This window comes from Pseudophryne corroboree, chromosome 6 (genome assembly GCF_028390025.1).
Source record: "Pseudophryne corroboree isolate aPseCor3 chromosome 6, aPseCor3.hap2, whole genome shotgun sequence".
NCBI classification, from domain to species: domain Eukaryota; kingdom Metazoa; phylum Chordata; class Amphibia; order Anura; family Myobatrachidae; genus Pseudophryne; species Pseudophryne corroboree.
The window spans coordinates 774,927,377-774,999,465 of NC_086449.1; the positions used below are offsets into that span (position 1 = coordinate 774,927,377).

At 47.5% G+C, this 72,089-nt stretch overlaps 1 protein-coding gene across 1 annotated transcript; it reads right to left on the bottom strand.

Annotated features, from left to right (window-relative positions):
• Positions 1–7,355: 7,355 nt before the first annotated feature.
• C6H5orf15 (chromosome 6 C5orf15 homolog) lies at positions 7,356–54,623 on the bottom strand. Its single transcript, XM_063928699.1, has 3 exons — positions 54,414–54,623; positions 18,091–18,725; positions 7,356–8,853 (listed from the first exon to the last, which is right to left on the bottom strand). The coding sequence occupies exons 1-3, from the start codon at positions 54,535–54,537 to the stop codon at positions 8,722–8,724; spliced, it is 891 nt and encodes a 296-aa protein (XP_063784769.1). The 5' UTR covers positions 54,538–54,623; the 3' UTR covers positions 7,356–8,721.
• Positions 54,624–72,089: the final 17,466 nt, after the last annotated feature.

Genomic DNA, 72,089 nt, shown 5'->3' on the forward strand with positions numbered 1-72,089 from the left:
GGGAATACATAGACCGACTGAAACACCCACGGTGTCACCAGGGCGACTACCGCTACTGCCTGAGGGTCCCTTGACCTGGCACAATAGCTCCGAAGCTTTTTGTTGAGGTGTGACGCCATCATGTCTATTTGAGGAAGTCCCCAAAGACTTGTTATCTCTGCAAAAACTTCTTGATGAAGTCCCCACTCTCCTGGATGGAGATCGTGTCTGCTGAGGAAGTCTGCTTCCCAGTTGTCCACTCCCAGAATGAAGACTGCTGACAGAGCGCTTACGTGATTTTCCGCCCAGCGCAGAATCAGTGTGGCTTCCGCCATTGCCACTCTGCTCTTTGTCCCGCCTTGGCAGTTTATATGAGCCACGGCTGTGACGTTGTCTGATTGAATCAGAACCGGTAGTTTGCGAAGAAGATTCTCCGCTTGTCGTAGGCCGTTGTATATGGCCCTTAATTCCAGTATGTTGATGTGCAGACAAGCCTCCTGGCTTGACCATGTTACCTGAAAATTTCTTCCTTGTGTGACTGCTCCCCATCCTCGGAGGCTTGCGTCCGTGGTCACCAGAACCCAGTCTTGAATGCCGAACCTGTGACCCTCTAGAAGATGAGCACTCTGCAGCCACCACAGGAGAGACACCCTGGCCCTGGGGGACAGGCTTATTTTCTGATGAATTTGAAGATGGGACCCTAACCACTTGTCCAGAAAGTCCCACTGAAAATGTCCTCGCATGAAACCTGCCGAAGGGGATGGCCTCGTAGGTTGCCACCATTTTTCCCAGTACTCGAGTGCATTGATGGACTGACACTCTTTTCGGTTTTAACAGGTCTCTGACCATGTTCTGCAGTTCCTGGGCTTTTTCCATCGGGAGAAAAACCCTCTTTTGTTCCGTGTCCAGAATCATGCCTAAGAAAGATAGCCGAGTCGTTGGAACCAACTGCGACTTTGGTAGATTTAGAATCCAGCCATGGTGCTGCAGCACTCTCAGGGAGAGCGACACGCTGTTCAGCAACTGATCTCTCGATCTCGCTTTTAATCAGGAGATTGTCCAAGTATGGGATAATTGTGACTCCCTGCCTGCGCAGGAGCACCATCATTTCCGCCATTACCTTGGTGAAAATCCTCGGGGCCGTGGAAAGCCCAAACGGCAACGTCTGAAACTGGTAATGACAGTCCTGTACAGCGAATCTCAGGTACGCCTGATGAGGGGGATATATGGGGACATGAAGGTATGCATCCTTTATGTCTAGTGACACCATAAAATCCCCCCCTTCCAGGCTGGAGATAACTGCCTGGAGCGATTCCATCTTGAATTTGAACTTTTTCAAGTACAGGTTTAGGGATTTTAAATTTAGAATGGATCTGACCGAGCCATCCAGTTTCGGGACCACAAATAGGGTTGAATAGCACCCCTTCCCCTGTTGAACTAGGGGAACCTCGACAACCACTTGTTGTTGACACAGTTTTTGGATTGCAGCTAAAACTATCTCCCTTTCTGGGGAAGAAGCTGGTAAAGCCGATTTGAAAAACCGTCGAGGAGGCACGTCTTCGAATTCCAGCTTGTAGCCTTGGGATACAATTTCCATTGCCCAAGGATCAACGTCTGACTGAACACAGACGTGGCTGAAGAGTCGAAGACGTGCCCCCACCGGCGCGGACTCCCTCAGAGGAGCCCCAGCGTCATGCGGTGGATTTAGTAGAAGCCGGGGAGGACTTCTGCTCCTGGGAACTAGCCGTAGCAGGCATTCTTTTCCCTCTACCCTTACCTCTGGCGAGGAAGGAAGAGCACCGACCTCATCTAGACTTATGCGACAGAAAGGACTGCATCTGGTATTGTGGTGTTTTCTTTTGCTGTGGGGGAACATAAGGTAAAAAAAGTCGATTTACCCGCGGTAGCTGTGGAAACCAGGTCCGTGAGACCTTCCCCAAATAAAACCTCACCCTTGTAAGGCAAAACTTCCATATGCCTCTTTGAATCGGCATCACCCGTCCATTGGCGGGTCCACAGGGCTCGCCTAGCAGAAATCGCCATGGCGTTGGCTCTCGAACCCAGCAGCCCAACGTCTCTATGAGCATCTCTCATATATAAGACTGCGTCTCTAATGTGAGCTAAGGTCAATAAAATGCTCTCCCTATCTAGGGTGTCAATGTCAGATAACAAGTTATCTGCCCATACTGCTACTGCGCTACATACCCATGCCGACGCTACTGCCGCTCTGAGCAAGGCACCCGTATGCGCATAAATTGATTTTAAGGTAGTTTCCTGTCTGCGATCAGCAGGATCCTTGAGGGCTGCCATGTCCAGAGATGGTAGCGCCACCTATTTAGACAAGCACGTTAAAGCCTTGTCCACCCTGGGCGAGGATTCCCACCGTAACCTGTCCTGCGCAGGGAAAGGGTACGCCATAAGAATTTTCTTGGGAATCTGCAGTTTTTTGTCTGGAGTTTCCCAAGCCTTTTCAAATAAAGCGTTCAGCTCATGAGACAGGGGAAAGGTTACCTCAGGTTTCTTTTCCTTAAACATGCATACCCTCGTGTCAGGGACAGAGGGGTCATCTGTGATATGCAAAACATTTTATTGCAATAATCATATAATGAATACTTTTGGCCACCCTTGGGTGTAACCTCGCATCATCTTAGTCGACACTGGAGTCAGAATCCGTGTTGGTATCACTGTCTGCTACTTGGGACAGTGGACGTTTCTGAGACCCAGAAGGGCCCTGTGACACAGTCAAAGCCATGGATTGACTCCCTGTTTTATCCCTGGACTCTGCTTTGTCCAATCTCTTATGTAATAAAGACACATTTGCATTTAAAACATTCCACATATCCAATCAATCAGGTGTCGGCGTTGCCGACGGAGATGCCACAATCATCTGCTCCACCTCCTCCCTAGATGAGTCTTCCGCTTCAGACATGCCGACACCCGCGTACCGACACCCTCACACACTCAGGGATCTATCTATATGGAGACAGTCCCCCAATAAGGCCCTTTGGAGAGACAGAGTATGCCAGCACACACCCAGCGCCACCGGACACTGGAACAAAATCCCAGCTAGTACAGCGCTTTTCTAGAAATATATATACAATTACTCTCACTGCGCCAATTAGTGTGCCCGCCCCCCCCCCCCCCCCTCCCCTCTGTTTTGCCCTCTGTAACCGTGTTCAGCAGGGGAGAGTCCGGGGAGCCAGCTTCTCTGCCGTGTGCTGTGGAGAAAATGGCGCTGGTTAGTACTGGAGGATCAAGCCCCGCCCCCTCAGTGGCGGGCTTCAGTCCCGCTCAAATTATTTATACTGGCGTTTTTTTTTTTTTTTAAATACCGCCTCCCCAGTATATAATCCAAATGCCAGTGTCCCTTGAGATTCATATTGCTGCCCAGGGCGCTCGCCCTGCACCCTTACAGTGCCCGCTGTGTGTGTATGTGTGGGAGCAATGGCGCGCAGCGTTACCTCAGTGAAGATCTGAAGTCTTCTGCCGCCTTTGAAGTCTTCTTTTCTTCTCAATACTCACCCGGCTTCTCTCTTCTGGCTCTGTGAGGACGGCGGCGGTGCGGCTCCGGGACGAACGGCGAGGGTGAGACCTGCGTTCCGACCCTCTGGAGCTAATGGTATCCAGTAGCCTAAGAAGCAGCGCCTATCATTTAAATAGGTCTGCTTCTCTCTCCTCAGTCCCACGATGCAGGGAGCCTGTTGCCAGCAGTGCTCCCTGAAAATAAAAAACCTAACAAAAAGTATTTTTCAGAGAAACTCAGTAGAGCTCCCCTGCAGTGCACCCAGTCTCCTCTGGGCACGGGATCTAACTGAGGTCTGGAGGAGGGGCATAGAGGGAGGAGTCAGTGCACACCCATTCTAAAGTCTAGAGTGCCCATGTCTCCTGCGGAGCCCGTCTATACCCCATGGTCCTTACGGAATCCCCAGCATCCTCTAGGACAGGCCTGGCCAACCTGTGGCTCTCCAGCTGTTGTGAAACTACACATCCCAGCATGCCTTGCCACAGTTTTAGCATTCCCTAATAGCAAAAACTGTGGCAAAGCATGCTGGGACTTGTAGTTTCACAACAGCTGGAGAGCCACAGCCAGGCCTGCTCTAGGACGCAAGAGAAAAGTAATGAAAAACTTTTAAGTGCCTAGTCATTCATGGGGGTGTTCCAGTGGTTCTGAACCAAATGCCAACATTTTTAACTAAAAAACAGGATTTTTCCCAACTTCTCATCTGCTCAGTGGTAAGGAATTAAAAAATTGCTGTAACATTACTACAAACATATTTTCGCGGACAATTGAAGAGGCACTTTCTGCAATTAAATTGTGGTTTTTACCTCAAAAAGCAGCTTTCGCTGCTAATTTAATTCAGCCCTATGGCTGAGAAGCAAAGTCTTTTTACCACACACTTGGCCTAATGCAGACCTGATCGCAAGGATGCGTTTTTTGCATCCCTGCGCTCAGGTAGTCACCGCCTACAGGGGGAGGGGGAATTCCCTGTGCAGAGGTGGGATTGCATGTGCAGGAGAGCTGCAAACACAGAAGTTTGTACAGTCTGTGCACAGCCCAGGGCTTACTCTTCCAGTGCGATGATCGGTGCCAGGGCAGACGTCAGAAACCCTCCCTCCAAACGCCTGGTCCCTCCTGCGTTTCTCCGGACACTCCTTAAAAACGGTCAGTTGCAACCCACAGACAGCCTCTTCCTGTCAGTCACCTTGCGATCACCCGTGCGATTGCTTTTCTCGCACCATCCCGTCGCTGTGGACCGAGGTGCCTGCAGATTGCGGTGCATACGCATGCGCAGTTCAGACCTGATCGCAGGCTGCACAAAAATCGCAGCCTAGCAATCAGGTCTGAATTAGGCCCATTGTGCATAGGTGTTGCTTTCACAATCTCCCTGAAATGCTTTTACAAAAGTGGGCAAGTAACCATTATAGCAGGGATTCTCAATGCCAGTACTCGAGTACCAACAAGTCATGTTTTGTGGTTTTCCTGTAAGCACTGGAGAGCTCATGTATTTTGCTGGCTCAGTAATTATCCCCACCTGCTTCCACAGATCGGCATCCCTAAAACATAACCTGTTGGAAAAACTTGAGGGGTGAGGTTGAGAACCACAGCATTACGGTAATGTTAGGTACACTCTGGTAGCAAGTATACTGAAACAGTGATGCAAAATCGTCAGGAAGGCAAATGAACCGGCCAGAAGATACCTGTAGCTGACAGTCTCCTTTCATGTTGTACCTTGCGTGTTCTGTGCTTATTACACGTACACACTGCCCAGGAGATAATGGGGACAAGGTGTGGGATGGCAAAGAACAGCAATTAGCATGTAATTGTCTGGAGAAGACAGACTTTAACTAACGAGGTCTCCGATGAGGTTTGTGGACAGTCTCCCCATTGACATTTACATAAAAACCTGTTGACATCCAAAAAGTGTTTTGGCGAGTATGTATATTAGTTTAAACAAAGCAGTCACAGTTTGAATCTGAATGGACTATAGATGAATGGGCAGTATAAATCCACAGCTTCGAAATGATGTATTTTTTCAACCCAATCAGTGTATTTCAGATCTGCATTTGAAGGACCTTTACTGGTTGATGATATATCTTTGCTTAAAAAAAGAGGATATCCACATTGGGACAGCAGGTATTTATTTAGGTGGTGACCAGAGCCCAAACATACTGCACAGGTAGGTCAAACACTTCTCCTCCAGCGAAATAACACATTCTTGGACACCATGAAAAATACCCAAAACATTTTAATGAAAATTCTCCTTTCCATAAAACAATATTTGGATCCGAGTGATAAAATACATTAGTTTTCCTTTCAGATTACAGTCACTAAACTCTTCAGTCAACAACATTAATACAAGCCCAAAACAATGTATAATCGTAAGTACCAATTTAATAACAAAATGTCATACAAACAGTTGATTCAGAATGAAAAACAAGTATAAAACACAGAACGCACACACACACAGTTGGAGCATTTTGCTGGTTAGAACCAGTATTTCCATTTGACAATAATAAGTCCCGGCCTCTCCTATACACAATTACAGTCTATGGGGAGGGTACAGCCACATAATGTCTGTAGACAGGATCCTAGACACAAAAGTCTCTAAATCCAAAGTGTTTCACTATTAAAGGTGCATGGATTATATTAATCAAAATAGTATTTTTGATTGGGGGGGGGGGGGGGGGGGGGGGGGGGAGTATTAAATTGTTTGAAAAGTCAGTTGGGTTTCTGTTTTTCCTATCTAATAGACAGGAAAAAACGGACAACCGACTTTTCAAACAATGGAATTCCACCCATGGAATCTATATAAATGAGAGATGAAAGCCTCATTTTCCAGTCCTACAGAGGGATGGCCCATCTTGCGTTGGCCATCGATTAGTCGTGGTGGTGTTCTCTCAACATCCCTTGCAATAGCAGTGTTATGGCTCATTGGGGCACAGGGGACATTCCAGGTGGGCTCCACCCCCTCATGTTCCAGATTGTGCACTCAAACTGTACACTGTTATTCCATTAGAACTGTCGGATAACTAGTGGAGCAGGACCACTGATAAACATGGGTTCTAGCTTCGCTTCTACAGAAACTGCCACAAGATTTGTCCAGTGGATAGCCAATCATCGGTGGTGTCGGGCCACACCTCCTCTGTTGGATGACAATATACCTTAAACAAGGACCCCCTACCATTGCATTACCCTGATGGGTCCTTCATGCCCCAGTTAGACACTGGATAGAATGTCATTTGTCACTAAGGAGGCACTTGATGTTTTCTAAACTTATTTACATTACCTGTGAGAATGTTTTAATATTAACAATATATTAGCAGAGTTTTTATTGCATTTATTTATTTTAAACGTAAACTCGTTCATTCAGCAGGATAAGATGTAGAAAAATATAGTTGGGGACAGAGGTCCAGGGTACAAAAAGCCGAGACCATAACATTCAGAACTGTACTCTCTAATGGATGTATCACTAAACCCAGAAGATAAGCTTCCTACAGGGCTCTGCACGTGCGGCAATGTGCCGCAGAGGATAAGACTGGCCGCAAACTGCCCAATGAGTACATAGAGTCAGCTGATCACCATCCAGTCTGGAGCCATCAGAGGTCTCAAGGGAAGCAGGGCAGATGTGATTGGACAACCACCTCAGCTGACCGCGCTAATGTAGCTTAGAGCTCGATGTTCCACCCAAACCGCCTTTGTATGGGTGTTGTCATACACTACAGAGGTCCGACCATCTGGCTGAGCTACTACACCGAACAGCTAAACATAAAGAGGCTACGGATAACACTCACAGATCCCTATGGAAAACATGACAGAACCGGAGACATAGCACAAGGTATTTACACTTGCTATGTAGCAAAGTGCAAGCTTTGTGCTGTTATCAGCCAAGTCGGGGCAAGGAGTGACTGCAATGTTGCGTACTATTTTTTTCATTTTTATTTAGATCTGTGTGTAGGAAACTATCCCCCTTACCCGTCCCAAATGTATCTTATTTCTGATAAGCTTTGGAAACGTTTGCAAGTATACTTTTCAATGTCATTTATGTTGTATAAGCAGACTTCTATTTTAGGTTTAGGGATACCCTTATAACGGAATATTGAACATAGACGGTGGCCTGACAGTAGCGACTTGTGATGATCACCGATTAGTTATCAGTTTTCAATTTAAATAAACTGCGACGCCAGCCTAAACTACACAACCCGGCAGTGTCACCTGTTCTTCATACTGGCACCATTCCAGAGTAAGCCCGATGAATTACTTTGTGAAACAGCCACGTATTTCTAAGCTGCTCTTTAAACCGGTGTTACATTATGCAATTTAAGATGTTCATTGAGCAGGGATCTCAAAAGAAAGCAAATAATGACTTAATAATGACAAACTTGAGGGCTTTTTGTGTTTTAGACCAGGCCAACACGTGGCTCTCCAGCTGTCGTGAAACTACAAGTCCCAGCATGCTTTGCCTCAATTTTGTTGTTAGCGGATGCTAAAACTGTGGCAGGGCATGCTGGGATGTGTAGTTTCACAACAGGTTGGCAGGGTTGTTTTAGACTATTACTTTTATAATCTTAATAAAAATAAAAATACTGAACTAAATGTCAGTACTGCAATTTGCTTAATCTGGAAATCGAATGTAAAGAAATATTAATTCCATATTGACAGTCTTTGAGGACGTTCTGCTCAGACAGAAAAACATTGGCCAGGACAACACATTAATACATCACAGCGACTAAACTATTAGAGACCGAAAAACTGTGGTCAAGTGTTTAATCCCATTATAAAACCATAGACACGCTCTCCTATATACAGTAAGTAAAGGCGGTGTTCAGCGCAGGACTGTTCCTTCACGGGAGGTATATTGTGTGGGGCAAACAAACATCTCCATTGTCAATTATAAAGAAAAACATGTCCGTTCAAGTTCCAGGCTTTGTGCAAATTATCTTATTGGTGTAATCAAAACCATAAAAAAGGTAAACTGCTAAGTACATACATACAAGATGAACACACATCAAAACAATAAATGGCAAAAAAAACGAATGAAAACGTTCACTGCCTGAAAACAAAAAGGATTGTCACGTCTGAATAGCGGATACAGAATTGTCCTAAATTTTAGTACATTTACATTGTTATTAAAGAAAAATAAAATTAAATAAAAAATAATCTGAGCTATTCAATCATTCAAAAGATTTATGGCAATGGGGCCTAAATAAGGCAAATAAGATACTATTATTGCTTCAAGTCCTTCAAAATACATAATTCTTGGTCATTTTAAGGGAGGGCATGGCTTCATTCACGTTCTGATCCAGGCGGCGATAGCCTGCGCTCTTTGAGCAAAGGCCGTCCCGCCACCTCCGCTTCTGTATCAGTAAGAATATCTGTAAGAAAGAACAGTGCATGTAAGCATCACACGTATGTCTCTGGCGCCATACATGAAAGAAGCAAGGGGGGTGAACGGACTGTTCATCAACGGCACAGAAGACCGGCAGCTTTGATAAACCTGAAATATGAAAATGTGTCTTATTCGCAACGCTAGGATGCACCAGGACACTGCTGATCAATATGATATAGGATACTTGTATATCTGTGTGCGACTGAAGGCCCGAACACACTGGCCGATATATCGGCCGTTCTATTGAACAGCCGATATATCGCGGGTCCGTCGGCCAGTGTGCACGGGCGATATGTCTGAACTCCGTTGTTCACAGACATATCGCATCGGCCCCGCAGCACAGCCGACGGCCAATATATCTACCGATATACTGGCGCATCGCTGTGTGTGTACAGGCGGTCGGCCGCCCGTACACATGCTGCGGCAGCCGGCGGTGATTGACAGCTGAACTGGGCGGGCGTGTGTACACGCCCACCCAGTTCATGAAGTCAGTCCCCAACGGATCGGGCAGCACACTGCCCGATCTGTCCATAGATATATCTGCCGATCAATTGATCGGCAGATATATCTATCAGTGTGTACCCACCATGAGTCTCCGAATCTGTATATGAAGTGCTACAATGTAGCTGCCGCCGCAGCTTTTTTCCAACACAAGTTCTGTTGTGCTTCATATACAGACTCAGTCACACACAGCACACCAAACTAAGGGGGACATTTACTAAGCAGTGATAAGAGTGGAGAAGTGAGCCAGTGGAGAAGCTGCCCATGGCAACCAATCAGCACTGAAGTAACATCTATAATTTGCATACTATAAAATGATACAGAGCTGCTGATTGGTTGATAGGGCAACTTCTCCACTGGCTCACTTCTCCGCTCTTATCACTGCTTAGTAAATGTCCCCCTTAATCAGCAGTCTGCTCGTGCGTTCTAGTCGCAGTGTGTTGTGACTTAGATGCATTTTTTGGCCAGAAAAAGATGCCCAACGTTAGCAGAGTTGCAGAAGACCTGGCGGCTCACTTGTGACAGACATCCTGCACTGCATGGCGTACTGAGGCTGGATGTATGAGGACACATATGTATATTGGGGCAAATTACATAGATGTTTCAAGCACAGTCCATTAAGATGCGTTCTCTTATAGAGACGTTATCTCTACTAACGCATTCCTGAATGTTGACTAGCGAAGAGGCTGGCTATTTGTGACCAACCTAAGGGGTCTATTCATGAAGCAGTGAAAAGAGTGGAGATGCGAGTCAGTGGTGAAGTTGCCCATGGCACCAGTGTTGCGGTAACATTTATAAAGTACATTCTATAAAATTATACATAGCGGCTAATTAGTTGCCATGGGCAACTTCTCCACAATTTTCACTGCTTCATGAATAGAGCCCTAAACCCACTGCTGTTGTGAATATTACCAATGCCTGCAAATATTAGATGCTTACCGCTATACATAAACAAGATGGATGTACAGCCTCGACTATGTATACACTTTATAGGTTAATATACATTGCATTAAACACTAATCTTTCCTACAAGCTAACTTTATGATATTTAACTAACAGACTATGGTTGATATTCAATTAGCTGTGGTAATTTACAGAGGCTAACCGAACCCCCCAGGGATATTCAATTGACCCTGATGCTGGCAGTTAGAGGATTTTGCTTCGCCTGCCCCAATCACCTGCCCTATCAGCCCTGTTTTTTCACAAACATACATAAGATCTGGGATAAATTCCTGGACTTGTATTTTCACATGGAAAAAAAAACAGAGCATAATTGAATAGCACGATACCCAGTTTTGTTCTATACAAAAATTATCAGGGACAATTGAATACCCCCCCATGGACTTTATGCTGGATAGTCCCCATATGTAGATTAATCCATTTTTGAGTCTTACAGGGACAGTACTAATGATTATTTATTGTCCTGAGGACCAGGGAACAGAGCATTGTATGCAAATTACATGCTAAGTGGGTATTGAATTTCTTTAGAAAACATCCAATACCCCAATAAAAAAAATAATAAAGGTTACAAAAAATGTATTGGTTAACTTCAGTTTATCCCAGCAAAGGTCAGAGATAGGGCCTCTAGTCAGGGGGCACGGGTTAATCAGCACTTTACAAATTAATAAAACTTCATTATTTCATCCAGGAGGTCATATAAAATAGACATACCATGAAACACATGCGTTAACACGTGATAAGTGACGAAAATGAGTGTAGGTGGGGGAAATCGCCTTAGGAGTACAACAGCACCTCACAAAAACATTCTCATAAGCAGCAACATGAAAATCACAAAAGTCCAACACAAGGTCGCACGAATCGCCAATGTGCAATCTTGATACTGCACGTTTATGAAAATTTCTCAACTTGTACACAGATGTGTTACAGTGGGGCAGATGTATTAAGCCTGGAAAAGTGATAAAGCAGTGATAAGTGCAGGGTGATAACGCACCAGCCAATCAGCTCCTAACTATCGTTATCACCTTCCACTTACCACTGCTTTATCCCTTCTCCAGGTTAATACATCTTCCCCACTGTGTGTACGTACAGAGGCGCAGCTGTGATTGTTAAAACTTTCTGCGAGGTACACTGGGCTCCACAAGTCTGGACAATGGGGTGTAGAGTAGGATCTTGATCCGAGGCACCAACAGGCTCAAAGCTTTGACCTTCTTTCCAAGATGCATAGCGCCGCCTCCTATATCACCCCGCCTCCCAGCACAGGAGCTCAGTTTAGTTAACCAGCCCAATGTAGTAGCAGGAAAAGAGATGACAACGGTTAGTAGCCACATACACCACACTCTCACGACAAGAGAAGTGTCAGCGGCTAATACCATATCAACCCAAAGAAGCTAAGTGCGTCAGGGTGGGCGCCTTGTGGAGCCCAGTGTACCTCGCAAAAAGAGTTTTAACAAGGGTAAGTTCTTACCATAAAACTCGTTTTCTGCTGCGGGGTACACTGGGCTCCACAAGTCTGGACAATGGGGATGTCCTAAAGCAGTTCCTTATGGGAGGGGACGCACTGTAGCGGGCACAAGAACCCGGCGTCCAAAGGAAGCATCCTGGGAAGCGGCAGTATCGAAAGCATAGAACCTTATGAACGTGTTCCCGGAGGACCAAGGGTCGCACCACGTTGGGCCGCCCAAGAAGGTCCAACAGACCGAGTAGAATGGGCCGTAATGTGAACAGGAGCTGACAGACCAGCCTTCACATAAGCATGCGCAATCACCATTCTGATCCACCTGGCCAGGGTCTGCTTGTGAGCAGGCCAGCCACGTTTGTGAAATCCAAACAAAACAAAGAGAATCAGACTTTCGAATAGAAGCAGTTCTCTTCACATAGATACGGAGAGCCCGTACCACATCCAAAGACCGCTCTTTGGGAGACAAATCAGGAGAGACAAAAGCTGGAACCACAATCTCCTGATTAAGGTGGAACGAAGAAACCACCTTAGGCAAATATCTGGGATGAGTCCTAAGAACCGCCCGGTCACGGTGAAAAATCAGATATGGGGAACTACAAGACAAGGCACCCAAATACGGCACTCTTCTAGCAGAGGCAATAACCAACAGAAACACCACCTTAAGGGAAAGCCACTTAAGGTCAGCTGAACCAAGAGGTTCAAATGGAGACTCTTGTAACGCCTCCAAAACCACCGACAAGTCCCAAGGAGCCACAGGCGGGACATAGGGAGGTTGGAAAGTAAAACATCAGGAGTGAAAGTATAACCATCAAGTAAAGTCGCAATTTTTCTCTGAAACCACACCGACAAGGCAGAAATATGAACCTTGAGGGAGGCCAGACAGGCCTAAATCTAGGCCCTGCTGTAGAAAAGCCAAAAGTTTGGCTGTACTAAACTTGGAAGCGTCATAATGGTTAGATGCGCACCAAACAAAGTAGGAATGCCAGACCCGATGATAAATCCGAGCAGAGGCCGGTTTCCGGGCCCGCAACATAGTTTTAATGACCTCTTCAGAAAAACCCTTAGCTCTTAAGACGGAAGCTTCAAGAGCCACGCCGTCAAAGACAGCCGGGCTAGGTCCTGGTAGACACAGGGGCCCTGAACGAGGAGGTCTGGGCGTTGTGGAAGTAGAAGTGGGCGCTCTGACGACAGGCCTTGCAGGTCTGAGAACCAGTGCCGTCTGGGCCACGCCGGAGCTATGAGAAGCAGATTTCCTTTTTCTTGCTTGAACTTCCGAATTACCCTGGGCAGGAGTGACACCGGAGGGAACACGTACGGCAGCCAAAACCTCCACGGCACTGCCAACGCATCCACGAATGTTGCTTGAGGATCCCTTGTCCTTGCTCCGAAGAACGGAACCTTGTGATTGTGTCGAGACGCCATCATATCCACAACTGGAAGACCCCACCTTTCCACGAGGAGTTGAAACACTTCTGGATGGAGGCCCCACTCGCCGGCATGCACGTCCTGACTACTGAGAGTCTGCTTCCCAATTCAGGACTCCCGGAATGAATATTGCCGATATTGCCGGTAGATGGCGTTCTGCCCAACGTAGAATCCGTGAGGCTTTCTTCATTGCCAAACGGCTTCGATTGCCGCCTTGATGATTTATGTAAGCCACTGTGGTGGCGTTGTCCGACTGTACTTGAACAGGACGGTTCTGAATCAAATGCTGGGCTAGGTTCAACGCATTGAAGACTGCCCGCAATTCCAGAATGTTGATCGAGAGGAGAGATTCCTCCTTGGTCCACCGACCCTGCAAGGAGTGCTGCTCCAGCACCACGCCCCAACCTCTTAGACTGGCATCTGTCGTCAACAGGACCCAGTTGGATATCCAGAAGGGACGGCCTCTGCACAATTGTCGGTCCTGGAGCCACCACAGCAGCAACAGACGGACCTCTGGAGTCAAAGATCATTTGAGACCTGATCTGGTGAGGCAGGCCGTCCCACTTGGCTAGAATCAGCTTCTGGAGGGGGCGAGAATGGAATTGAGCATACTCCACCATGTCTAATGCTGATACCATGAGGCCCAGCACCTGCATTGCCGAATGTATCGACACTTGCGGACGAGAAAGGAAGCAACGAATCCTGTCCTGAAGTTTCAGGACTTTCTCCTGAGACAAGAACAACCTCTGGTTGCGAGTGTCCAACAGCGCTCCCAGATGCACCATGCTCTAAGCAGGGACCAGGGAGGATTTCTTCCAGTTGATGAGCCACCCATGGGCTTGTAGAAACCGGACCGTCATATCCAGATGACGCAGGAGAAGATCTGGGGAATTTGCCAGGATTAACAAGTCGTCCAGATACGGCAGTATCCTGACCCCTTGACGGCGGAGTACCACCGTCATCACCGCCATAACTTTGGTGAAGACTCGCGGAGCCGTTGTTAAACCAAAAAGTAACGCCCAAAACTGGTAATGGAGGTTGCCAATAGCGAACCTCAGGTATTGTTGATGTGACACTGCTATAGGAATATGCAGGTAAGCATCCTGTATGTCCAGGGAGACCATGTAGTCCCCAGGTTCCAAGGCCAGAACTATAGAGCGAAGGGTTTCCATACGGAACTTGGAAACCTTCACAAACTTGTTCAGTACCTTGAGGTTGAGAATGGGCCAGGAGGACCCATTAGATTTCGGGACTAGAAACAGCGGAGAATAGTACCCCCGGCCCCTCTGAGCAAGAGGCACCTGTACTACGACTCCTGTATCCAGGAGGGTCTGTACCATCGAATGCAGAGTGTTTGCCTTTGTCTGGTCCAACGGGACGTCTGTCTGGCAAAATCGATGAGGGGGTCGGTTTTTGAAGGCTATGGCGTAACCTCGAGTGACGACTTCCCGTACCCAGGCATCTGAAGTGGTCTTCAACCATTCCTGGGTATACCCGAGAAGCCGGCCCCCCACCCTGGGATTTCTCAGGGGGAGGCCCGCCCCGTCATGCGGCAGGCTTATCGGTCTTGGCTGCTAGCTGACGGGCAGCCCAGGCTCTTTTGGGCTTCGGCTTACCAGGTTTGGAAGTGCGGGCCTGCTTATGGTACGCCTGACCTTTTGCTTTACCTGAAGGACGAAAGGGGCGAATGGACGTGCCTTTGCAGACAGGCAGTTTTGGCAGCCACTATCTTATTTAAGTCCTCCCCAAACAGAATATCCCCCTTGAAAGGAAGTACCTCCAAGGTTTTTCTAGAGTCCAGATGCACAGACCAGGATCTCAGCCACAATATCTTGCGAGCCAGGATTGATGTAGTAGAGGCCTTGGCTGCTAGGATACCGGCATCAGAAGCCGCCTCTTTAATATAGCGAGAAGCTGTGACAATATATGACAAGCATTTTCTAGCATGGTCAGAGGAGATTTCAGCTTCTAACTCCAAGGCCCATGCTTCAATAGCCTCTGCCGCCGATGTAGCTGCAATAGTGGGCCTTTGTGCAGCACCCGTGAGGGTGTAAATCGCTTTTAGACAACCCTCGACACGTTTATCCGTAGGCTCTTTTAGAGACGTGACGGTGGTGACAGGTAGAGCTGAGGAAACCACTATCCTAGCCACATGCGAGTCTACTGGAGGAGGCGTTTCCCAATTCTTAGACAGCTCTGGCATGAGGGGATAGCGAGCCAGCATCTTCTTTTGAGGCACAAACTTCGTACCTGGGCTTTGCCAGGGTTCCTGACGTATATCCACTAGGTGGTCAGAGTGAGGTAAAACTTGTTTAATCACCTTCTGACGCTTGAACCTATCTGGTTTCTTAGCAGGAACGGATGGCTCGGGATCATCCGTAATCTGCAGAATTAACTTACTAGCCTCCAAAAGATCAGGAACATCCACATGTGAACTACCCTCCCCATCAGCCGTATCTGAGTCAGAACCTGTGGGGTCAGTGTATGTGCTGTCTTCATCAGACGAGATGTCAGTGACAGCAGTGGATTGTGAGGAGACGAGCGCTCGCTTAGAGGACCTCTTGGATTTAGGCGAGCATTGGTCAGACTTTTTAGTAGTCAGGGACTGGTTCAACTTCTTTAATTGAGCAGATAAATCGTCCGCCCACGGCGGGTTAGCTGCAGGGCCCACATACGGTTGTACCGGCATTGGGGGTGTCAGTTTATAAACTAGCGTATGCAGAAGCGTGGAAAAAGCAGCTCACGGAGGGTCAGTATGTGCCTCCGTTGCCACAGTCCCACTGGGGGGCAAGGAGCCCCCAGAACCAGAGCCCACAGCTGCTATATTCTCCCCATATGTGCCTGTGGCTTCAGCAACACCAGCAGTGTGTTCCGCCCCAGAACCGTTACCCTCAGAAGCAGACATGATATAACTTGCAGTATGAGGTAACACAGGGGTAATTCAAAGTTGATCACAGCAGGATTTTTGATAGCAATTGAGCAAAACCATGTGCACAGCAGGGGAGGCAGATATAACATGTGCAGAAAGAGTTAGATTTGGGTGGGTTATTTTATTTCTGTGCAGGGTAAATACTGGCTGCTTTATTTTTACACTGCAAATTAGATTGCAGATTGAACACACCCCACCCAAATCTAACTCTCTCTGCACATGTTATATCTGCCTCCCCTGCAGTGCACATGGTTTTGCCCAATTGCGAACAAAAATCCTGCTGCGATCAACTTGGATCCCTAAACCCAAACCTCTGCGCAGTGTAGTCAGCACCAGCAGAGATGAAGGAGAGATATGGTGACTAAATCACAGAGAAAAATACGTAATACAGTATATCTTTGTGAAAATCCTATATTAAATAACACCTGACGCACCAAGCCCCCTCCCTCAGGTTATAGAATATAGGGATAGCAGGTTGAGTGAAAGACACGAAATGGACACCACTCAGCTATCAATGCACACACAGAAAGTCACAGTTTGTACAATGCAGAGGTTATTACTGACAATAATACTGCACTGGACTAGCTTACACAGCTATATAGTCAATAGATATAACACTACACAGTAAGAAACTGGATGTATATCACAGGGTAAGTGTACTATAAACCCCTGACTAAATGCACTCTTTCTTACTAACACTGACTAAAAAGGCAGGTAGAATATTTTTAAGTGTCATGTAAAGTCACAGCGCTGACAACCAGGCAGCTTTACATAGGAGGATTTGCCCAAGCAGTCCCAGGAACAGTGAGCTGAGGAGTAATGGCGCTGCAGACACTGACAGGGAGTGAGGAAAAGACAGAGATGCAGCTCCAGGGCGGGAACACTTGCTTGAAATGGCGCCCTGGGGCTGGAGGAGGGGCTTCTGGTATAAGCCTTATCCCCCTTGCTGGCAAAACCACCGGGTACTGTGGGCGATATTAAAATCGGTTTTAAGAAAAAACCTGACCTGCGCCCATGCCCTGGTGATGTAGTGGGATCGCCTGTGTCCACCGCCAGCACGCGCGGCCCGCCTCCCACTGACCGCGCCGGATCGCGATAAAGACCGGGTCCCGCGAGCGGGACCCACTTACCACCTCCCGAAGCGCAGTCACGCGATCCTGGAGAGCCCCAGCCGTGTGTGTCTAACATGAATAAAAATGGAGCCTCCGCTGCAGGTACCCGGCAACAAGGGCTCGGGAGTGTACAGCGCCGCTGGGGAGAGCTGGAGCTGCAGCAGTGAATGTCACAAGACATTTACCCCCGCTGCTGCACTTGAAGTCTTCACTTTTTACCTCATAAAAAGCTTTTCTCAGGGCTGCTTGGAGCAGCCCCTCTGTTAAGTGCCTGCTTACTGCAGCACCGACAAACTGAGCTCCTGTGCTGGGAGGCGGGGTGATATAGGAGGCGGCGCTATGCATCTTGGGAAGAAGGTCAAAGCTTTGAGCCTGTTGGTGCCTCGGATCAAGATCCTACTCTACACCCCATTGTCCAGACTTGTAGAACCCAGTGTACCCCGCAGCAGAAAAAACGTATATACTGGTCCACTGTTGGACCGGCAATTACTGGTTGCAATTCCGTCCTGCTGTGCGCAGGAAACAGGAACCTCTTACCGGATAATGGACTTGTTTTAGGAGTCTAACATAGGCATAAATGACAATGGGGTCTATTCATGAAGCCGTGAAAAGAGTGGAGAAGTGAGCTAGTGGAGAAGTTGCCCACGGCAACCAGTGTTGCAATAACATTTATAAAGTGCATTCTATAAAAATTATACGTTGCAGCTGATTGGTTGCCAAGGGCATCTTCTCCTCACTTTTCACTGCTTCATGAATAGACCCCAATCTATTTACCAGTGCCGGAGTTTGTCTCCATCCTACTCTAATTCCGTGAACGCCAAGAAAAAGGATCCATACCTTGCGTTTGTTGTGGTAGGCAATGTACACTACAGCGATTATTAATCCTATAACCACCATGTGTAGGAAGAAGTGGCTGTCTCCGTCAGCTTCAGAGTCATTACTGGTCTTAATCTCGTAGTCACCGGCATCTTCATCGTAATCAGCATCAATAGTTTCCTTGTCACGGACGTTGGGGAGTGTGTCATCGCTTGTTAATGTATCCGCATTTCTCGATGCCTCAAAATCCTCATCATTTTCAACTGCATAGTCTTCGTCTTCCAAATCCGGGTCCTTTTCGGACGGCAGCGCTGTAATGGCTGTATTCTTGTCAAACAGGAGATCCTCTTCCACATTTGGTTCTTCAGATGGTTCAGGTTTAATGGAGGATTTAAGTTTGTCAAGTAGGGAAGAGGACGTCGCCAAATTTAATGCCTTGTCGGTAACCAGAGGTGTGCTGTTATTTTGTATTGGGATGTTGTTTTGCACAGAGGTCATCTTTTTAGGAGTCGTTACTGTGGTTGTGCCGCTGGAGTTGCTTTGCATTTCACGAACTTCATTTTTGACAGTCGGTGGGCTAGTGATATTTATTATGTCAGAGCTCACAAAAGCTTTATCAGGCATTTTCGAAGAATCTGTGGGTGTTTCTGTGGTGCCTACAAGAAAACAGAAAAACAAAAAACAGCATTAGCCTATAAATTTTATTATTTTCCTGGGTGGTCATTGCACGAATTGGTTCCACATTATAAATGGTGAATACAGAATAGAAAACGAATGAATGCATTAAAAAAAAATGCAATTATTCTACAGTGATCATGGCAAGTAATAAATCTCACTGTTTTAACTAGGGTGGCTTTATAACTGTGTCCGGCTGTCAACCCACGCCTCTCTACACCCACCCCGCACAAAACTCACCAATCTAGCTAGTCAGGTGCGTGGGAATCTTTATCTGCACTCGGTGGCTGGTGATAGCTGGCTTCCTATCAGACGGCGCAGCGGCTGACAGGCTCAAAGTCACAGGTCACGCTGCGCAGGGAGAGCCAGAGGGAGCCAGGCAGCATTGAGTGTCCTAAGGACGTTCAACGGTGCCCGGCATTAAAGGTCCACCAGATCCCTCAATCCCCGGGATTGGAGCTTCCAATTCCAGGATTGAATCCCGGGCGAATTTTGGCCTAAATCCCTGGCTCCCGGGATTGACCACTCTAGTTTTAACTGATCAAAGGACTTACATTAAGCATAAATTCAATGTTTCAGAGAGCCATCCAATACAAAGAGAAGCAATCTCATTTTGCCATCAGACTGCAGTATAAACAATTCACCCTTACAATACTGTTATGCCTGGGGCTGGCTCCTGGGAAAAGGTGCGAGGCTGGCCCCTTGGGCGAGAAGCGGGCCTATAACTCTCCTGCAATAAATACACGGGTCCTGACACGGCATCCTGACCACATCCCGAATACACAGTAAATTCATTGAAAACAGAGGTTTGGAAGCCAAGTGAGAACCTCTACTCTAGAAGGGTTCTATAGACATACAGGAGCAAACCTCCATACACATCCCAAGAGCTCATTTCATATTGGAGAGGACATAACATTACTTTACTGTGCAAGAAAAATTACCACTTTGTTGAGTCAGCCAGTAAGTACTGAATACAAAGCATTGTATGGGATCTTCAAGGATGTTGTAATGTATATACAACAAAAATCCCTTCCAACACACATACTATAGCAGGCTGTTATAACTACCAAGCAGCGCACAATCTTGCAATATATAGAACACTGCCACGTATCTTCTAAGCTGCGTGTAGTGCACGCTTACATTACTAAGCAAACATTCACTTTCTTCAAATATCTTCACCAGGGGCAGAGGGCAAGGAAAATGAGCAAGATAATAAATATACAGTATATTATATATTCCCACAACTCACAGGGAATCCTACATAATAAAAAGCTAAAGCTGCTACTCACCTCTCTTGGGGGAATTCAAGGGCTTTGCGCACCGGCGCCCGACTGAGCAAGTCAAGTGTTGCACAGTTTAGGTACGCAAAGCCGAAGGCACTGACATTACGGTTATGTTGACAGTATGGTAACTAGTTAATTTCTAAACATTCAGAACCGGCAGAGATGCTTACATGGGAAAATATAATACAGGTACCAGGCACTGGCAATTGGGCCAAGAAAGGATTGTTCTCAAGTAAGCAACCAGAATTAATTTAACATTTGCTCTATATTCCCCTTCCATTTGTGTCTTCATACACTTGGCGTCTTTACACCATATATGGTGTGCGACAGACGATCAGAGAGCGGAAGAATTTTCATATTATTCATTATATTTTAAATCTTTGTAGTATCACAGATAAAGCAACAAGCCGCTCAGTGTATTAGCAAACACCATTCTGTCACTCCAGCGAATAAGATGCAATAGTGGTGCAATTGCATAGGACCTAGCGCACCAAGTGGAGCTATTTGGCATGACTGAAGCCACAGTAACAAAAGACACAGACTAACGTTTGTTCGAGTACATTCAGGTCCTGCATCAATTTGTTGCATATAAAATAATAAGATATTGGAAAAAAGGAGCTAATTTGAACACCAGGCTCATACCCTCCAACTGTGCCTTTTTGGCAGGAACAGTACCTTTTTTATGGCTCTCTAAACTGCCACTGAAAGTATAGGGAAAGGGGCGTGGCCATTTACCCATGGTAGATGCTAGAATCAAGTGGGCTAAGGGACCTTTTCCGTCTGGGGGAGGAGTCACAACACAAGGGGGAGGAGCAAGGCCAGCGGGATAGTTCCTCTACTATCCACGCCACCAACTATTACCTTTAGTAATCAGGTGGCGAGCAAAGCGGAGCGAGCCACCGAGCCCGAAGCGTGGCGAGCGAAGCGAGCCCGCGAGGGTACTTTTCGGGTACCCTGTTCGCCCGTAGCTCCTCCCCCTGGTGACGTGTCTCCTCCCCTAGAAACGTCAGAAGGTCCCTTCTCCCGCTCCGAAATAGAATCAACCATTTACCCATGGCCACGCTCCCTTTCCTAATTTGTACCGATTTTTATGTGTAAAATGTTGGAGGGTATGCAGACTCCCTTACAGTAAGGAAATGTGAACAAGCTTTTATACTCCGATCCAAATGATCAATAATTTATCATTCAGAGAATTACAACAGATCTAATTCACTGCTCCAATCTAAAAAATATATCATTAGGGGCCTAATTCAGAGTTGATCGCAGCAGAAAATTTGTTAGCAGTTGGGCAAAACCATGTGCACTGCAGGGGGGGCAGATACAACATGTGCAGAGAGAGTTAGATTTGGGTGGGGTGTGTTCAAACTGCAATCTAAATTGCAGTGTAAAAATAAAGCAGCCAGTATTTACCCTGCACAGAAACAAAATAACTCACCCAAATCTAACTCTGCAAATGTTATATCTCCCCCCCCCCCCCCCCAGCAGTGCACATGGTTTTGCCCAACTGCTAACAAATTTGCTGCTTCGATCACCTCTGAATTACCCCCTATGTACAAAAGAAAAAAAAAATAGCAATGGGATCTGTTTCTCAACCTTCAGCCTTGCACATGAGTGATGATAGGCTTATTTGCTACAGAGATTACAGATTGTAGGTGTATGGTCAGTTTAAGGTGTAAAGGGGGGGGGGGGGGGTACACACACAGATCTGTGCTTACATTCTTAGGGATCCGTGCTTAATTTCTAAGCAGTAGATTGCTGTGTGTATGCCCATAGCGATAGTGATGCACAGCCCCGTTCGTCGCTACCGCTGTGTGAAATAAGCCCCCCCCTCGCTCAGCACACATCTCCCTGTGTGTACGGGGCTAAACACATAGCTTAAGGGGAACATACATCAGCAATCGATTGGGGCAATTTGCAGACTATTATGTCAATAAAGTCCCATACACACTCGATGAGAAAGTGAAAGATCTCGCTCAGAAGGGCCAATCTGAGCGAGATCTTTCACAATATCGTCCAGTGTCTGGCTCCCGCGCATTGTTAACGACCACCTCCCTCGTCTGAACGAGGGAGGTCCTCGTTAACGACAGCCATGCTGCAGCATGGTCGTTGTTCCCCCCTGCCGTCGCTGCCTGTCCCGGCCGCATTGGCAATAGTGTATGCACTTGCCGATGCTGGCTTCCCCGCCGCTGCCAATATCGGCATCGGCGGGGATCGGGTAATGTGTATGGGGCTTAAATTTGCAATGTATGGAGTTAACAGATAACACAAATCGATTGGAATTGTTCAGATTTTTCAACATGTTTAATTTCACAGATAAATTGGAACTGTAGATTGCTAGTCTGTATGGCTAAAGGGCCGTACTCACGGCCCGATTTGGGGAGAGATGTGTGCTGAGCGAACCGCTCAGCACACATCACTCACATCACTCACACCACTCCCCCCACTCAGCACAGCGTGATATGTGCTGAGCGTGCGGGAGAAGACGGGGGGCGCTCATTTCACCCAGCGGGTGAATTGAGCAATCTAGCACCGACAATAGCGATGCACGGGGCCGTGCATCGCTATCGGGGTACACACGGAGAGATCACTGCTTAAAATCTAAGCAATCTAGTCAGATCGCTGCTTAAAATCTAAGCAATCTAGTCAGATTGCTTAGATTTCAGGCAGCGATCGCTTTCGTGAGTACCCCCCCCCCTTCCCCCTTAACAATCAGGAGATCTGCAGACCGTTTCTAGTAAACGGATGAGTCTTTTAAGACTGGAAGATCTGTTTAACGGAAAATGATCTGCAAATCACTGAAACATATCTAATGTGCAGTCAGATGAAGTGTAAAACAAAATCTGGGAAAAAATCGCAGGATCTGTGAAACAATTTGCAATAGCTGATGTATGGGCCCCTTAAGAGTGACATCACATTATGGGATCAATTCAGTTTGTAGCGAGGGTGGACAATTGCCATTGCAACAATGCAGAAACGCGGTCAGCCCCCCCATCCACCTCACAGCCCTTACCTGCCATGGACTCATGGAAGTTTATACACAGCGCCATAGGTCTGCAAACAAAAATCTGCATCTACATAACTAAACCGATAAGGATATCAAACCATAATTAAAGAAACTGGTAACAAAAACCGTGAACTATTTGACTAACAAAAAATAAAGTGTAAGGGTATGTGGGTTAGATCTGTTGGGCATTGGGGTTGTGTGGCAGCCAGTGATACGAGATGGGAAATGTAATACATTCAGAGAAATCTCAGCACATCTCATCTAGTGATGACCATCTGCCAGGGGTGATCAATGTTTTTTCCACCATCATCACATAACCATCGATGGTGGCCTATCAATAGTTCGACTATGTGCACAAGCAGATGGTGCATGCACACTGCAGAGCCAGCACTCACCATCAGTGATCAGCCTCCCATCGATGGTGAAAATGTTCACCATCAGACTAGCAATGGTTGCTAACCAGCGATGGTCAACACTATCCATATCATGTCCTTGAAGAGACTAAATGTAAGGATGATTGGGTCTCTCACAATACCAATGATTCAAAACCTTCCATAGAAGTCAATCATGAAGTACAAGGCTATGAAAAGATCTCATGGAATGGCCTTCACCTTCCTCAGACTGGAATACAATTGTATGGAGATTTCAAGCATACAGTACATGCAAGACACCATGAGCTAGAGGAATCCTGCAGTGGTACCTGGGAAAAGGTCCTTGAAGTAAGAACATAAAGGGTTCAATTCTATTAGGAGCCATCCCAAGGATTTACTGCGCAGTTATACGCATACGTGAGAAAACGCTGTTGTGGAACAAAACCTGGCAGCTAACAAAACAACCATAGAACATAATAACCCTAATAAAGTGAAAGTCCTTCATGCGTGCCTTCAGCTCTGACGGTGTTACAGTATTGCTGCTTTCTCACAGGAGGGCTTGGCTTGCACTGATTGTAAGATGTTCCACCAGGAAACACATTCTGAAAACAAGTTATGTGGCCACAGAGCACACGGGAAAGAATCTAGCTGCTCCCTGTTCTGCCGTCAGGTCTGATCTTGCTGGTAAAATAAAATCCGATCATTCTGGGTGAAATAAAACAAAGGATCATCAGGCCAGCCTATAGGAAATATGCAGAGTGAGTTTTCTGCATTGGCGACTCGGACCCCAATTGTCCCACTGAGATAGGAAGGTGGAACTTTACTGGAGCAATCCGCTACCTCCTTTGTTCACACTTCCTGCCGCATGCAGGAAAGCGGCTAAACCTGTACAAAGTACCGGGCGTACTGCTGGAGCCCACAAGTCTGCTTGCAGGTTTTTTATTGCCACCTCAGGATGGCACAAGCAGAAATCATTGTTGTCCACGGCACTCGCGCACAATCGGCAGAATTGAATTGCTCTGTTAGAAGCCAAAAAACAACTGAATTTCCCCCAATGCCAACGAGCACGTAGTTGAGAGATTAATTGCAACTGTATGCGCGTGAAATTCCGCAAACCCTGCAGCAGCAACTCGCAGGCTCTTCTATTTGGGCCTGATAGTGCACATCTTCTAACCAGGTTTATCAAATTATTAATGCAATTCTAAGGCTATGTACACATTAAAACAATGTGCGCTCAATGCGGCATCATTAACGACGCGACTACAGCATCGGCAAGTGCATACACACGTGCCGATGTAGGGTGCGATGGGTGCGTAAATGCTGCATTCGGCAGCAGGGACCTCGTCTACGATCTAGCCCGTCGGACCTGCGTGCAAGTCCAACGGGCTACGTTGCAGACAACCCGCAGGAGTGTGCATCAAGCGACCTATCGGCTGTGCACCCTTGGCTATATCGCTCTGAACCGGCTGATATCGGCCAGATCTAAGAGATACTGTCCTACAGTGTACCCACATTAAATCAGAGCACCATCAGGCTTATGTAGGTGCCATGCACAGATAGCAGCCGCCCTCTCTCACTTCACAAAGGAGTTCTACAGAGGCCATACTGCTGTGTCTACAGAGGCCATACTGCTGTGCGGAGCAAGAAAATAAAGGTCAGTTATTCATATATATTTACATAGCTGGGCACTTTTTAAACAACCCTAACCTGCTAATCCAGACACTGGCTAAACGGGAACGCGTGAATGACATAATACAAAGAAAACAGCTACAATACTAATAGATAAACGATCTGGTGCAGTATCGTAGCAATGTATGTGTACGTAATAGCAGCAGATGTACACAAAGTTGCAGACCATTTTAATTAGAACTGTGTACTGCATTGCTACTTGCATCTGTAAAACTATCCCGGTAGGGAACGTCACAGGGGCCACATTATGAGTTATGGGCATTTAAAGCACCAGATGATATCCAATGTCTGGTATTTTTAAGAGGCACCAGCGTATATAAGAACATCTGGAGTCACTTAGCCACTGGCATATAACAGGGGCGCTGTTTAGTAGCGTTATTATGCCGTTTCGGTTCATATTCCTGAACAGCTGAATCACTGCGAGTGATAGGAGCTGCTCGAGGTATTCTCCAAGTACAGAGAACATTTAATAAACAGTACAGAAATATAATATATAAACCCCTATAAAGCTAATGAATGTGTAGCTGGAAGAGACCAGCTGCAATGAGGACGATGTATTACATTTTAGTACACTTAGGGGGGGAATTCAGTTCCACAGCATCAACGCAATGTGCTGTACCAGAACGGCATATTGAATCTGCCGGCACTGCAATCAGGGATTGATTTATCACACCTTCAAGAGAGATAAAATGGCAACTGCTCAACTTTTCCCAAATAATCGCTCTTTGTGGTGAGAGGGAAAACTTGCAATGTCAGCACTACCGTAATCCTATATAATAAAAGGCTAATGCTGCTCCTCACCTCTATGGGGGGATTCAAGTGTTATGCCGGAGCCGACATAACTTATGTTGTTCCATCATTACGATGGGCTGGTAACTACTTGACAAATCTATACGCTGCAGGCATTGCACATAACTGAATTCTCGCCACAGACAAAATATTATACAGGTTGAGTATCCCTTATCCAAAATGCTTGCGACCAGAGGTATTTCGGATATCTGATTTTTCCGTATTTTGGAATAATTGCATACCATAATGAGATATCATGGTGATGGGACCTAAATCTAAGCACAGAATGCATTTATGTTACATATACGTGTAAAGAAATTGGTTACCCAGGGGTGCTCGGGCGCTTGAGGTAGGGGATGTCACGCCAAGCTGCACAAAAAAGAAGTATTGAGGCTGCGCTAAATCTGATGAATGCAACAATGTTGATATATTACATAAAACACAGTTTTATTCCTAAAATTGATACAATAGGTGTATATTAAAAACTGAATACATAAAATAAATGCATGTTGGAAACAAAGGTATAGTTTCTATATTGCGAAAAAACAATTCTAAAGGGTTACCCAAATCGCCAGGTAGGGGGAGTGGAATTGTGGAGTTTTTTGTGGTGACCGTTCCAAGATATTTTTCCCTGTAGTATTATAGTCCAGCATATACAACAGTCTCAGAAAATAAGCAATATCCAATGAATGGACTGGTTACCGTTAGAGGGTAATGTTCTCCGGAATCTTTGATGGAGAGCTCCTCATGCGTTACGGTTGGTACAGTCCTTTATACAATGGTTGCTATATGGAGTCTGAAAATTCAGAAAGGCCGTCTGGACAAAGTTTAGGGAATGGTTCGGTCCTCCTTCAGATCAATTCCTGGCGAGGGTCCCTGGTACACCTGACGCGTTTCGCTGCTGTCAACTAGCAGCTTTATCAAAGGTATCATACCTTTGATAAAGCTGCTAGTTGACAGCAGCGAAACGCGTCAGGTGTACCAGGGACCCTCGCCAGGAATTGATCTGAAGGAGGACCGAACCATTCCCTAAACTTTGTCCAGACGGCCTTTCTGAATTTTCAGACTCCATATAGCAACCATTGTATAAAGGACTGTACCAACCGTAACGCATGAGGAGCTCTCCATCAAAGATTCCGGAGCACATTACCCTCTAACGGTAACCAGTCCATTCATTGGATATTGCTTATTTTCTGAGACTGTTGTATATGCTGGACTATAATACTACAGGGAAAAATATCTTGGAACGGTCACCACAAAAAACTCCACAATTCCACTCCCCCTACCTGGCGATTTGGGTAACCCTTTAGAATTGTTTTTTCGCAATATAGAAACTATACCTTTGTTTCCAACATGCATTTATTTTATGTATTCAGTTTTTAATATACACCTATTGTATCAATTTTAGGAATAAAACTGTGTTTTATGTTATGTTACATATACACCTTATACACACAGCCTGAAGGTAGTTTTAGCCGATATTTTTTATAACTTTGTGCATTAAACATAGTGTGTCTACATTCACACAATGCATTTATGTTTCATATACACCTTATACACACAGCCTGAAGGTCATTTAATACAATATTTTTAATAACTGAGTGTATTAAACAAAGTTTGTGTACATTGAGCCATCAGAAAACAAAAGTTTCACTATCTCACTCTTGCTCAAAAAAGTCCGTATTTCGGAATATTACGTATTTCGGATATTTGGATATGGGATACTCAACCTGTATATCAGGCGCAGAATTGTTTGGCTAAGGGAAAGTTACAAGAACATCAACGCCAGCCATACATGGTGTCCCAAGGTTATTTATGTTGGGCCTGGTGCTTATCAGACTGAAATATCAGCACAGGTTTTACAGGAAACCGGTCACCATAAACTATAAGAGACATTTTGCATAACAGTAATGTGGTTACAGCCATTACAAATGTGCAGGTGGAACTCGTTACATTGTGAAGGAAGTGGCCGATTGGAAGAGGAAGTAAAACATGCAGCGGCCCACTGATCAACAAGCTTTATCTATATAAAACGCGCTGTGAATGATAAATGGTGCTCCAGCCAATCAGCTCCTGTCATGTGTTGGAAAAATGACAGGAGCTAATTGGCTGGAGCAACAGTTAACATACGCGACCAGTTTTAAAATAAGATTTTACTTACCGATAAATCTATTTCTCATAGTCCGTAGTGGATGCTGGGACTCCGTAAGGACCATGGGGAATAGCGGCTCCGCAGGAGACAGGGCACAAAATAAAAGCTTAAGGATCAGGTGGTGTGCACTGGCTCCTCCCCCTATGACCCTCCTCCAAGCCTCAGTTAGGATACTGTGCCCGGACGAGCGTACATAATAAGGAAGGATATTGAATCCCGGGTAAGACTCATACCAGCCACACCAATCACACCGTACAACTTGTGATCTGAACCCAGTTAACAGTATGATAAACGAAGGGAGCCTCTGAAAAGATGGCTCACAACAATAATAATCTCAAAACGGCATATTATTGGCTCACGGATGTCACGTGTTTTGGATAGCCAATAAGATGCCGTTTTGAGAACCGAGTAAAACCGAGTAAAACCGAGTAAAACCGAACCTCGCTCATCACTAATAATAACCCGAATTTTTGTAACAATAACTATATACAAGTATTGCAGACAATCCGCACTAGGGATGGGCGCCCAGCATCCACTACGGACTATGAGAAATAGATTTATCGGTAAGTAAAATCTTATTTTCTCTGACGTCCTAGTGGATGCTGGGACTCCGTAAGGACCATGGGGATTATACCAAAGCTCCCAAACGGGCGGGAGAGTGCGGATGACTCTGCAGCACCGAATGAGAGAACTCCAGGTCCTCCTCAGCCAGGGTATCAAATTTGTAGAATTTAGCAAACGTGTTTGCCCCTGACCAAGTAGCTGCTCGGCAAAGTTGTAAAGCCGAGACCCCTCGGGCAGCCGCCCAAGATGAGCCCACTTTCCTTGTGGAATGGGCTTTTACTGATTTTGGCTGTGGCAATCCTGCCACAGAATGTGCAAGCTGAATTGTACTACAAATCCAACGAGCAATCGTCTGCTTAGAAGCAGGAGCACCCAGTTTGTTGGGTGCATACAGGATAAACAGCGAGTCAGATTTTCTGACTCCAGCCGTCCTGGAAACATATATTTAAGGCCCTGACAACGTCAAGCAACTTAGAGTCCTCTAAATCCCTGGTAGCCGCAGGTACCACAATAGGTTGGTTCATGTGAAATGCAGAAACCACCTTAGGTAGAAATTGAGGACGAGTCCTCAATTCCGCCCTGTCAGAATGAAAAATTAAGTAAGGGCTTTTATATGATAAAGCCGCCAATTCTGACACACGCCTGGCTGAAGCCAAGGCTAACAGCATCGACACCTTCCATGTGAGATATTTTAAGTCCACAGTGGAAAGTGGTTCAAACCAATGTGACTTTAGAAAACTCAACACCACGTTGAGATCCCAAGGTGCCACTGGAGGCACAAAAGGAGGCTGTATGTGCAGCACCCCTTTTACAAATGTCTGAACTTCAGGTACTGAAGCCAGCTCTTTCTGGAAGAAAAATCGACAGGGCCGAAATTTGAACCTTAATGGACCCTAATTTTAGGCCCATAGACAGTCCTGTTTGCAGGAAATGAAGGAAACGACCCAGTTGAAATTCCTCTGTAGGGGCCCTCTTGGCCTCACACCACGCAACATATTTACGCCAAATGCGGTGATAATGTTTTGCGGTTACGTCCTTCCTGGCTTTGACCAGAGTAGGAATGACTTCTTCTGGAATGCCTTTTTCCCTCAGGATCCGGCGTTCAACCGCCATGCCGTCAAACGCAGCCGCGGTAAGTCTTGGAACAGACAAGGCCCCTGCAGTAGCAGGTCCTTTCTTAGAGGTAGAGGCCACGGTTCGTCCGTGAGCATCTCTTGAAGTTCCGGGTACCAAGTCCTTCTTGGCCAATCCGGGACCACGAGTATAGTTCTTACTCCTCTCCTTCTTATGATTCTCAGTACTTTTGGTATGAGAGGCAGAGGAGGGAACACATACACTGACTGGTACACCCACGGCGTTACCAGAGCGTCCACTGCTATTGCCTGAGGGTCCCTTGACCTGGCGCAATATCTGTTCAGTTTTTTGTTTAGACGTGACGCCATCATGTCCACCTTTGGTTTTTCCCAACGGTTTACAATCGGGTGGAAGACTTCTGGGTGAAGTCCCCACTCTCCCGGGTGAAGGTCGTGTCTGCTGAGGAAGTCTGCTTCCCAGTTGTCCACTCCCGGAATGAATACTGCTGACAGTGCTATCACATGATTTTCCGCCCAGCGAAGAATCCTTGCAGCTTCTGCCATTGCCCTCCTGCTTCTCGTGCCGCCCTGTCTGTTTACGTGGGCGACTGACGTGATGTTGTCCGATTGGATCAACACCGCCTGACCCTGAAGCAGAGGTTTTGCTTGACTTAGGGCATTGTAAATGGCCCTTAGTTCCAGAATGTTTATATGAAGAGATGTTTCCATGCTTGACCACAGGCCCTGGAAATTCCTTCCCTGTGTGACTGCTCCCCAGCCTCTCAGGCTGGCATCCGTGGTTACCAGGATCCAATCCTGAATGCCAAATCTGCGGCCCTCTAGTAGATGAGCACTCTGCAGCCACCACAGGAGAGACACCCTTGTCCTTGGCGACAGGGTTATCCGCTGATGCATCTGCAGATGCGATCCGGACCATTTGTCCAGTAGATCCCACTGAAATGTTCTTGCATGGAATCTTCCGAATGGAATCGCTTCGTAAGAAGCCACCATTTTTCCCAGGACCCTCGTGCACTGATGCACTGAGACCTGGCCTGGTTTTAGGAGGTTCCTGACTAGCTCGGATAACTCCCTGGCCTTCTCCTCCGGGAGAAACACCTTCTTCTGGACTGTGTCCAGAATCATTCCTAGGAACAGTAGACGTGTTGTTGGAATCAGCTGCGATTTTGGAATATTTAGAATCCACCCGTGCTGACGTAACACTACCTGAGATAGTGCTACTCCGACTTCTAACTGTTCCCTGGATCTTGCCCTTATCAGGAGATCGTCCAAGTAAGGGATAATTAAAATGCCTTTTCTTCGTAGAAGAATCATCATTTCGGCCATTACCTTGGTAAAGACCCGAGGTGCCGTGGACAATCCAAACGGCAGCGTCTGAAACTGATAATGACAGTTTTGTACTACAAACCTGAGGTACCCTTGGTGAGAAGGGTATATTGGGACGTGGAGATAAGCATCTTTGATGTCCAGAGACACCATATACTCCCCTTCTTCCAGGTTCGCTATCACTGCTCTGAGTGACTCCATCTTGAATTTGAACCTTTTTATGTAAGTGTTCAAGGATTTCAGATTTAAAATTGGTCTCACCGAGCCGTCCGGCTTCGGTACCACAAACAGCGTGGAATAATACCCCTTTCCTTGTTGCAGGAGGGGTACCTTGATTATCACCTGCTGGGAATACAGCTTGTGAATGGCTTCCAAAACTGCCTCCCTGTCGGAGGGAGACTTTGGTAAAGCAGACTTCAGGAACCGACGAGGGGGAAACGCCTCGAATTCCAGTTTGTACCCCTGCGATACTACCTGTAGAATCCAGGGATCCACTTGCGAGTGAGCCCACTGCGCGTTGAAATTCTTGAGACGGGCCCCCACCATATCTGAGTCTGCTTGTAAAGCCCCAGCGTCATGCTGAAGACTTGGCAGAAGCAGGGGAGGGCTTCTGCTCCTGGGAAGCGGCTGCATGGTGCAGTCTTTTTCCTCTTCCTCTGCCCCGGGGCAGAAAAGAGTGGCCTTTTGCTCGCTTGTACTTATGGGAACGAAAGGACTGAGTTTGAAAAGACTGTCTTTTTCTGCTGATGTGGAGTGACCTGGGGTAAAAAGGTGGATTTTCCAGCCGTTGCCGTGGCCACCAGGTCCGATAGACCAGCCCCAAATAACTCCTCCCCTTTATACGGCAATACTTCCATGTGCCGTTTGGAATCCGCATCCCCTGACCACTGTCGCGTCCATAACGCTCTTCTGGCAGAGATGGACATAGCACTTACTCTTGATGCCAGGGTGCAAATATCCCTCTGTGCATCACGCATATATAGTAATGCATCCTTTAAATGTTCTATAGTTAACAAAATATTGTCCCTATCCAGGGTATCAATATTCTCAGTCAGGGAATCCGACCATGCGACTCCAGCACTGCACATCCAGGCTGAGGCGATTGCTGGTCGCAGTATAACACCAGTATGTGTGTATATACTTTTTAGGATATTTTCCAGCCTTCTATCCGCTGGTTCTTTGAGGGTGGCCGTATCAGGAGACGGTAACGCTACTTGTTTAGATAAACGTGTGAGCGCCTTATCTACCCTAGGGGGTGTTTCCCAACGCGCCCTAACCTCTGGCGGGAAAGGATATAATGCTAATAATTTTTTAGAAATTAGCTGTTTTTTATCGGGGGAAACCCACGCTTTTTCACACACCTCATTTATTTCCTCTGACTCAGGAAAAACTATTGGTAGTTTTTTCTCACCCCACATAATACCCTTCTTTGTGGTACTTGTAGTGTCAGAAAGGTTCAATGCCTCTTTCATTGCCGTGATCATGTAACGTGTGGCCCTACTGGACATTACGTTTGTCTCGTCACCGTCGACACTAGACTCAGTATCTGTGTCCGGGTCTGTGTCGACCCACTGAGGTAACGGGCGTTTTAGCGCCCCTGACGGTGTCTGAGACGCCTGGACAGGCACTAATTGATTTGCCGGCTGTCTCATGTCGTCAACAGTTTTTTGCAAATTGCTGACATTATCACTTAATTGTTTAAATACAATCATCCAGTCAGGTGTCGACTCCCTAGGGGGTGACATCACCAACACAGGCAACTGCTCCGCCTCCACATCATTTTCCTCCTCATACATGTCGACACACGCGTACCGACACACAGCACACACACCGGGAATGCTCTGATAGAGGACAGGACCCCACTTAGCCCTTTGGAGAGACAGAGGGAGAGTCTGCCAGCACACACCCAGCGCTATATATATATATATATATATATAGGGATAACCTTATATAAGTGTTATTCCCTAATAGCTGCTGTTATTATCGTTATTTGCTGCCAAAAATGCCCCCCCTTCTCTTTTTTACCCTGATTCTGAAGCAGGACTGCAGGGGAGAGTCAGGGAGCCGTCCTTCCAGCGGAGCTGTGAGGGAAAATGGCGCTTGTGTGCTGAGGAGATAGGCTCCGCCCCTTCACGACGCCCTTATCTCCCGCTTTTTTGTGTAAAAATGGCAGGGGATTAAAATACATCCATATAGCCCAGGAGCTATATGTGATGTATTCTTTTTGCCACCTAAGGTATATGCTGTTATATTGCGTCTCAGGGCGCTCCCCCCCAGCGCCCTGCACCCTCAGTGACCGGAGTGTGAAGTGTGCTGAGAGCAATGGCGCACAGCTGCGGTGCTGTGCGCTACCTTAGACTGAAGACAGGATGTCTTCTGCCGCCGATTTCACCGGACCTCTTCGTCTCTTCTGGCTCTGTAAGGGGGACGGCGGCGCGGCTCCGGTGACCCATCCAGGCTGAACCTGTGATCGTCCCTCTGGAGCTAATGTCCAGTAGCCTAAGAAACCCGATCCACTCTGCACTCAGGTGAGTCCGTTTCTTCTCCCCTTAGTCCCACGATGCAGTGAGCCTGTTGCCAGCAGGACTCACTGAAAATAAAAAAACCTAACTAAACTTTTATTCTAAGCAGCTCAGGAGAGCCACCTAGATTGCACCCTTCTCGGCCGGGCACAAAAATCTAACTGAGGCTTGGAGGAGGGTCATAGGGGGAGGAGCCAGTGCACACCACCTGATCCTTAAGCTTTTATTTTGTGCCCTGTCTCCTGCGGAGCCGCTATTCCCCATGGTCCTTACGGAGTCCCAGCATCCACTAGGACGTCAGAGAAATAGCTAAAACCTGTTAATAAATAGGCCCCACAGTTAGACATGCATGTATACTGTATATGTATGACTGGATGTAGAATGAATTCTCACAACTGACATGTATGTAGTTTACAGGTGTTCCCATGACTCACAATAACACACTTGTATTAGTTTCAAATTAATAAACCTGAATTAATGAGTTATCAGGGACATTTAGCCTATATTTAATAAGATCGGATATAATGTAAGGAAACGTCAACCTCTAACACAAGTGGCTTCCAGTCAGTGTTTTAACTACGAACATGCATGCGTGGTACCATATAGTGATCAGGAACCTTTCAGAGCAAGGGTGCAGTTTGTCTGTGGAACATTCCGGTTTCATTTTGTTGCTTGCTAGACATACACAGACACGGACACAAAACTTGTTGATTGACTTAGTAACACTAGCTGTATAACCACCCTGGGAGGGAGCAGAGCATTTACAGTTCTGATACCTGACCCCACGTGCTGATCTGTAGTCTCTCAGCTGAAATGAGAGGTTTTAAAAAGAAAATAAAAAAAAAATTATAGAATGGCAGCTACACGTAACGGGTGGTATTCATGTGACCAGCGGTTGGGATACCGACAGTCACATGACCTCCACCAACATCCCGCCCCCTCACTATCCAGACGGTCAGCATGCTGACCAACAGGGACTATTTCCACTCGTGGGTGTCCACGACACCCATAGAGTGGGAATAGACGCTGCGGTCACCACCGAGCCCGCAAGGGGCTTGCTGCACTCGCCCCTCCCTGCCGGGCTCCAGGCGTCTGTATGCTGCCGGAATTCCGGCGCCGGTATGCTGACCGGTAGTCTCCTGACCGCCGGTCAGCCATACCACACCCCACGTAACAGGCCACTGCAATGCTGGCTTGTCCGCCGCCTTACACAGCATCCTGTTTACCCTTCCGACTGTAAACAGCATTATTTAAATTAATACCCCTGCCAGCAGGGCTGCCATCAGAAATTGTAGGGCCCAGGACTGACAAAATAGATAGGGGCCCTCCCTCCCCTCAAAAAAAAGATTCTGCCACACTGCTCCACCCCTATGTGATGTCATACATTGTGACTCTACATATAGGTGGAGTGTTGCGCACCTACAGGAACGGATTACAGAGATCTGATGCGCAGGGAAGGCTTGTTATAAGAAGTCTTCCCCACGCATCAGCCTGCTGTTGATTCACAGACTGGTGCAGCTCTACAGGTATTGGTGGCAGGAGCCAAGTGTGGGCCCCCTGTTTGTAAGGGCTCGGGACACCAGACGCCACAGTCCCCCCCCCTTGAGGGCTATCATGTGCCCTTGTGACTGCGCACACAGCTGTAAAGGCTGCATGAGTTCTATAAGAACATACCTATATTCCCCTATATGCTTTTAAAAATAAGAATTTACTTACCGATAATTCTATTTCTCGTAGTCCGTAGTGGATGCTGGGGACTCCGTCAGGACCATGGGGAATAGCGGCTCCGCAGGAGACAGGGCACAAAAGTAAAAGCTTTAGGATCAGGTGGTGTGCACTGGCTCCTCCCCCTATGACCCTCCTCCAAGCCTCAGTTAGGATACTGTGCCCGGACGAGCGTACACAATAAGGAAGGATTTTGAATCCCGGGTAAGACTCATACCAGCCACACCAATCACACTGTACAACCTGTGATCTGAACCCAGTTAACAGCATGATAACAGCGGAGCCTCTGAAAAGATGGCTCACAACAATAATAACCCGATTTTTGTACCAATAACTATGTACAAGTATTGCAGACAATCCGCACTTGGGATGGGCGCCCAGCATCCACTACGGACTACGAGAAATAGAATTATCGGTAAGTAAATTCTTATTTTCTCTGACGTCCTAAGTGGATGCTGGGGACTCCGTAAGGACCATGGGGATTATACCAAAGCTCCCAAACGGGCGGGAGAGTGCGGATGACTCTGCAGCACCGAGTGAGAGAACTCCAGGTCCTCCTCAGCCAGGGTGTGCCCCTGACCAAGTAGCAGCTCGGCAAAGTTGTAAAGCCGAGACCCCTCGGGCAGCCGCCCAAGATGAGCCCACCTTCCTTGTGGAATGGGCATTTACATATTTTGGCTGTGGCAGGCCTGCCACAGAATGTGCAAGCTGAATTGTACTACACATCCAACTAGCAATCGTCTGCTTAGAAGCAAGAGCACCCAGTTTGTTGGGTGCATACAGGATAACAGCAAGTCAGTTTTCCTGACTCCAGCCGTCCTGGAAACCTATATTTTCAGGGCCCTGACAACATCTAGCAACTTGGAGTCCTCCAAGTCCCTAGTAGCCGCAGGTACCACAATAAGCTGGTTCAGGTGAAACGCTGACACCACCTTAGGGAGAAACTGGGGACGAGTCCGCAGCTCTGCCCTGTCCGAATGGACAATCAGATATGGGCTTTTGTGAGACAAAGCCGCCAATTCTGACACTCGCCTGGCCAAGGCCAGGGCCAACATCATGGTCACTTTCCATGTGAGATATTTCAAATCCACAGATTTGAGCGGTTTAAACCAATGTGATTTGAGGAATCCCAGAACTACGTTGAGATCCCACAGTGCCACTGGAGGCACAAAAGGGGGTTGTATATGCAGTACTCCCTTGACAAACTTCTGGACTTCAGGAACTGAAGCCAATTCTTTCTGGAAGAAAATCGACAGGGCCGAAATTTGAACCTTAATGGACCCCAATTTGAGGCCCATAGACACTCCTGTTTGCAGGAAATGCAGGAATCGACCGAGTTGAAATTTCTTCGTGGGGCCTTCCTGGCCTCACACCACGCAACATATTTTCGCCACATGTGGTGATAATGTTGTGCGGTCACCTCCTTCCTGGCTTTGACCAGGGTAGGAATGACCTCTTCCGGAATGCCTTTTTCCCTTAGGATCCGGCGTTCAACCGCCATGCCGTCAAACGCAGCCGCGGTAAGTCTTGGAACAGACATGGTACTTGCTGAAGCAAGTCCCTTCTTAGCGGCAGAGGCCATGAGTCCTCTGTGAGCATCTCTTGAAGTTCCGGGTACCAAGTCCTTCTTGGCCAATCCGGAGCCACGAGTATAGTTCTTACTCCTCTACGTCTTATAATTCTCAGTACCTTAGGTATGAGAAGCAGAGGAGGGAACACATACACCGACTGGTACACCCACGGTGTTACCAGAACGTCCACAGCTATTGCCTGAGGGTCTCTTGACCTGGCGCAATACCTGTCCAGTTTTTTGTTCAGGCGGGACGCCATCATGTCCACCTTTGGTCTTTCCCAACGGTTCACAATCATGTGGAAGACTTCCCGATGAAGTCCCCACTCTCCCGGGTGGAGGTCGTGCTGAGGAAGTCTGCTTCCCAGTTGTCCACTCCCGGAATGAACACTGCTGACAGTGCTATCACATGATTTTCCGCCCAGCGAAGAATCCTTGCAGTTTCTGCCATTGCCCTCCTGCTTCTTGTGCCGCCCTGTCTGTTTACGTGGGCGACTGCCGTGATGTTGTCCCACTGGATCAATACCGGCTGACCTTGAAGCAGAGGTCTTGCTAAGCTTAGAGCATTGTAAATTGCTCTTAGCTCCAGTATTTATGTGGAGAGAAGTCTCCAGACTTGATCACACTCCCTGGAAATTTTTTCCTTGTGTGACTGCTCCCCAGCCTTTCAGGCTGGCATCCGTGGTCACCAGGACCCAGTCCTGAATGCCGAATCTGTGGCCCTTTAGTAGATGAGCACTCTGCAGCCACCACAGAAGAGACACCCTTGTCCTTGGAGACAGGGTTATCCGCTGATGCATCGGAAGATGCGATCCGGACCATTTTTCCAGCAGATCCCACTGAAAAGTTCTTGCGTGAAATCTGCCGAATGGAATCGCTTCGTAAGAAGCCACCATTTTTCCCAGGACCCTTGTGCAATGATGCACTGACACTTTTCCTGGTTTTAGGAGGTTCCTGACTAGCTCGGATAACTCCCTGGCTTTCTCCTCCGGGAGAAACACCTTTTTCTGGACTGTGTCCAGAATCATCCCTAGGAACAGCAGACGTGTCGTCGGAGACAGCTGCGATTTTGGAATATTTAGAATCCACCCGTGCTGTCGTAGAACTACTTGAGATAGTGCTACTCCGACCTCCAACTGTTCTCTGGACCTTGCCCTTATCAGGAGATCGTCCAAGTAAGGGATAATTAAGACGCCTTTTCTTTGAAGAAGAATCATCATTTCGGCCATTACCTTGGTAAAGACCCGGGGTGCCGTGGACAATCCAAACGGCAGCGTCTGAAACTGATAATGACAGTTTTGTACCACGAACCTGAGGTACCCTTGGTGAGAAGGGCAAATTGGGACATGGAGGTAAGCATCCTTGATGTCCAGGGACACCATATAGTCCCCTTCTTCCTGGTTCGCTATCACTGCTCTGAGTGACTCCATCTTGATTTGAACCTTTGTATGTAAGTGTTCAAATATTTCAGATTTAGAATAGGTCTCACCTAGCCGTCTGGCTTCAGTACCACAATATAGTGTGGAATAATACCCCTTTCCTTGTTGTAGGAGGGGTACTTTGATTATCACCTGCTGGGAATACAGCTTGTGAATTGTTTCCAATACTGCCTCCCTGTCGGAGGGAGACGTTGGTAAAGCAGACTTCAGGAACCTGCGAGGGGGAGACGTCTCGAATTTCCAATCTGTACCCCTGGGATACTACTTGTAGGATCCAGGGGTCCACTTGCGAGTGAGCCCACTGCGCGCTGAAACTCTTGAGACGACCCCCCACCGCACCTGAGTCCGCTTGTACGGCCCCAGCGTCATGCTGAGGACTTGGCAAAAGCGGTGGAGGGCTTCTGTTCCTGGGAATGGGCTGCCTGCTGCAGTCTTCTTCCCTTTCCTCTATCCCTGGGCAGATATGACTGGCCTTTTGCCTGCTTGCCCTTATGGGGACGAAAGGACTGAGGCTGAAAAGACGGTGTCTTTCTCTGCTGAGATGTGACTTGGGGTAAAAAAGGTGGATTTTCCAGCTGTTGCCGTGGCCACCAGGTCCGATGGACCGACCCCAAATAACTCCTCCCCTTTATACGGCAATACTTCCATGTGCCGTTTGGAATCTGCATCACCTGACCACTGTCGTGTCCATAAACATCTTCTGGCAGATATGGACATCGCACTTACTCTTGATGCCAGAGTGCAAATATCCCTCTGTGCATCTCGCATATATAGAAATGCATCCTTTAAATGCTCTATAGTCAATAAAATACTGTCCCTGTCAAGGGTATCAATATTTTTAGTCAGGGAATCCGACCAAGCCACCCCAGCGCTGCACATCCAGGCTGAGGCGATTGCTGGTCGCAGTATAACACCAGTATGTGTGTATATACTTTTTAGGATATTTTCCAGCCTCCTATCAGCTGGCTCCTTGAGGGCGGCCGTATCTGGAGACGGTAACGCCACTTGTTTTGATAAGCGTGTGAGCGCCTTATCCACCCTAAGGGGTGTTTCCCAACGCGCCCTAACTTCTGGCGGGAAAGGGTATAACGCCAATAATTTTCTATCGGGGGAAACCCACGCATCATCACACACTTCATTTAATTTATCTGATTCAGGAAAAACTACAGGTAGTTTTTTCACACCCCACATAATACCCTCTTTTGTGGTACTTGTAGTATCAGAAATATGTAACACCTCCTTCATTGCCCTTAACATGTAACGTGTGGCCCAAATGGAAAATACGTTTGTTTCTTCACCGTCGACACTGGAGTCAGTGTCCGTGTCTGTGTCGACCGACTGAGGTAAATGGGCGTTTTAAAGCCCCTGACGGTGTTTGAGACGCCTGGACAGGTACTAATTGGTTTGCCGGCCGTCTCATGTCGTCAACCGACCTTGCAGCGTGTTGACATTATCACGTAATTCCCTAAATAAGCCATCCATTCCGGTGTCGACTCCCTAGAGAGTGACATCACCATTACAGGCAATTGCTCCGCCTCCTCACCAACATCGTCCTCATACATGTCGACACACACGTACCGACACACAGCACACACACAGGGAATGCTCTGATAGAGGACAGGACCCCACTAGCCCTTTGGGGAGACAGAGGGAGAGTTTGCCAGCACACACCAAAACGCTATATTATACAGGGACAACCTTATATAAGTGTTTTCCCTTATAGCATCTTAATATATAATAATATCGCCAAATAAGTGCCCCCCCTCTCTGTTTTAACCCTGTTTCTGTAGTGCAGTGCAGGGGAGAGCCTGGGAGCCTTCCTAGCAGCGGAGCTGTGTAGGAAAATGGCGCTGTGTGCTGAGGAGAATAGGCCCCGCCCCCTTTTCGGCGGGCTTCTTCTCCCGTTTTTCTGACAACCTGGCAGGGGTTAAATACATCCATATAGCCCCAGGGGCTATATGTGATGTATTTTTAGCCAGCATAGGTACTTTCATTGCTGCCCAGGGCGCCCCCCCAATCGCCCTGCACCCTCAGTGACCGTTGGTGTGAAGTGTGCTGAGAGCAATGGCGCACAGCTGCAGTGCTGTGCGCTACCTCATGAAGACTGAGAAGTCTTCAGCCGCCGATTTCTGGACCTCTTCTCTCTTCAGCATCTGCAAGGGGGTCGGCGGCGCGGCTCCGGTGACCCATCCAGGCTGTACCTGTGATCGTCCCTCTGGAGCTAGTGTCCAGTAGCCTAAGAAGCCAATCCATCCTGCACGCAGGTGAGTTCACTTCTTCTCCCCTAAGTCCCTCGTTGCAGTGAGCCTGTTGCCAGCAGGACTCACTGAAAATAAAAAACCTAACAAAACTTTTACTCTAAGCAGCTCTTTAGGAGAGCCACCTAGATTGCACCCTTCTCGGCCGGGCACAAAAACCTAACTGAGGCTTGGAGGAGGGTCATAGGGGGAGGAGCCAGTGCACACCACCTGATCCTAAAGCTTTTACTTTTGTGCCCTGTCTCCTGCGGAGCCGCTATTCCCCATGGTCCTGACGGAGTCCCCAGCATCCACTTAGGACGTCAGAGAAAATAAATTAATCTTTAAAGTGGGTGGGGCTTTCTACTCGCTATCCTGCAACACATGGGAAAATAGAAAGAGGAAGGACAGCACACCTAGCACTGAATGTTCCCAAGAACAATGCAATCAGCTATCTGCCTGCTACATCATAAATGCTCTCAGCGGACCGGTGAACTAAAACGCATTGGTACAGGATCAGAGAACACCTGAACATAAACTGAAGTGCAAGTGTTGTACGTCCGTGTGAACTGTGTGGCGTTACATGCTGCCGTCTGACAAACATGTTAAACAAGACAGAAATGGGTCATGGGAGTCATCTATTAGATTCACTGTTCTATTTAATGACCTGAGTTAATTGTGCATATTTATAGAGGACAATCTATTTATAGACAATAAAGAAAGGGTGCAAATACACTTTCTTGTTTATCCATGCAGGGTAAATACTGGCTGCTTTTGCATGCAGCCTACAAATGCTGGACAGATTTATTTTTATACTACAATCTAGTATTAGATTTGAAAGTACGTGTCCAACCTCTATCCCTGTACATTTTACATTTGCCCCACCTGCAGTACAACGTGGTTTTTAAAAAAATTTTTACCCGTTTTAAAACTTAAAAGTCCAGAATCTGATTTTGCAGTGAACAAGCCTGTCCAGCTATGGATCAGGGCAACTGCTCCTCCGCCCTATAGGTATGTAAAGATTATGCAAAATGGTTTCGTGGCCCTGCTAACGTTGTGGGCCAGAAAATTTATTTTACTTGGAACTTTCGAATTTTGAAGCATTCAGATCAGGCAGATAGAAATGACTGATCACACGGGATACGGTCTGAAGATAGACACTGTCTAGGTCGACAATGTTTAGGTTGACCACTATAGGTCGACAGTCACTAGGTCGACAGGTCAAAAGGTCGACATGAGTTTTTCACTTTTTTCTTTTTTTGAACTTTTTCATACTTAACGATCCACGTGGACTACGATTGGAACGGTAATCTATGCCGAGCGAAGCGAGGCACCTTGCCCGAAGTTTTGCGAGGGGACACGACGCACTAATTCGTCTTCCCGGTCACTGTATGCAGAAAACACACACACAAAAAAAAAAAAAACGTGTCGACCTTCCAACCCTGTCGATCTAGTGACTGTTGACCTATAGTGGTCGACCTAAACATTGTCGATTTGATGATCCACACCCGATCACACACCATATGCTAGATTAGTGCTTACAAACATCCCAAAGCCAGTCAACTAATTTACCAAGCCAAGCTACCAGTTTCCTTGTTCTGGCCAGGAAGTTTTGTAAGCAAATATTGTTAGGGTTTTATTGAGAACTATAAAACTATACAAAGGTCTGTGTGTGTGCCAACTGGTTTTATGATGAAAATATATCTACTTAAACGAAACCACTATCAAAATCCTCTTCTATATTCACCGATACACCCACATCAATACTCCCAGCTTGCTGACTTTATAATGTGTGCGTTTACATCACAAACTGGCTAACCTACTCTTGCTACACAACTAATGCAGTAAGTGAAACCTTGTGCTGCCTTGTGTTACGCCACAGACCCTATGTAATGACCGCAGCATGATTTCCTCTGTGCAAGTCCACAGCTAAGAATCCTACAAGCATAAAACAGCGAACAGACGACCCCGACTCTCCTCTCAGGCACTGCAATGTGATTACATGGCTATCACATAAACTTTGTCACTTCCTCAGTCATAACCTTGGCTCCCATAATTCCTCTGAATCTGAAAAGTTGTGTCAATCTGCCCCTTTAAAAATAGGGATAGTTTCCTCATTATATGGTACTCAACTGGACGGGTCCTTGGGGGTCCCAGAACAGAGGGTATGGGAAAGAACTGCTACAAGCTCGATTTCCACCCTAAATATGCTTACAAAATTGACCTCAGATGGTATTACACCTCAGATACGCTCTCCGACATCTTTCTCTTCACCATGGGGTTGTGGTGAATAAGGCACATTCCTCCGCATTTGGTGGACCTGTCCAATCTGATAGTATTATGGTATGGGTTAGCATACAGAACCTCCTGACCGCACTCTTCCCCCATGTCCTCCGCTTGCACACCCCTGGATCTCCTCCTGTGCTACCCCCTTGTTGAGGCTAGCCAACACTCAACTAAGCTCCCCACCCATATTTTAGCAGTGGCCAAATGCATGACCGCCGAATCCTGGAAATGGCACGGCTGACCCTGGGCTTCTTCTCCTGTATGTATTACACCATCCACATGTGGGTGGTGAGGAACTAAGCAAAAAACAAACAAACATAATACGGAACACATTAATTCAGGTGCGGGCTACTTGGCTGCATCTACAAACCCAAACCATGGGTTCCAACTTCCCATGGCTTAACGTGTACACTGACCTTACTACAACAATCCCACCCTCCACCATTCTTTATCTGACATTAAGTCCTTCACCATACTAACCAAAAGCAACCTTCCACCAAAACACTTTGGTCCATTTGGGCTCCATTGTCACCAAGGTAGCAACTTACACTCCCCTCATCTTCTTCCCCCTAATTAATAATACTTTTCTTGTGTTATGTCACTGTTTATTGTTCTTGTTTGAGTTTGGACCCTGTACTTTGTCCCTCTGCTATTTTACCTATATGCAGATGTAACCTGTATCCCACTGTTTATGCAAAAAAGAAAAAAAGAAAGAAAAAAGCTGACCGACAAGACCCCGGTCTCCAGTAACACCTATAGGTTTTTAAAATTTAAATTTCTGTTATGGTAAATGTTACAGTATGTGTTTAGCCTGCTGGACACCTTCTCCAACCTGCGTGTAACATAGCTTGTATTGTGTGATCATGTATGTCTTTTATGTCTGCTGTACAATCCCGGAAGGGTGACAGGTGGGGTTGCGGTTATGGTGTAAACATCTTTGTGTACTGTACTATGCCCCGGGCCATTGTAACTACATGTAGCAGGCATCCCAGTTTATATCCTGGACTGCACAAAGTCCAGCACTATAACATAACAAGATAGCTGGGAAATATGGTACAGGTATTACAGGATCAAGGTGAGGAAAGGTGTGTACACATATTTTACAGTTTCCGCTTATGTCACTGTGTCAGTAAGATAAACCCTATAGGAGAACTGGCTTGGGACTTTAATCAGGTTGGTTATTTATCCGTAATAAACCAGTTTACTCTGCTCCATCTGTGATTTGTATTGTATAGATCTGTCTCCGCACTGTTGCTAACCAATTATTGGCAGCTGAAACTCCAGCTACGCACACTGCAGCTTACTACAGACAGGACTCCCCAATCACTTTCCGACCACCCTAATAAACACTAACTTCCTGTTTCATGCTTCTCCCACCTTGCGGTATATGAAGCACTGTCCTGGTGTATTGCATGCTGTAGTGTATGCCCAGGACATCATTTGGAAGACTGTTTTACTCTAATAGAAATACAGATGGAACCTCGCTAATATAGCCTTCTCTGCTGTGCCATGGTGCACCAAGGTTTATTAGCATAAGCCTTTCGTCTATTGTTCTCAGCTGCAATACAATACAGAGAGAACAATACATCAGGGGATTAAGTCCGACAGCCCTGGCTCAGTTAATCCTGTTAAAGGGATAGATGAGCGGGGCTCCATCTGTATATGTGAATTTAATTAGAGATTTTGCTTGACAAAGGACATTGGGGTCGATTCAATTCGGCAATTTAAGAATAGCGCCGGGAATTAGCTCCCGACGCTATTCAATTCAGCTCCAGTTAAGTCGGCGATGTCCCGTTCTCGCCGACTAAACAGGTTGAATTGTTGGGAGAACGAGCATTCTCCGACTTAACTCCCCGGCGCGAGGCTGATTCCCGACAGAATCAGCCTCGCGCCGGCCGCGAGGCAGCACTTTTGTCGGGTTTCTTCTCTCATCCCCCGGGTCACTAGCAGCTGAATTGAATAGCGTCGGGAGCTAATTCCCGGCGCTATTCTTAAGTTGCCGAATTGAATCGACCCCATTGATGGAGAGGAGCCTGTTCCTTCCCTGGCCTCTATGCTATGCCAGTCTCACCATTTCTGACTTAACCAATAAATTATAATGTCGAGTGTACAAGATTAGGCCATTGTCTAGATCTTTATTTCTAGCCTTCAATGGACTTAAACCACCAGCTCTGACAGCCAATGACTGAGGATGACCTGTGGGCGTCCCTGAATCCTCCAACAATACAAAATACTGGTCATTGCTGCTAAAAATGAACGTAGGAGTGTGTGTACATGTGACAGGAATATAGACTGTAAGCCACAGTACCAGACATTCTGGCTGCCCCCTCTGGTCAGCACAGCAATGTGAGATGCGGGGTGTGTGGCCTTGTATAGTGGGCGGGGAGGAGGCGTGACGACAGAACAGGCTGTGGGTGGGGGCGTGGCTTCATCATAGCCACCCACTCCCAGCTATGAAATGCCAAGATCACCCGATTTTCAGGAGCCTCCCGGCCGCTCCAGAAGTGTCGGCAAGTATGCTGTAAGATCCACTGGTGTAAATGACTGATTCTCTGTAAAGTACAGCACAATATCTGCGCCATTAAAAGCATTTGTTATGGATAAATGTCACTGCACCGTATGTACAGTATAACACCTATCCTCCAACACTGTCCCCTTCCAAAAGGTTTCCCCGCATACCCGCATTGATCTACCCACCCTGAAAATTTTGGATGCAATACCATGCAAGAGAAAACATTTTAAACAGCCGAATTGTTTCTGGCCTCATAACCATGTCCAGTAAAGAAGAGACGATGTACTAAGAATTGGAGAGAGATAAAGTACACACCAAACAGCTCCTAACGGCCATGTTGCAGGCTGTGTTTGTAAAATGACAATTAGGAGCTGGTAGGCTGGTACTTTATCTCTCTTTATCTTTGTCCAAGGCTTAGTAGATCTCTCTCCACTTTCTCTCTCTCCAAGGCTTAGTACATCTGTCCCTTTTACTCTATGGGCCTAATTCGGATTTTGTACACAAACCCGATGTTTTATATAAATGTCCAATGGTGGGTGAACTGTGCATGCAGTGCCCGATAGCCGCAGCTGATGTATGGGGGCAGAGAGGGGGCCGTCCAGCCAGTGTTCCTGAAAAAGTGCCACGCCCCTGTACTCTGGGATTGTCACGGCCAGGGTCTGTGTCTTCTGACCGAGATATCACGGCCTCGTTTATGGAGCTGGATCTGCCAATCTGAGCAACCTGAATATTACGCAGATGGATGGTGGGCCTTGGACGCAGCAGGACCACGCATGCATCAAGGAGGCACCAGACATCTCCTGAGGCATTACCATGTTAGCATCACTGCTGCATTAGCAGCAGCGACCACATCTGGTCCTACGCATGAAAAGTAATCAGACGATGGTGTAAATTTCAGCGACTACATAGAAGACCGTAGCCTGGAGCAACAATAATGGAAAAAGGATGTTTTTCATATATATGCCTACATTATTTATTTTTAAAGCACCGCTCATACACAAACCGTGAGTGAACTATAAATAAGCATTAAAATAAGATTTTACTCACCGGTAAATCTATTTCTCGTAGTCCGTAGTGCATGCTGGGACTCCGTAAGGACCATGGGGAATAGCGGCTCCGCAGGAGACTGGGCACAACTAAAGAAAGCTTTAGGACTACCTGGTGTGCACTGGCTCCTCCCTCTATGACCCTCCTCCAGACCTCAGTTAGGATACAGTGCCCGGAAGAGCTGACACAATAAGGAAGGATTTTGAATCCCGGGTAAGACTCATACCAGCCACACCAATCACACCGTATAACTCGTGATACTATACCCAGTTAACAGTATGAGAACAACTGAGCCTCTCAACAGATGGCTCAACAATAACCCTTTAGTTAACAATAACTATATACAAGTATTGCAGACAATCCGCACTTGGGATGGGCGCCCAGCATCCACTACGGACTACGAGAAATAGATTTACCGGTGAGTAAAATCTTATTTTCTCTGACGTCCTAAGTGGATGCTGGGACTCCGTAAGGACCATGGGGATTATACCAAAGCTCCCAAACGGGCGGGAGAGTGCGGATGACTCTGCAGCACCGAATGAGCAAACTCTAGGTCCTCCTCAGCCAGGGTATCAAACTTGTAGAATTTAGCAAATGTGTTTGACCCCGACCAAGTAGCTGCTTGACAAAGTTGTAAAGCCGAGACCCCTCGGGCAGCCGCCCAAGAAGAGCCCACCTTCCTCGTGGAATGGGCTTTCACTGATCTAGGATGCGGCAGTCAAGCCGCAGAATGTGCAAGCTGAATCGTACTACAGATCCAGCGAGCAATAGTCTGCTTTGAAGTAGGAGCACCCAGCTTGTTGGGTACATACAGGATAAATAGCGAGTCAGTTTTTCTGACACCAGCTGTCCTGGAAACATAAATTTTCAGGGCCCTGACTAAGTCCAACAACTTGGAATCCTCCAAGTCTTTAGTAGCCGCAGGCACCACGATAGGTTGGTTCAAATGAAAGGCTGATACCACCTTAGGGAGAAACTGGGGACGAGTCCTCAATTCTGCCCTATCCATATGGAAAATCAGATAAGGGCTTTTACATGACAAAGCCGCCAATTCTGACACACGCCAACAGCATGACCACTTTCCACGTGAGATATTTTAATTCCAAGTGGCTCAAACCAATGTGACTTTAGGAAATCCAACACCACGTTGAGATCCCAAGGTGCCACTGGAGGCACAAAAGGGGGCTGAATATGCAGCACTCCCTTAACAAATGTCTGAACTTCAGGTAGGGAAGCCAGTTCTTTCTGGAAGAAAAATCGATAGAACCGAAATCTGGACCTTAATGGAACCCAATTTTAGGCCCATAGTCACCCCTGACTGTAGGAAGTGCAGAAAACGGCCCAGCTAAAATTCCTCCGTTGGGGCCTTCCTGGCCTCACACCACGCAACATATTTTCGCCATATGCGGTGATAATGGTTTGCGGTCACTTCTTTCCTAGCTTTAATCAGCGTAGGGATGACTTCCTCCGGAATGCCCTTTTCCTTCAGGATCCGCCGTTCAACCGCCATGCCGTCAAACGCAGCCGCGGTAAGTCTTGGAACAGACAGGGCCCCTGCTGCAGCAGGTCCTGTCTGAGCGGCAGAGGCCATGGGTCCTCTGAGATCATTTCTTGAAGTTCCGGGTACCAAGCTCTTCTTGGCCAATCCAGAACAATGAGTATAGTTCTTACTCCTCTTTTCCTTATTATTCTCAGTACCTTGGGTATGAGAGGAAGAGGAGGGAACACATAAACCGACTGGAACACCCACGGTGTCACTAGAGCGTCCACAGCTATTGCCTGAGGGTCTCTCGACCTGGCGCAATATCTTTCTAGCTTTTTGTTTAGGCGGGACGCCATCATGTCCACCTGTGGCCGTTCCCAACGGTTTACAATCAGCTGGAAAACTTCTGGATGAAGTCCCCACTCTCCCGGGTGGAGGTCGTGCCTGCTGAGGAAGTCTGCTTCCCAGTTGTCCACTCCCGGAATGAACACTGCTGACAGTGCTAACACGTGATTTTCCGCCCATCGGAGAATCCTTGTGGCTTCTGCCATCGCCATCCTGCTTCTTGTGCCGCCCTGTCGGTTTACATGGTCGACTGCCGTGATGTTGTCTGACTGGATCAGTACCGGCTGGTTTTGAAGCAGGGGTTTTGCCTGACTTAGGGCATTGTAAATGGCCCTCAGTTCCAGAATATTTATGTGTAGGGAAGTCTCCTGACTTGACCATAGCCCTTGGAAGTTCCTTCCCTGTGTGACTGCCCCCCAGCCTCGAAGGCTGGCATCCGTGGTCACCAGGACCCAGTCCTGTATGCCGAATCTGCGGCCCTCTTGAAGATGAGCACTCTGCAGCCACCACAGCAGAGACACCCTGGTCCTTGGAGACAGGGTTATCAGCCGATGCATCTGAAGATGCGATCCGGACCACTTGTCCAACAGGTCCCACTGAAAAGTCCTTGCATGGAACCTGCCGAATGGAATTGCTTCGTAGGAAGCTACCATTTTTCCCAGGACTCACGTGCAGTGATGCACCGACACCTGTTTTGGTTTCAGGAGGCCTCTGACTAGAGATGACAGCTCCTTGACTTTTTCCTCAGGGAGAAACACTTTTTTCTGTTCTGTGTCCAGAACCATCCCCAGGAACAGTAGACGTGTCGTAGGGACCAGCTGTGACTTTGGAATATTTAGAATCCAACCGTGCTGTTGTAGCACCTCCCGAGATAGTGCTATCCCCGACCAACAACTGCTCCCTGGACCTCGCCTTTATCAGGAGATCGTCCAAGTACGGGATAATTAAAACTCCCTTTTTTCGAAGGAGTATCATCATTTCGGCCATTACCTTGGTAAATACCCTCAGTGCCGTGGACAGACCAAACGGCAACGTCTGGAATTGGTAATGACAATCCTGTACCACAAATCTGAGGTACTCCTGGTGAGGATGGTAAATGGGGACATGCAGGTAAGCATCCTTGATGTCCAGTGATACCATGTAATCCCCCTCGTCCAGGCTTGAAATAACCGCCCTGAGCGATTCCATCTTGAATTTGAATTTTTTTATATAAGTGTTCAAGGATTTCAAATTTAAAATGGTTCTCACCGAACCGTCCGGTTTCGGTACCACAAACATTGTGGAATAGTAACCCCGTCCTTGTTGAAGGAGGGGCACCTTGACTATCACCTGCTGGGAATACAGCTTGTGAATTGCCTCTAGCACTGCCTCCCTGTCTGAGGGAGTTGTTGGCAAGGCAGATTTGAGGAAACGGCGAGGGGGAGACGTCTCGAATTCCAGCTTGTACCCTTGAGATACCACTTGAAGAATCCAGGGATCCACCCGTGAGCGAGCCCACTGATTGCTGAAGTTCTTGAGACGGGCCCCCACCGTACCTGGCTCCGCCTGTGGAGCCCCAGCGTCATGCGGTGGACTTAGAGGAAGCGGGGGAGGACTTTTGTTCCTGGGAACTGGCTGTATGCTGCAGCTTTTTCCCTCTACCTCTGCCTCTGGGCAGAAAGGACGCGCCTTTAACCCGCTTGCCTTTCTGGGGCCGAAAGGACTGTACCTGATAATACAGTGCTTTCTTTGGCTGTGAGGGAACATGGGATAAAAATGTTGACTTCCCAGCTGTCGCTGTGGAAACGAGGTCCGAGAGACCATCCCCAAACAACTCCTCACCCTTATAAGGCAAAACTTCCATGTGCCTTTTAGAATCTGCATCACCCGTCCACTGCCGAGTCCATAATCCTCTCCTGGCAGAAATGAACAATGCACTTATTCTAGATGCCAGCCGGCAGATCTCCCTCTGTGCATCTCTCATGTACAAGACTGAGTCTTTTATATGCTCTACGGTTAGCAATATAGTGTCCCTGTCCAGGGTGTCAATATTTTCTGACAGGGAATCTGACCAAGTAGCAGCAGCACTGCACATCCACGCTGAAGCAATAGCTGGTCTCAGTATAACACCAGTGTGTGTATATATAGACTTTAGGATAGCCTCCTGCTTTCTATCAGCAGGTTCCTTTAGGGCGGCCGTATCCGGAGACGGTAGTGCCACCTTTTTAGACAAACGTGTGAGCGCTTTATCCACCCTAGGGGGAGTTTCCCAACGTGACCTATCCTCTGGCGAGAAAGGGAACGCCATTAGTAATTTTTTGAAATCACCAATTTCTTATCAGGGAAAGCCCACGCTTCTTCACACACTTCATTTAATTCTTCAGATGAGGGAAAAACTATTGGTAGTTTTTTCTCCCCAAACATAATACCCTTTTTTGAGGTACCTGGGTTTATATCAGAAAGGTGTAAAACCTCTTTCATTGCCTCAATCATGCCACGAATGGCCCTTGTGGACATTAAATTTGCACTTATTTTAGATGCCAGCCGGCAAATATCCCTCTGTGCATCTCTCATGTATAAGACTGCGTCTTTTATATGCTCTATGGTTAGCAGTATAGTGTCCCTGTCTAGGATATCAATATTTTCTGACAGGGAATCTGACCACGCAGCTGCAGCACTGCACATCCATGCTGAAGCAATAGCTGGTCTCAATATAATACCTGAGTGTGTATATACAGACTTCAGGATAGCCTCCTGCTTTCTATCAGCAGGCTCCTTTAGGGCGGCCGTGTCCGGAGACGGTAGTGCCACCTTCCTTGACAGACGTATGAGCGCTTTATCCACCCTAGGGGATGTTTTCCAACGTGACCTATCCTCTGGCGGGAAAGGGTACGCCATTAATAACCTTTTAGAAATTACTAGTTTCTTATCGGGGGAAGCCCACGCTTCTTCACACACTTCATTTAATTCATCAGATGGGGGAAAAACCACTGGTAGTTTTTTCTCCCCAAACATAATACCCTTTTTTGTGGTTCCTGGGGTAATATCAGAAATGTGCAACACATTTTTCATTGCCGCAATCATGTAACGTGTGGCCCTATTGGAATGTACATTAGTCTCATCGTCGTCGACACTGGATTCAGTATCCGTGTCGACATCTGTGTCCGCCATCTGAGGTAGCGGGCGTTTTAGAGCCCCTGATGGCTTTTGAGACAGCTGGGCAGGCACAAGCTGAGAAGCCGGCTGTCCCACATCTGCTATGTCGTCAAACCTTTTATGTAAGGAGTTGACACTTTCACGTAATTCCTTCCACAAGTCCATCCACTCAGGTGTCGGCCCCGCAGGGGGCGACATCACATTTATCGGCACCTGCTCCGCCTCCACATAAGCCTCCTCATCAAACATGTCGACACAGCCGTACCGACACACCGCACACACACAGGGAATGCTCTGAGGACAGGACCCCACAAAGCCCTTTGGGGAGACAGAGAGAGAGTATGCCAGCACACACCAACAGTGCTATATAACACAGGGATTAACACTATAACTGAGTGATTTTTCCCAATAGCTGCTTGTATACACAATATTGCGCCTAAATTTAGTGCCCCCCCTCTCTTTTTTACCCTATGTAGTCTGGAAACTGCAGGGGAGAGCCTGGGAGCGATCCTTCCAGCGGAGCTGTGAGGGAAAATGGCGCCAGTGTGCTGAGGGAGATAGCCCCGCCCCTTTTTCGGCAGACTTCTCCCACTTTTTTCTATGTATATCTGGCAGGGGTATTTTACACATATATAGTCTCTGACTATATTATGTGTTATTTGCCAGCCGAGGTACTCAATATTGCAGCCCAGGGCGCCCCCCCCCAGCGCCCTGCACCCATCAGTGACCGGAGTGTGAGGTGTGCATGGGAAGCAATGGCGCACAGCTGCAGTGCTGTGCGCTACCTTGATGAAGACCGAAGTCTTCTGCCGCCGATTTCCAGGACCCTCTTCTTGCTTCTGGCTCTGTAAGGGGGACGGCGGCGCGGCTCCGGGACCGGACGACCGAGGCTGGGCCTGTGTTCGATCCCTCTGGAGCTAATGGTGTCCAGTAGCCTAGAAGCCCAAGCTAGCTGCAAGCAGGTAGGTTCGCTTCTCTCCCCTTAGTCCCTCGTAGCAGTGAGTCTGTTGCCAGCAGATCTCACTAAAAATAAAAAACCTAAAATAAATTTTCTTTTTCTAAGAGCTCAGGAGAGCCCCTAGTGTGCATCTAGCTCAGCCGGGCACAAAATTCTAAATGAGGTCTGAAGGAGGGTCATAGAGGGAGGAGCCAGTGCACACCAGGTAGTCCTAAAGCTTTCTTTAGTTGTGCCCAGTCTCCTGCGGAGCCACTATTCCCCATGGTTCTTACGGAGTCCCAGCATCCACTTAGGACGTCAGAGAAAATATATTGTTACAATTAGCTACAAAAAAATATATAATAAAGGCATAATTTGGGTACATTAATAAACACTATTCCAATTCAGCCCAATGCATCACAAAGAGTGACATAAGGTCACCAACGAATGACGTTACACGTCTGCTACCCCCCAAGGTGGGACGTTTACTAAAGTCAGATAGTCACTCGCACAACAGAGGAACGTCTCAATAGTGACCACTGAATCAATGCACCCAAGATAATGCACAGAAAAAGATTAAGCAGGACTGCAAGACTATCAGATCCCACTGTACGCTAATTACAACAAACAGATGCTTATCTGATCTGATTTGTTTTTAGTTTACAATAAACGATTGTCTAAAGCAAAATACGAAACTGCTCACAAATCTGGACTGTGAGAAACAGTTCTTATATGCACCAGACCCGTATAAAGAGTTTGGCAGACTACACAAATCTGGGAGCTTGGCACAATCCACCACATTGCAGTGGGCCCTTATAGCGCACTGATTGGCCGCAATACAGGAGATCCCATAACATGAACGGAACGCACACTCAAAAGTTAGCACCATGTAAAGCAGAATCCGATTCAACTGCACTGCCCCCTACAAGGCCAGATTACAGACAAGGCAGGTAAACTCCCAGCATCATCCTCCTCCACCCCCCACCCCCCCACCAACTAATAAAGTACCACTAAGCAGCTTCATCACATGACAGGCGGTGGTCAAAAAATGACAGGCTCTGATTGGTTGATACTTTATCTCTCTCCAAACTTAAACAAATCTCCCCCACAATAAGTATGCCTTGTATTAACATTGGGCGATTCGACTGCCGGTGTAAGAAATCTGCTCCAAGGGGGAGATGAGCTAAGACTTGGAGAGAGAAAGAATCAGCCAATCAGCTCCTAATTGCCATGTTACCAGCTGTGTTTGAAAAATGACAGTGATCAGCTGGCTGGATGGCACTTTTTCTGCATGGTTTAGGACTTCCACCCCCATGTGAAATAGAATTAAGAGAGGTTTCCATGAGCTTGGAAACGTCTCATTACAGTAAAAGCAGTGGATACACGCATAAGCCTCTATGCAGAAAAGCAGACAGTGAAAGTAAAATGCAGATTATACAGATATTTTATCAAATTTGGGTACATGACTGATATTTGGCCACCATTAAAACCCAGATTTATCAAGCCTTGAAGAGTGATAAATAGCACGGTGATAGAGTGCCAACCAATCAGCTCCTAACATTTCAAACACAGCCTGTGACATTAAAGAGCTGATTGGTTGGTACTTTATCACAGTGCTATTTTATCACTCTCCTAGGCTTGATAAATCTGGGCCTTATAGGCCCTACACACTGGCCAATTTTTTTTAAAGATGTGAACGATCTCGTTCTTTAGTGTCAGCAATAAGTAAGACATCTCCGCACCCTGCACAGGTATGCTGGTATATTGAATTCAGGTTGCACAGGTGAAAAAGTGCAAACTCAGTGAGATCAGATTGGAACAACCATGATCTACCCAACCAATGTATTTCTCTATGTTTAGCACCAATTAGCCCAAAGAGACTGTAACAAGAGTTATTAAAACTGACCATAAATCACAGTTACAAGGGCTCCCTTCACCCAAAACACACGAGTGGAGACAATTTAGATCGGCCGATTTTAATTGAAACCGACATAATAGAGAATGGACATACACTATAAGAAATTTGAAGCCAGCTATGTGCAGCCAGCCACAGGCATGATGGGAAATGTAGTCCAGACATTCTCTCCTCCCACCTACAGGACCCAGCCCCAGCAATCACAGTGTCACTCGGACGTATTACTCCGCGGCAGTGTGCGGCATACCGTCAGCGTAGAGTGTTTCGTCATCGTCGTCCGCTCTCCCTGGGGACGCGATAAGCAGCAGCGGGAGGAGAAGCAGCAGCAGCCCGGCGCTCCGGGGACTCCTCCGTGTCTCGCAGGCGGCCATGTCAAGGAAGGGAGATGCTGGCAAAGAGCAGGATGTGTGACGTATCGGGACTCCGCCGGTGTGTAGTAGCGGAATGAATAGGGGAGCGCTGTCGCAGCTTGTATTTATAAACTCGACCCCACCCCTTCAGTGGCTCTCCGCCAATCACAGCGCGCGATGAGGGAAGCCGCCCTTCTCTGGGGATGCTGTGTGGATGTGTGGTGGCCAGACCCCGCCCCTAGCTGCTCATTCACACAGTGCTCTCCTTATTATGTAGTACTATGTAGTGACAGAAGCTTTATATGTATGTAGTATACACTGAATAGTACTGTATATAGATATAGAGACTTTATAAGTGCTGTAGACTGTAAACTAAACATACAGTATTTAGGTGGTTTATCTGTAGTATATACAGAGTATATACAGTATATACAGAGCCGTTCTATACATTATACAGATAAAATAAAGCCTTTGTATACGGTATATACTATGAGGGTTATTCAGAGTTGAACGCAGATCGCTGAATACGTAAGCCAGATCTGCGTTCATCTCTGCACATGATGGGGGCCGCCCAGCACAGGACAAGGCCGCCTAGCATGTGTGAGGCCACCTTCTGATGCGCATTGGAACTAAGGTCAGTGGTGCAAGTATGCGGGTACGCTCGGGTACGGAGTACCCTTAAGAAATTGGCAGCGGGTACGCAGTACCCACTACCACACACTTTGCCTTTACCACAATTATAATGTGCCACAAAGCAACAAGACCATGGTGGTCATTCCGAGTTGATCGCTAGCTGCATTCGTTCGCTGTGCAGCAATGAGGCAAAAAACCTGCACTTATGCGTATGCGGCGCAATGCGCACACTCGACGTACTATTACAACGAACCATGTAGTTTCACACAGGGTCTAGCGAAGCTTTTCAGTCGCACTGCTGGCCGCAGAGTGATTGACATGAAGTGGGCGTTTCTGGGTGTCAACTGACCGTTTTCAGGGAGTGTTCAAAAAAACGCAGGCGTGCCAGGAAAAACGCAGGCATGGCTGGGCGTACGCAGGGCGTGTTTGTGATGTCAAAACAGGAACTGAACAGTCTGAAGTCATCGCAAGCGCTGAGTAGGTTTTGAGCTACTCTAAAACTGCACAAAAAAACTTTGTAGCCGCTCTGCGATCCTTTCGTTCGCACTTCTGCTAAGCTAAAATACACTCCCAGTGGGCGGCGGCATAGGGTTTGCACGGCTGCTAAAAACAGCTAGCGAGCGAATCAACTTGGAATGATCACCATGGTGCTTGACAGCATGACGGCTCCTCCCACTTTTTCAGGGTTACTGGGAGTGCGACAGTGGCTGTATTTTCCTGTTATAATGGAGGCATTACTATATATTGGTATTAAATTGGGGGCATTACTATATTTCTCTGACGTCCTAGTGGATGCTGGGGACTCCGTCAGGACCATGGGGAATAGCGGCTCCGCAGGAGACAGGGTACAAAATTTAAAAGTTTGACCACTAGGTGGTGTGTACTGGCTCCTCCCCCTATGACCCTCCTCCAAGCCTCAGTTAGGTTTTTGTGCCCGTCCGAGCAGGGTGCAATCTAGGTGGCTCTCATAAAGAGCTGCTTAGAGTAAAAGTTTTGATAGTTTTATTATTTTCAGTGAGTCCTGCTGGCAACAGGCTCACTGCAACGAGGGACCTAGGGGAGAAGAAGTGAACTCACCTGCGTGCAGGATGGATTTGCTTCTTAGGCTACTGGACACTAGCTCCAGAGGGACGATCACAGGTACAGCCTGGATGGGTCACCGGAGCCGCGCCGCCGACCCCCTTGCAGATGCCGAAGTAAGAAGAGGTCCAGAAACCGGCGGCTGAAGGCTTTTCAGTCTTCATGAGGTAGCGCACAGCACTGCAGCTGTGCGCCATTGCGCTCAGGCACACTTCACACCGGCGGTCACTGAGGGTGCAGGGCGCTGGGGGGGGCGCCCTGGGCAGCAATGTTAATACCTTTCTGGCTAAAAAGAATACATCACATATAGTCCATGAGGCTATATGGATGTATTTCACCCCTGCCAGGTCTCAGAAAAACCGGGAGAAGAGCCCGCCGGAATAGGGGGCGGGGCCTATCTCCTCAGCACACAGCGCCATTTTCCTACACAGCTCCGCTGCTAGGAAGGCTCCCAGGCTCTCCCCTGCACTGCACTACAGAAACAGGGTAAAAAACAGAGAGGGGGGGCATTTTTTGGCGATATTATATATATTTAAGCAGCTATAAGGAAACAACACTTATATAAGGTTGTTCCCATATAATTATAGCGCTTTGGTGTGTGCTGGCAAACTCTCCCTCTGTCTCCCCAAAGGGCTAGTGGGGTCCTGTCTTCTATCAGAGCATTCCCTGTGTGTCTGCTGTGTGTCGGTACGTGTGTGTCGACATGTATGAGGACGATGTTGGTGTGGAGGCGGAGCAATTGCCGGTAATGGTGATGTCACCCCCTAGGGAGTCGACACCGGAATGGATGGCTTTGTTTATGGAATTACGTGATAATGTCAGCACGCTGCAAAAGTCGGTTGACGACATGAGACGACCGGCAAACCAGTTAGTACCTGTACAGGCGTCTCAAACACCGTCAGGGGCTGTAAAACGCCCTTTGCCTCAGTCGGTCGACACAGACCCAGACACGGACACCGAATCTAGTGTCGACGGTGAAGAAACGAACGTATTTTCCAGTAGGGCCACACGTTATATGATCACGGCAATGAAGGAGGCTTTGCATATCTCTGATACTGCAAGTACCACAAAAAGGGGTATTATGTGGGGTCTGAAAAAACTACCTGTAGTTTTTCCTGAATCAGAGGAATTGAATGACTTGTGTGATGAAGCGTGGGTTACCCCTGATAAAAAACTGCTAATTTCAAAGAAGTTATTGGCGTTATACCCTTTCCCGCCAGAGGTTAGGGCGCGCTGGGAAACACCCCCTAGGGTGGACAAGGCGCTCACACGTTTATCCAAACAAGTGGCGTTACCGTCTCCTGATACGGCCGCCCTCGAAGATCCAGCTGATAGGAGGCTGGAAAATACTCTAAAAAGTATATACACACATACTGGTGTTATACTGCGACCAGCAATCGCCTCAGCCTGGATGTGCAGTGCTGGGGTGGCTTGGTCGGATTCCCTGACTGAAAATATTGATACCCTGGATAGGGACAGTATTTTATTGACTATAGAGCAATTAAAGGATGCATTCCTTTATATGCGAGATGCACAGAGGGATATCTGCACTCTGGCATCAAGAGTAAGTGCGATGTCCATATCTGCCAGAAGAAGTCTATGGACACGACAGTGGTCAGGCGATGCGGATTCCAAACGGCATATGGAAGTATTGCCGTATAAAGGGGAGGAATTATTTGGGGTCGGTCTATCGGATTTGGTAGCCACGGCAACAGCCGGGAAGTCCACCTTTTTACCTCAAGTCCCCTCCCAGCAGAAAAAGACGCAGTCTTTTCAGCCGCAGTCCTTTCGTTCCTATAAGAACAAGCAAGCAAAAGGACATTCATATTTGCCCCGAGGCAAAGGAAAGGGTAAGAGACTGCAGCAAGCAGCCCCTTCCCAGGAGCAGAAGTCCTCCCCGGCTTCTGCAAAGGCCTCAGCATGACGCTGGGACCTTACAAGCGGACTCAGGGGCGGTGGGGGGTCGCCTCAAGAATTTCAGCGCACAGTGGGCTCACTCGCAGGTGGACCCCTGGATCCTGCAGGTAGTATCTCAGGGTTACAGGTTGGAATTCGAGAAGTCTCCCCCTCGCCGGTTCCTAAAATCTGCTTTGCCAACGTCTCCCTCAGACAGGGCGACGGTATTGGAAGCCATTCACAAGCTGTATTCTCAGCAGGTGATAATCAAGGTACCCCTTCTACAACAGGGAAAGGGGTATTACTCCACGCTATTTGTGGTACCGAAGCCGGACGGCTCGGTAAGACCTATTCTAAATCTGAAATCTCTGAACCTGTACATACAAAAATTCAAGTTCAAGATGGAGTCACTCAGAGCAGTGATAGCGAATCTGGAAGAAGGGGATTTTATGGTGTCCTTGGACATCAAGGATGCTTACCTTCATGTCCCAATTTGCCCTTCACACCAAGGGTACCTCAGGTTCGTGGTACAAAACTGTCATTATCAGTTTCAGACGGTGCCGTTTGGATTGTCCACGGCACCCAGGGTCTTTACCAAGGTAATGGCCGAAATGATGATCCTTCTTCGAAGAGAAGGCGTATTAATTATCCCTTACTTGGACGATCTCCTGATAAGGGCAAGATCCAGAGAACAGCTGGAGGTCGGAGTAGCACTAACTCAAGTAGTGCTCCAACAGCACGGGTGGATTCTGAATTTTCCAAAATCCCAACTGATCCCGACGACACGTCTGCTGTTCCTAGGGATGATTCTGGACACTGTTCAGAAAAAGGTATTTCTTCCGGAGGAGAAAGCCAGGGAGTTATCCGAACTCGTCAGGAACCTCCTAAAACCAGGGACAGTGTCTGTGCATCAATGCACAAGAGTCCTGGAAAAAAGGGTCTCTCTGCTATGGTGGTTGCAGAGTGCTCATCTGTTAGAGGGCCGCAGATTCGGCATACAGAACTGGGTCCTAGTGACCACGGATGCCAGCCTGAGAGGCTGGGGAGCGGTCACACAAGGAAGAAACTTCCAGGGCGTGTGGTCAAGCCTGGAAACGTCTCTTCACATAAATATACTGGAACTAAGAGCAATCTACAATGCTCTAAGCCTGGCAAACCCTCTGCTTCAGGGTCAGCCGGTGTTGATCCAGTCGGACAACATCACGGCAGGCGCCCACGTAAACAGACAGGGCGGCACAAGAAGCAGGAGGGCAATGGCAGAGGCTGCAAGGATTCTTCGCTGGGCGGAAAATCATGTGATAGCACTGTCAGCAGTGTTCATCCCGGGAGTGGACAACTGGGAAGCAGACTTCCTCAGCAGACACGATCTTCACCCGGGAGAGTGGGGACTTCATCCAGAAGTCTTCCACATGATTGTAGTCCATTGGGAAAGACAAATGGTGGACATGATGGCGTCCCGCCTCAACAAAAAACTGGACAGGTATTGCGCCAGGTCAAGAGACCCTCAGGCAATAGCTGTGGACGCTCTGGTAACACCATGGGTGTACCAGTCAGTGTATGTGTTTCCTCCTCTGCCTCTCATACCCAAGGTACTGAGAATTATACGGCAAAGGGGAGTAAGAACGATACTAGTGGCTCCGGACTGGCCAAGAAGGACTTGGTACCCGGAACTTCAGGAGATGCTCACGGAAGATCCGTGGCCTCTACCTCTAAGAAGGGATCTGCTTCAGCAGGGACCGTGTCTATTCCAAGACTTACCGCGGCTGCGTTTGACGGCATGGCGGTTGAACGCCGGATCCTAAGGGAAAAAGGCATTCCGGAGGAGGTCATCCCTACCCTGGTCAAAGCCAGGAAGGAGGTGACTGCACAACATTATCACCGCATTTGGAGAAAATATGTTGCATGGTGTGAGGCCAGGAAGGCCCCGACAGAGGAATTTCAACTGGGTCGATTCCTACATTTCCTGCAAACAGGATTATCTATGGGCCTCAAATTAGGGTCCATTAAGGTTCAAATTTCGGCCCTGTCGATTTTCTTCCAGAAAGAATTGGCTTCAGTTCCTGAAGTCCAGACTTTTGTAAAAGGAGTACTACATATACAGCCCCCGGTTGTGCCCCCAGTGGCACCGTGGGATCTCAATGTAGTTTTGGATTTTCTCAAATCCCATTGGTTTGAGCCACTCAAATCGGTAGATTTGAAATATCTTACATGGAAAGTAACCATGCTACTGGCCCTGGCTTCAGCCAGGAGAGTGTCGGAATTGGCGGCTTTATCGTATAAAAGCCCATATCTGATTTTCCATTCGGACAGGGCAGAATTGAGGACGCGTCCTCATTTTCTGCCTAAGGTGGTATCAGCGTTTCACCTGAACCAGCCTATTGTGGTGCCTGCGGCTACTAGCGATTTGGAGGATTCCAAGTTGCTGGACGTTGTCAGAGCATTGAAAATATATATTTCAAGGACGGCTGGAGTCAGAAAATCTGACTCGCTGTTTATACTGTATGCACCCAACAAGCTGGGTGCTCCTGCTTCTAAGCAGACGATTGCTCGTTGGATTTGTAGCACAATTCAACTGGCACATTCTGTGGCAGGCCTGCCACAGCCTAAATCTGTCAATGCCCACTCCACAAGGAAGGTGGGCTCATCTTGGGCGGCTGCCCGAGGGGTCTCGGCATTACAACTCTGCCGAGCAGCTACGTGGTCAGGGGAGAACACGTTTGTAAAATTCTACAAATTTGATACCCTGGCTAAGGAGGACCTGGAGTTCTCTCATTCGGTGCTGCAGAGTCATCCGCACTCTCCCGCCCGTTTGGGAGCTTTGGTATAATCCCCATGGTCCTGACGGAGTCCCCAGCATCCACTAGGACGTCAGAGAAAATAAGAATTTACTCACCGGTAATTCTATTTCTCGTAGTCCGTAGTGGATGCTGGGCGCCCATCCGAAGTGCGGATTGTCTGCAATACTTGTACATAGTTATTGTTACAAAAAAATCGGGTTGTTTATTGTTGTGAGCCATCTTTTCAGAGGCTCCTACGTTATCATACTGTTAACTGGGTTCAGATCACAAGTTGTACGGTGTGATTGGTGTGGCTGGTATGAGTCTTACCCGGGATTCAAAATCCTTCCTTATTGTGTACGCTCGTCCGGGCACAGTATCCTAACTGAGGCTTGGAGGAGGGTCATAGGGGGAGGAGCCAGTACACACCACCTAGTGGTCAAACTTTAAAATTTTGTGCCCTGTCTCCTGCGGAGCCGCTATTCCCCATGGTCCTGACGGAGTCCCCAGCATCCACTACGGACTACGAGAAATAGAATTACCGGTGAGTAAATTCTTATTATTTCTATTATACTGGAGGCATTACTATATATTTTTAGCCATGCCTCCAGATAAAAAAAAGGGTCTGCGTCATGTGGCCACGCCGCTAGTGTCATGTAGCCACTCCAACTGGCAGCATGTGGCTACGCCCCCTCACAACACATGACCACGCCTATTTTTCGACACTCAGTACCACTAAGAAAATATTTCTACTTGCACCACTGACTAAGGTTGACCACTGGCAGCGCGTCAGGCAGTCAGCGGCCATTTTTTTATCGGAGTGGCTATGAGTTACGTCACACAGCCGACCCAAAAACACAGCCGCCCCGCCTGCAGCAATGTAACTCCGGCCCTGCAGGGCCCGCCGCTTTCAGTCACATTGCGGTCGCATCCATCAGGGATGCGGCCGCAACGTGCAAGGTCGCGCACGCTCATAACAGCCAGTGCGCGTGCCAGAGCACCTGGATGCAGCCGTTACGATCGTCCGCTCCGCTGCGTCCAAGTCTGAATGAGGGCCTATATACTATATAGGTATAGATACTTTTTTATTATTATTATTATTATTATTATAGACTGTATACTGTATACAGAGTCTTTCTATGTACTACACACTTATTATTTTATTTATAAGGCACCACAAGTTGCTTGCAGCACCCTATATATACGCATGGGCGCCGAGCTGTGCTGGGCCCAGGTAATGGGAGGGGGCATGGCCAATGCAGGGAGGTGTGGCCAAACCCTCTCCTTAGGAAATATAAAAAATAGGGGGGTACCGTCATAGGGGCTGGCGGTGGGGTCACCACCCACGGCGGGCAATCGATCACCCCCTGCATATCAGGTAGAGAGAGGAGTGACTGCTTTTGCCTCTCTCGCCAGCGCAGCACCCAGCAGCGTGTGTGCTGGGCTGGGGAGAGAGGCTGCTGCAGTCATGCAGTCACTCTTTCACCTTGCCCCAAATAGCCACTGTCTACAACGGGGAGGGGACAGGGGAAGGGGGGTGGCAGCGGGACTCGTGTGAAGAGATTATGAAGAGTTACAAGCGAGAGGAGATGCAGGCATAGACAGTCGCAAAGTAGGAGAGAGGAGAGAGCTGTAATTGAAGGGCGAGAGAAGAGGGCTGTGTGAACAAGAGGGAAGAGGGCCCTGCTCCGAGAAACTTACAATCTAGGGGGAGACAGATAGGTGATATGAGGTGCAAGTAGGGCAGCCAAAAATCCTGGGCCCCGATACAACAACTTCCTTGGCCCAGCCTGCCCTCCTGGAGGGGGTGTGATCACAGCATAGTGTTCACGCTAGGCTTGTTAGGCGCCGCGGTCCGGGACTTCCTCCGGCCCGGCGCCTAGCAACTAGGGACGCCGAGCGCGCTGAGCCGCCGGGTCCCTAGCAACGCTAGGACGCCGTGCGCGCTGAGCCGCCGGCTCCCTAGCAATGCTAGGACGCCGGGCGCGCCGAGCCGCCGGGACCCTAGCAACGGGGACGCCACGGACGGACCGCGTTCCCCGTTGCTGGGTTGATTATTTAACTGTGCACACATGTTTTCTGGTCGTGCAGCAAGGCAGCTGCACGACATTCATTGTAATCAGGCTCTGGACTCTGATTGGAGGATTCCCTGCTAAATACCTTCTTAGTGCCTCACACAGACGCCAGTGATAGTTTCCTGCATGCTGCTCATGTTGGTGAACGTCTGTTCCTGGTCTGCTGTGTCCGGTCATTCCAGTCCTCTGAGTTCCTGAGTCTTGGTGTTTGTCATCTCATCCCAAGGAGTTCTCCTGGTCCTCATTTTCCTGTGACACTCTATAGAGGATCTCGTTTGGTTTCGTGAGTGGCGGCTCTGCCGCGTGCTGCGGCCTAGGCTGCTTTATATTGCGTTCTGGTTTTGGAGCATTTGCGGAGGTATCCGCTTCCACAGTCCTCTCCGGAACTCGGCGGTGCCGTGTAGGAGAGTGGACAAGTGGAGTATTTTGGTTGTTCTTTTCCCTGGCGGTAATCCGCGCATACTTTAGTTTTAGGTTTGTTAGTAGCCCCTGGCCTTGTTGTTTAGTTAGAGGGCCCCTTGTTATCACCCTGTCTCGGTTCACTCTTTGTCTCTCATTAAGACCTGAGGGGGCATCGGAGTTGGGCAGACGTAATCCGCCCTTCAAACGCGGCTGCCATGGGCCCAAGCAACCATAGTCTCGCAAGAGTGTACTGACAGCACGGGCGAGACAACGGAGATAGGGCGCCTGGGGCTATTCCCATTCCTTTCCCCTTTCCCAGCATCTGGTATTCAGGTCCTTTCATATAAGATCACCCCAGACCTGAGTATTAGAATCATAACATTATCACCGGCCCAAAAACTTTAAAAAAAAAAAAGGGGTTTTAAATTTTTTCCCATTCAGTTTTGGTAAGAGTTAACCGGCTTCATGAATCCGGCAGGGTTAGGACCAAATCCCGGTCAGCTTTTAGTTAACCAAATTCAAGAACTTACTCAGATGGTTCAGGACCTTTCTCTTCGGGTGAGATCGCAGGAAGATCTTTTGCGAGCCTCCCCGAGGGTGGTCCCAGAACCAAAGATGCATTTACCCGACCGTTTTTTGGGTAACCGAAAAGATTTTTTTAATTTTAAAGAAGCTTGTAAGCTATATTTTCGTTTAAGGCCTAGTTCCTCTGGTATTGAATCTCAGCGGGTTGGGATTATTATGTCGTTACTCCAGGGGGATCCACAGACCTGGGCGTTTGGGTTAAAAGCTGAAGATCCTGCTTTGTTATCTGTAGACGCCTTTTTTAAATCATTAGGTCTGTTGTATGATGACCCAGATAGAGAGGCGTCAGCTGAGAGTCACCTGCGTGCTCTTAAACAAGGTAAAAATGCAGCAGAGGTGTATTGTACCGAATTTCGCCGCTGGTCGAACGACTGTGGCTGGAATGACCCGGCCCTGCGCAGTCGGTTTATCTGAACTTATTAAAGACAGTCTCCTCCAGTACCCCGCTCCTGAGACTCTCGATAAACTCATGGAGCTTGCTATAAAAATAGATCGTCGTTTCCGAGAGCGGAGGGCTGAAAGAGGAACAACTGTTAGGCCTAGTCCTTGTGTTTATACCTTTCCAGAGGACGTCGAGGAGCCCATGCAGATGGGTCTCTCCCGGCTGTCCCCAGAGGAAAGAACCAGAAGATTAAGCTCTGGTCTTTGTTTGTACTGTGGTGGTAAGGGACATATTGCTCGCAACTGCCCGAACAAGTCGGGAAACGCTCTGACCAAGTGAATTGTGAGGGGGTTCACTTAGGTCTGCAGCTTATCTCCTCAAATGACTCTCTCTTAGTCCCTGTTAAGATTTCCTTTGGCAGCCTCAGTTCATTGGTGTCGGCCTTTGTCGACAGTGGAGCTGCAGGAAATTTTATGGATTTAACTTGGGCTAAGGCCTTAGGCATTCCACAGATACCAAGAACGGTGCTCGGGCGCAATATGGGCTGTTGTTCTAATGCTGCTGCTATATAACAGGATTAGTCAATCCTGATACCTAAGCATACACAAAAAGAAAACCAATAATAGCAGCGCTGAATTCAATTAATACTAAAAATTAAAAAATGAGATGGATTGAATGAAAACAGATTAAAAAATGTATTAATAACTCTGATTAATAACCAATTAAAAGTCAATGTGACCACCGGCAGAATAAGTGAACCAGAAATGTCCGTTCCTTTTAAATAACTGGACACCAGTTTAGGCAGAATATACAGGCTTAGGAGCTGATTGTACAGTCCCGAAAAGGGTTATTACCGCTTCTTAGGCCGCTGGAGGGAGAAATATCCCATAGATGATCCTTCAATTGGGAGTTGGTAGCATATTCTCAATCCTCACCAGTATGCGGAGCTTGACTTGCGGGATGGTCCTAAGTACGCCTGTTAAAATCCACCAAATAGCAAACTCTGGGCATCCAGTATGGTCCGGGCACTGGTTCAGCAACAAAGCAACGGTGATCAGGGTGGCACCTGACGCGTTTCGCTGCAGGTCCTGCGTTGGATAAACGTATCACCATGCACGGGTTAGATGGGGGTCCGCTTTCCAATGGGATAATTACTCACCGCACACCTCCAGTATTACTTACAGTAGGAGCCTTACATTCTGAAGATATAGAATTCTACCTTACACATTGTCCGGCAGTTCCTGTAGTTTTGGGTCACCCTTGGCTTGCCTTTCATAATCCCACCATTGATTGGCAGTCCGGGGAGATTTCCCAATGGGGTCCTTTTTGTGTTAAGGAATGTATTTCTTATCCAGTCCGGGTTGCAGCAATCGTCCCAGAGCTTATTCCTGTGGAATATCAGGATTTTGCCGATGTGTCCTCCAAAGGCAATGCGGACATTCTGCCTCCCCATCGGTCCTACGATTGTGCAATTGAGTTAGTACCAGGTGCCACTTTGCCTAAGGGGAGATTATATGCCCTGTCCGGGCCAGAAACCACGGCCATGAATAATTACATTCAGGAAAGCCTTAAAAAAGGTTTTATTAGGCCTTCAAAATCTCCGTTGAGTACAGGATTTTTCTTTGTTGAGAAAAAAAGATGGGTCACTTAGACCATGTATTGATTTTAGGGCTCTGAATAAGATCTCTGTGAAAAACACCTATCCTTTGCCATTAATTTCAGTGCTTTTTGATCAGTTACGCTCCGCCGTGATCTTTTCGAAAATTGATTTTAGGGGAATTTACAACCTCATCCGAATAAAATCTGGGGATGAGTGGAAGACGGCTTTCAGCACTCAGTCGGGTCACTATGAATACCTGGTGATGCCGTTCGGCCTGTCAAATGCTCCGGCGGTTTTTCAAGACCTCATTAACGATGTTCTCCGTGACTTCCTTGGGAAGTTCGTGGTCGTTTATCTTGACGACATTTTGATATACTCTGAGTCTATGGAACAACATGTTACCCAGGTGCGTCTGGTTCTTCAAAAATTACGAGAGAATCATTTATATGCCAAGCTTGAGAAGTGTGATTTTCACATCACAGAGGTGTCTTTCTTGGGGTACATTATTTCTCCCCAGGGATTTTTCATGGTACCGAAAAAACTCCAGGCCATCCTTAATTGGGCGCAACCCACTAATTTAAAAGCAATTCAGCGCTTTTTAGGGTTTGCTAATTATTATAGGTGGTTCATTCATACTTTTTCTGACCTGGTCGCTCCCATAGTAGCTTTGACTAAAAAAGGAGCAGATCCCTCCAATTGGTCGCTTGAAGCTGAGTAAGCCTTCCGGGCCTTGAAGCAGGCCTTTGTCTCAGCTCCTGTCCTCAGACATCCTAATCCGGAACTTCCCTTTATTGTGGAGGTTGATGCCTCAGAGGTTAGAATGGGGGCTATCCTTTCTCAGGAAGATCCGGAGTCTCAGGAGTTACATCCTTGTGCCTTCATGTCCAGGAAATTCTCCTCCGCTGAATCCAACTATGACGTTGGTAATCGGGAATTACTGGCAGTAAAATGGGCTTTCGAGGAATGGAGGCATTGGCTGGAGGGAGCTAGGCATACTATTACTGTTTTTACGGACCATAAGAACCTGCAATATATTGAATCAGCTAAACGGCTTAATGCTCGGCAGGCACGTTGGGCATTGTTTTTTACTCGTTTCAGGTTTATAATCACCTTCAGGCCTGGTTCCAAGAATACGAAAGCTGATGCCCTGTCACGTTGCTTTCTTCCGGTTCACAATAGCAATCCTGTTACTGTTAGGCGCCGGGGTCCGCTTGTCTGCGCGTCCCGGCGCCTAGCATCTAGAGACGCCGTGCGCGTACAGCCGCCGGCTCCCTAGCAACGCTAGACGCCGGGCGCGCTGAGCCGCACGGACCCTAGCAACGGGGACGCCACTGGCGGACCGCGTTCCCCGTTGCTAGGCTTTAGGAAATTAAGATATTCACCTGCTCTCTGGCCGTGCAGCAAGGCAGCTGCACGGCATTTATTCTAATAAGCCTTTAAGCAGCTGATTGGAGGACTCCTTGTTAAATACACTCCCAGGGCTTCTCACAGACGCCGGTAATAGCTTCCTGCATGCTGCCTTTGTTTGCTGAGAGTCTGTTTCCAGTCCTGCTGTATCCGGTCATTCCAGTCCTCAGAAGTCCGGTATTCGGGAGTTATCATCTAATCCCAGGAGGTCGTTTGGTTCCCAGGAGTCCTGACTGATCACCGTTTTATATCCAGTGGTGTTCGTGAGTTGCGGCTCTGCCGTGTGTTGCGGCTCAGCCGCTTTGCCTTTTATATTTTGTGTTTGGAGCATTTGCGGAGGGTTCCGCTTCCACAAGTCCTCTCTGGTACTCGGCGGTGCCGGGTAGGAGAATTGGACAAGTGGATATTTTGGTTGTCCTTTTCACTGGCGGTTTCTCCGCACATATTATAGTTTTGAGTTAGCTTAGCCCCTGGCCTGGTTGTTTAGTTAGAGGGCCTCTTGTTATCACCCTGTCTCGGATTTCCCTTTGTCTCTCATTAAGACCGGGGGGCATCGGAGTTGGGCAGACATAATCCGCCCTTCAAACGCGGCTGCCAAGGGCCCAAGAAACCATAGTCTCGCAGGGGATTTCTGACAACACGGGTGAGACAACAGAGTTAGGGCGCCAGGGGCTAATTTCCTGTCCTGCTCCCTTCCCCAGCATTCCGTTCCAGTGCTCCGGTCCTTGCCATAAGATCTCCTCTGACCAGAGTGCTGGAATCATAACATTATTACCGGCCATACCAAAACTTAAAATTAAACGGGGTTTAATTTTTTCTCATTCAGTTTTGTGAGAGTTTGTCGGCCTCATGAATCCGACAGGTTTAGGGCCAAATCCTGGTCAGCTCTTAGTCAGCCAGATTCAAGAACTTACTCAGATGGTTCAGGATCTTTCTCTTCGGGTGAAGTCGCAGGAAGATCTTTTGCGAGCTTCCCCAAGGGTAGTCCCTGAACCAAAAATGCTTTTGCCTGACCGTTTTTCTGGTGATAGAAAAGAGTTTTTTAATTTTAAAGAATCCTGTAAACTTTATTTTCGTTTAAGACCGACTTCCTCGGGTACTGAATCTCAGCGGGTCGGGATTATTATTTCTTTGCTCCAGGGGGATCCTCAGACCTGGGCATTTGGTTTAAGAGCAGAGGATCCTGCATTGTTGTCAGTTGACGCTTTTTTTGAGTCTTTAGGGCTCTTGTATGATGACCCTGATAGAGAGGCGTCCGCTGAAAGTCAGTTGCGCGCCCTCAGACAGGGTAGAAATCCTGCGGAGGTTTATTGTACGGAGTTTCGCCGTTGGTCGAACGACTGTGGCTGGAATGACCCAGCCCTGCGCAGTCAGTTTCGCCTCGGCTTATCAGAGTCTATAAAAGACTGTCTCCTTCAGTACCCCGCTCCTCAGACTCTCGATAAACTCATGGAGCTTTCTATTAAGATTGATCGTCGTCTCAGAGAGCGGAGGGCAGAAAGAGGAGCACCTGTAAGGTCAAGTCCGTGTGTATATTCCATTCCTGAAGACGTAGAGGAGCCCATGCAGATGGGTCTCTCCCGGCTGTCTCCTGAGGAAAGAGCCAGAAGGCAAAATTCTGGTCTTTGTCTGTACTGTGGGGGTAAGGGACATTTTGCTCGTAATTGTCCGAACAAGTCGGGAAACGCTTTGACCAGGTGAATTGTGAGGGGGTTCACCTAGGTCTGCAGCTTATCTCCTCGAATAACTCCCTTTTAGTCCCAGTTAAAGTTTCCTTTGGCAGCCTCAGTTCTTCGGTGTCGGCTTTTGTTGACAGTGGAGCTGCAGGAAACTTTATGGATTTAACTTGGGCTAAGGCCTTAGGCATTCCTCAGTTACCTTTGGGTAGGTGTGTCACCATGCATGGCTTAGATGGGAGTCCGCTGTCCAATGGGATTATTTCTCTCCGTACACCCCCTGTATTACTTACAGTAGGAGCTCTACATTCCGAGAAAATCGAGTTCTATCTTACCCATTGCCCAGCAGTTCCAGTTGTCCTGGGTCACCCTTGGCTGGCCTTTCATAATCCCACCATTGATTGGCGGTCGGGGGAGATTTCACAATGGGGTACTTTTTGTGATAAGGAATGTATCACGTTTCCAGTCAGAGTAGCAGCTATCATTCCAGAACTCATTCCGGTGGAATACCAGGAGTTTGCTGATGTTTTCTCCAAAGGCAATGCGGACATTCTGCCTCCCCATCGGCCTTATGATTGTGCTATTGAGTTAATTCCTGGTGCCGCATTGCCAAAGGGAAGATTATATGCATTATCCGGGCCAGAAACTGCGGCTATGAATGATTATGTAAAGGAGAGCCTTGAGAAAGGATTTATTATACCATCAAAATCTCCTTTAAGTGCAGGCTTCTTCTTTGTGGAGAAAAAGGATAGCTCGCTTAGACCTTGTATTGATTTTAGAGCCCTGAATAAGATCTCAGTTAAAAACACCTATCCTTTGCCGTTGATTTCTGTACTCTTTGATCAGTTACGTTCTGCTGTGATTTTTTCTAAAATTGACCTTAGAGGAGCGTACAACCTCATCCGAATTAAATCTGGAGATGAGTGGAAAACGGCCTTCAGTACTCAGTCGGGTCACTACGAATACCTGGTGATGCCGTTCGGCCTGTCCAATGCTCCAGCAGTTTTTCAAGACCTCATTAACGATGTGCTCCGTGACTTCCTAGGGAAATTCGTGGTCGTTTACTTAGACGACATCCTGATTTTTTCTGAATCAATGGAACAACATGTTACCCAGGTGCGTCTGGTTCTTCAAAAGTTACGTGAGAATCATTTATATGCCAAGCTGGAGAAGTGTGAGTTTCATGTCACGGAAGTATCTTTTTTAGGGTACATAATTTCCCCTCAGGGATTTTCCATGGAACCAAAGAAACTCCAGGCCATCCTTAGTTGGGCGCAACCCACCAATTTAAAAGCAATTCAGCGCTTTTTAGGGTTTGCGAATTATTATAGGAGGTTCATTCATTCTTTTTCTGACCTGGTTGCTCCCATTGTAGCTCTGACAAAAAAAGGAGCGGATCCTACCAACTGGTTGCGTGAAGCTGAGTTGTCCTTCCGGGCCTTGAAACAAGCCTTTGTCTCGGCTCCAGTCCTCAGACATCCTAATCCGGAATTGCCCTTTGTGGTGGAGGTTGATGCCTCGGAGGTTGGAGTGGGGGCTATCCTTTCTCAAAAGGATCCGGAGTCTCTGGAGTTACATCCTTGTGCCTTTATGTCCAGGAAATTCTCCTCCGCTGAATACAACTATGACGTTGGTAATCGGGAGTTACTGGCGGTAAAGTGGGCTTTCGAGGAGTGGAGGCATTGGCTGGAGGGAGCAAAACATACTATTTCGGTATTGACTGACCATAAGAACCTGCAATACATTGAATCGGCTAAGCGGCTAAATGCCCGGCAGGCACGTTGGGCATTATTTTTTACGTGTTTCAAATTTATAATCACTTTCAGGCCTGGTTCCAAGAATATTAAGGCTGATGCCCTGTCACGTAGCTTTCTTCCGGTTCACAATAACCATCCTGTTACCCCCATACTTCCATCTTCGGTCATCTGGGCGGGCCTCACACAAGATTTATTTACCCAGTTAAAACAGCTTCAACACCAAGCTCCTAGAATTACTCCTGCTGGTCGTCTTTACGTCCCTGAGTTTTTGAGAGCTACTGTTTTAACGGAATTCCATGATAACAAAGTTTCAGGGCATCCAGGAGTCTCTAAGACATTGGAGTTAGTCTCTCGCTCAGTATGGTGGCCTGGTCTTTCTCAAGACGTCAAGGAATTTGTTTATTCATGTCAGGTTTGTGCACAGCATAAGGTTCCCCGTTCCTTGCCTATCGGGCAACTTATGCCCTTAAATGTTCCTCTCAGGCCATGGTCTCATATTTCCATGGATTTTGTGGTAGACCTTCCCCTTTCAGCCGGATTCCGAGTCATATGGGTGGTAGTGGACCGTTTTAGTAAAATGGCTCATTTTATTGCTCTTCCCCGATTGCCTTCTGCCCAAGGGTTGGCAGTTTTGTTTCTCCGCCATGTATTCAGGCTTCATGGGTTGCCTACTGATATTGTTTCTGATCGGGGTCCACAATTCATTGCACAATTCTGGAAATGTTTTTGTGCCTCATTGAAGATGAAATTGTCGTTAACATCCGGTTACCACCCACAATCCAACGGGCAAACTGAACGAGTTAACCAATCATTGAAACAATATTTGCGCTTGTATTCAGCCAAACTCCAGAATGATTGGTCCGAGTTTCTTCCATTGGCTGAATTTGCTTACAATAATTCTTGTCATTCCTCCACTAAAGAGTCTCCATTCTTTTCAGTTTTTGGTTTTCACCCCAGAGCTAATTCTTTTTTTCATCATTCCTCAGTCTCCTCGCTAACCTTAACCTCCCATCTCAGAGCCATTTGGAAAAAAGTGCACCTTGCTCTCAGAAAAGCGGCCTTTCGAGAGAAGAAATTTTCTGACAGGCTCCGACGTCCTTGCACTTTTACGGTGGGAGATAGGGTGTGGTTGTCGACTCGCAACATCAGGCTTCGACAATCCTCGGCTATACTGGGACCCAAATTTATTGGGCCATTTCTTATTATTAAAAGAGTCAACCCAGTTGCCTTTCGGTTACGTTTACCAAGATCTCTCAGGATTGGAAATACGTTTCATTGTTCCCTGTTGAAACAATACGTTTCT

Coding starts and splice junctions, on each gene's coding strand:
- C6H5orf15 (XM_063928699.1), bottom strand. CDS start 54,537: ATGGCCGCCTGCGAGACACGGAGGAGTCCCCGGAGCGCCGGGCTGCTG. Junction 18,726..54,413: donor CGAAACACTCTACGCTGACG/GTATGCCGCACA, acceptor GTTTTCTTGTAG/GCACCACAGAAACACCCACA. Junction 8,854..18,090: donor CCTACCACAACAAACGCAAG/GTATGGATCCTT, acceptor TCTTTCTTACAG/ATATTCTTACTGATACAGAA.